Here is a 62,029-nt window from a genome sequence, read left to right on the forward strand (position 1 = left end):
TCACTAGGCCACGCCTCCACCGATGTACAAGCATAATTTTTAGGAACGCCCCCCAATCTGTCCCCTTCGCAACTGGCGCATACGTCTTATAGAATCATGCTTTCCGAGTTGTGCACCTGACTTTTAATTAGTCTAAATTAGCGTCAATTATGAGGTGTTTATTGCCAATGAAATAATGAAACGCGTCGGTGGGGATTGAGCCAGACCCAGTTGCTATGTAATACATAAAAAAGATAAGTAATTGCTACTTTTGCTACTATTGCAATTATATCATGAAAAACTAAGTACAAGCACTTTATAAGTTGTTTATTTATATACAAAAAAAAGAAAAAAAAAAAAAAAAAAAAAAAAATTACACGTTAATCGGTTCCTATGAGGACAGCTACCATACGTCAAAAACTGTGTGGCAAACTGAGGAACTTGAGTGTAGTTTTCTCAACACTTTCTATTTAAATGTATTATTTGGTGGCTAGTTTAAGTCTTATACTTTTATAAATTAAGTTTCAGTGCACTATTTTGTCATTGAGTATTGCCAATTCTCAGCATGGATTAGGCCAATCAATCAATTAAGTTATAGATGTACGTTGATGACATACTGATGCACGTGCACATCTTTAGACACCATATACAGAATTTGGGGATAGTGTATACCAATCTTCAGCAAGGTCAGTTATTTAGGGCCACATACAGGCCAGGTTTGCAGGATATCGATAATGAATATGCATGAGGCAGATTTGCATGACTTCTGCCTCCCTTCTATGCAAATCTCTTTCATGCATACTCATTAAGGATATCCTGAAAACTGTTAAAGAATCTAGGGGATAACTCTTGGCCCCGTTTCCCAGAATGCCTCCTGGCCTTGTCCTTAAAAAAAATATAGTCTTGGCTGCACCTCGAGATGCATGGTCAAAAATGATGTCTTGAGCAACCCTGAATTTTGAAAATTAAAAAGGATTAATGTGTTCATCAGCTCCGAGTTTAAACGCATAAATCTTTTTGAATAATCAACCTCAATGCTGCTATGATCAACACTATATCGGGGCGTGAATCCTTGAAACATTTCACATTCTATACAGCTAAAGATTTATCTCGCTTCCACTGAGTTATAATGCCAACACTACATCTTAATTACAGATTATGACATCCCCCAGTTTAAAAAAAAAAAAAAATGAGGGAATTGATTTTGGTCTTTAATAATTATATGTAAATTGCCCAGTTTCTCTGTAAATCTTGAAAGCTTTGTTAGCTTATTGCCTGATTGATACTAGATGTCAGATAGTCAAGTTATTTGGCCCAAGTTTCCATTTCATTGTAATGAAAAATGTCAAGAGGTTAATAAAATCTCTGTACAAGTAAAAATGAAAAGAATATACAACTTAGCCTACAGGATACTAAAGTTCGTTCGACGTCTTATTTCAAGAATATGCAACCTACAACCATATTGCCCAGACATGTCATGTCGCTTTGTAATTCAATGTTAGCCAATTGTTGCAAGTAATTTGGCTAATTCACTTGCCCATAGTGGTCCAAATGCATCGTGTCCACAGATCTTAGAATGAAAATAGTACTATTAATGTCAACTATTTTCTGCATGACTTTTCAACATAATTTATAGTATGATTCAATAGAAGAGCAGAGGCATATTACACGTTTGCTTGCAGAGTGCACAAAATGAACTGCATAGGAAATAAGTGGATTCACAGCAGCATAAGGGAGATACCATTTACATTTTAGCAGAGGTGGACCATTCAGTCAGATGTATAACCGTTCTGATACGACATAAATTACCCAGTAATTCACTGAAGGTACTGAAGGGGATAGACTTAGTAGATAAGGACAGGTTGTTCACCCTCTCCAAGGTAGGGAGAACGAGAGGGCACTCTCTAAAGTTGAAAGGGGATAGATTCCGTACAAATGTAAGGAAGTTCTTCTTCACCCAGAGAGTGGTAGAAAGCTGGAACACTGTTATTATTATTATTATCTTCTTGTATACCGCCATACCCAAGGAGTTCTAGGCGGTTCACATCAATTAATTAAGATCCGATCTGAACACGGATTTACAACATTTTGTCGGAGTTACAAGCAACGAGGAAGGATAAGTTGGAACATTTTATCAGAATTTTATCAGAGTTACAAGCAACGACGAAGGTTGGATTGGAAGGTAAGAGGGAGAGAGAGAGAACCAAAGGAGGGGAGGGGAGGGGAAGAGTAGAAGGAGGGGGGGAGAGGGCGGGAGTTTAGTTTATTGCCGTTATAGGGGAAAACACCCTCCAAGGATTCAAGACAAAGTTAGACAAGTTTCTGCTGAACAAGATCGTGCGCTGGTAGGGTTAGTCTCAGTTAGGGTGCTGGTCTTAGACCAGAGGGCCGCCGCGTGAGCGGACTGCTGGGCATAATGGACCACTGGTCTGACTCAGCAGTGGCAATTCTTATGTTCTTATTGGGTAATTGAGCTAGTTTCTTTGATATCATAGCCCTCTTACACATTCCCCCATGAAGTCCTCTCCAGTTCCCTTTTGAACACAGACGGGTCATGTGAATCTTGTGGAATCTGCTGGAAATGCAGAAAGGAGTGACGGATGGATGTTCTTAATGTATATTATTGTTTTATTTATTTTGCTGTGTTTTATTCACACTATAGCTGTCCCCTGAGGAAGGCACTTTTGTTTGCCGAAACCTGGATCCTGGTTGGGACTTTCCTAAGATTCCACTATTTGGGATGTCAAATGGTCTTTTTAAAGACCTAAGACTTTTAGTTTATGTTGTCTTGCAATAAATGTAACGGTTGGTTTAAACATCTCTCTTGCCTCTTTTTTGTTCTTGTTTTATGATCGAGGCCAGCCGCCTTCTTTCTTCTCCTGTTCTATTGGATTTTGGATCAGGCTAGGTGGTTCATGGTGGGGTTGATGTGTATGAGAGAGAACAGATGGGGGGGGTTAAAAATATTGGGTTGAGGAGTGTTTGAGGAAAAGGTGGAGGTGAAGGAAGCAGGTGGAGGGTGGAGGGTGAAGCAGGTGGAGGGTGAAGGAAGTTGAAAGAGATAGGGGGTATTGAGAAGAGGGCTGGGTAGGCGGGGAGTCTCAAAAGTGTTATAGTTCCTTCCTATTTCTCCTACTGTAAACCGCGTCGAGCTCTACGAACATGGAGATGATGCGGTATACAAACCTAAGGATTAGATTAGATTAGATTAGATGAGAGTGACAGAAGAACAAGTGAGAGTTTGAGAGGCAGGAAAGATAGTAAAAGGATCAGGTGGGTGGAGACCTGCAAAGGGGGAGGGGGGGAGGGCTTGAGAGCGATGAGGGAGTTATAGAAGAACAGTGGGGGTTTGATGTCGAAAAAGGGGAGCGAGAAATGACAGAGGGGAAGATTCTCAAAGCTTTGCGGTAAAACCTGATGGGCCACTGTTGAAGCCGTTCTTGTAACGATTTAAAAAAGGCGAGTCATTCTCTAAAAACAGTGCGTGCAAATGAGGTATGTGGAGTGGAGCATAGGCTCGCTAAATTTGAGATGAGTTGCTGGTGGTAGCGATCAGGACATGCGCAGAATACACCCACATATTTATTTTTAAAAAAACAACAAACTCCAACCAAATCGAAGATCGGCAGGAGAGATGCCCACTTTCTCCCACCGCACTTGCCGAACCTCCACACATCGACCCCTGGCAGCGGGAGAGATGCACACTCTCTCCCACCACACTCACACAATCCCCCGACTCTACCACCCACCCCTCCACTGGGGGTGGGGGGTAGGTTGAGAGAAAGAGAGGATAGGTTCCAATGGAAGATCATGGAGGTTGTGGATGGAGAATGAATTAGGTGGATGGTGTTTGAAAACTGCAGAAAATACAGGGATCCTCTTTGCCCAAAATATTACTGTAAATAACCATGAATTTGGAGGAAACTTCATGTAACAAACATTCTTTTTTTTAATCAATAGTCAAATCCACAGACCATCTGGTTTATCAATGATAACGCTATAATGATCGAGCACAGGGGTATTCGTACAAGCAGAGGTCAGACACTTTCCATACTTTTTTCCTACTGCAATGAAAACCAGGCCTGTAGGTCTAACATTAATTAAATGCTAACAGTCATCACTGGGGAAGATGAAAACCTCCTGGTTGCTTTTTTTTATGGAAGCTAGACAAAATGAGAGCATCTAGTGTCCCCGAGGAAATGAACACAGTCTATTAGGCGCAATCAATAGTGTAGAAACACGAAGCACCTTTGTACATCTCACAGACTGAAAACAAGCACTTGGTAAATCAGTGTTGCCATTCTCTATTAAAGTGATCAGCACTATTGCCAAGGTGAGATGGGGGGTCACTAGGGTGTCAGGCCAAGGGGCTGTGATGCTACTAGTGCTGCTCGGACCATCACCAGTCATTTATTTATTCAGTTTTCCATACCGTTCTCCCAGAATGGTTTATATGAATTTATTCAGGACTTCAAGCATTTTTCCCTGTCTGTCCTGGCGGGTTCAATGGGGGGATTAAGTGACTTGCTCAGGGTCACATGAAGCAGTGTGGGTTTGAACCCAGAACCTCAGGGTGCCGAGGCAGTAGCTTTAACCACTGCACCACCCTAGAAATCAAAATGTAGCAAAAGTGAGCCAAGCCTAGGACAATCCAGCCATTGTGACATCACTGATGAGGTTGGCTCTTATTGGTGGAATGAGGCATTATGAGGTCACAATACCAGCTCTGGTTATCAGAGGCTGAAACTTTTCCCTGTCTGTCCCGGTGGGCTCACAATCTATCTAATGTACCTGGGGCAATGGGGGGATTAAGTGACTTGCCCAGGGTCACAAGGAGCAGCATGGGTTTGAACCCACAACCCCAAGGTGCTGAGGCTGTAGCTCTAACCACTGCACCATCCTCTCCCTGCCACGTGGAGCCCAGCTCTTTCATGGCAGCTTTGAAGTGGCACAAAGGGGTCACTAATGATCAGATCTATAGGCGTTTGCTCTCCAGCTGGGTCATTGGAAGGGAAGACCGTTCTATGGCCCTCAGCATTGCCCTGTTCTTTCCTTCATTGCCTAGGGAGCTGCAAACGCCTCCCCCTTCCCTCCCCCCATACCTATAGATGTTTACCACCTCGAGTAACAACTTCAACGTGTTCCTTGTGACCGCATCAGCTCTCCCGCCGTTGTCCCTTCCGGGTGCTATGCGCAGGAAATGACGTCGGAGGGAGAACCACTGGGCTGGCGAGGAGCGCGTTGACATTGTTACTCGAGGCGGTGAACAACTAGAGAGGTATGGGGGAAAGGAAGGGGGTGAATGAATCGCAAGGGGGAGGAGATGAGGGCAGGGGAGGAGCCTCTCACCCTTGCTACGCCACTGCACTGATGTGTAATCATGGTAGGATTTGCAAGATGGCTGTTTTCTCGGAAAGGAGCAGAATATATAACTGTCAAAAAAACAAAAAAAAACGAGAAGCTTGTTATCTGTGAAGAATATGGTGCACCAGATATCAAGACATGCTTATGAAATTGTGACAGCTTCCTCTACACTTGTTTTGTAATCGTAATATTCATTGTGCATTCATTAGCATTAAAAAGAAAGTTTGCATTTATAAGCAGTTGCCTGGAGCATATGGCCTGCAGTATTTTGGGCTGGAAAAGACTCTACACCGCCTACCTCGCTAGCCTTTCTGTCGATGTGTCATCGTTTTGGCCTACGTGGGTGATCGTTCCCACTCCGCAACACATGCTGCTGTTGTATATGACTTCTCTGAAGGTGGAACTTTTGAATTCCTCATATGAAATCAGTTCTCGCCAGCGTCTTTTGTTCTGAAGAGGAAAGGACTTTAGTGTGACCTTACTGAGCTCAAAGCTTTAGAAGACCCCTTACCTTTGTAAGATCATGAAGGGCATAGAAAGAGTAGACAGGGACAGATTTTTCAAATTACGGGGAAACACAAGTACAAGGGGGCACTCAGAGAAATTGAAAGGGGAAAGGTTTAGAACAAACGCCAGGAAGTTCTTTTTCACTCAGAGGGTGGTGGATACATGGAACGCGCTACCGGAGGATGTGATAAGCAGGAGCACGCGACAGGGCTTCAAAGAGGGTCTGGACAGGTACCTGGAGGACAAAGGGATTGAGGGGTACAGATAGGAGTAGAGGTAGGTAATAGGGATAGGATTAGAGGCAGTTACAAAATTAGTCAGGGACACTGTTCAGGCAAATAGGCCTGATGGGCCGCCGCGAGAGCAGACCGCTGGGCAGGATGGACCTCTGGTCTGACTCAGTGGAGGCAACTTCTTATGTTCCTGTCCCTTGGCAACTAACCACAGAGCTTGGTCATGTCATGATCTCCTCCCCCTACCTCCATGATAGGAAACGACACTCCCACCAGGTGGTGTGCTCTCTTCTCCGTAGAGGAAAGGGGTGAGAGGAGAGAAGAAAAGTGGCAGAGGGGGAGAAAATGCACCAGTGTAGGTGCTTATTTCTCTCTCGCCCTTGCTGTTTTAAAGGGTTACCAGATTTTGCATCTAGAAAAAAGATGCGTGGCCCCCCGCCCTGTTCAGCCCCTGGCCTGGTCCCGTTCCGCCCCCCTCTCTCAGATTTTACAACATACAACGCTGTTGAATAATGAAGAGGCAGTCGAGGAGGGAGCGTTTTTAAAAAAAAGTACAGTAAAACCTTGGTTTACGAGTACAATTCGTTCCGAAACCATGCTTGTAATCCAAAACATTAGTATATTAAAGCAAATTTCCCCATAAGAAATAATAGAAACTCAGATGATTCATTCCACAACCCCAAAACTTGAATACAAAATACTGTACATACTCATAATGCAAGACATCGCTCATTTAAAACAGTCACTAAACTCCCGCAGCATGAGAGAGAGAAGAACCATTGGCTCAGTTGTGATGATGTGACGCGTGTATACTGTATGTACTCATATTGCAAGACATTGCTTGTATATCAAGTTAAAATTTAATCAAATGTTTTGCTTATCTTGCAATATTAGTGGAGTATATCAAATGGAAAATGATACTAGGGGTTTACAGATGAATAAGGATGCAAGCATTTCTTGTTGAGATTGCAAAAGTGTTGGGACCTTGAGTTTTCAAATGAAAATTCATCTTAATACAGGATCTTAGAAGTTATTATTTTTATTTTTTTTTATAAATGTAGGCCTGACATTTGTTTGCTTACATTTATGAGCCTAGTATAGGCTTACCAGATTTTGCACCTGGGGGGGGAGGGGGGGATGTGTGGCCCCGCCCTCATACTACTGCAATTCCAATATATTCATCATTCTCTCAATCTATGCAGTTAATTTCCACCACAATCATGGATGACCAAATTTAAGTTAAACTCAATACAGAAAAAAAAAATACTTCTATGCTACTCCTTGCAAGAAGAACTAGAGACAAGTATAAATTTAAATGGAATTTTATACTAGATTAATCCTACTATAAGAATTCTAGGGGTTATTTTAGATCAAAATCTCTCTGTGAATTCAAAGGAAAGTTTCTATATGTTGTAGAAATAACAGACTATTAGATCATAGTTTGATGCGTCTTCTTTTAGACTGTTGGTACAGACATTAATTCTAAGTATTTTGGATTACTGTAATATAGTTTACTTAGCGGGTTATCAGAAAAATCTTCATAGACTTCGCATCGTACAAAGCGCAGCAGTCTGATTAATTTTCAATCTGAAAAAAAAAAAAATCAGATCACGTCACACCTTATTACCAAATTCATCGGTTACCAGTCGAGGCCAGAGTCGGATTTAAGTTTGCTGTATATGCTATAAAGTCTTACATGGTTTAGCGCCCGATTATCTTGCAGATCATTTGTTATTCATTAATTCGCAACGCCCAAGATGTAATTGTAATTTGTTTGCTTTTCCATCAGTAAAGAGTCGTTTATAGAAGAGGGTCCTTCTTAAAGGACCCTCCGCCACAAGAGGACACCTGCTGAAAATTAAGGGCGGGAAGTTTCATGGCGACACCAGGAAATACTTCTTCACCAAAAGAGTGGTTGACAGCTGGAATAAGCTCCCAGTGCAGGTGATCGAGGCCTGCAGCGTGCCGGATTTTAAGAACAGATGGGATGCTCATGTCGGATCTCTACGAGGGAAAGGTCATCAGAGAGCGATTAAATAGGGGGGTGGGTCAGTGGTGTGGGCAGACTCGATGGGCCTCGGCCTTTTTCTGCCTTCACTTTCTATGTTTCTATGAGCTACTTTCAACGACTCCTATCTTTTCAGGCAGCTTCTTGTGGGGCGTGGCTCTGAGCTCCCCTCGGAGAATGGTTTAGAAAATTGAATAAATAAATGTATAGAATTCCCTAGTTAGTCCGTATTTAGGTACGTTCCTCTACTTTTTTTTGTTTACTTTAAATATTTCTTATTTCTTGGTGGAGAGAGGACACTCCTCGGATTTGCTTTTTCTTTTTAAGGCTTGGAAATGAACCCTATGTGCCAATTACTAAAAAAGGAAAAAAACATTCTTTCAATATAGCTTCTGAATCCTGCAGGCCGCCCGATCCGCGTTGTGGCTGTTCTTCGTGGCTATTCTGGCACAGACGATGCCTGGCGTTTAAAAGAGGGTTAATTGTAAAACAAAACAAACCTTATAGGATTAACAACAAGCTCAGCTTAATCCTGATAAATCAAATCAGTTCTGAACTAAAACTATAAGTGCAGTTCCAGTTTGCGTGCAAAGATTTCCCAAGAGTGTCTGCCTCGCAGATCCAGAGAAGTGTTTTCTAAGCTCCTGCAGTACCGTGCGCAGGGTTGACTAAGATTTATTACAGCGAAGACGCATAGTTGCAGTATCTCTGCAAAGCACAGTAAACAAGCAGAAAAAAGCAGGAGAAAACTGTGCCTCGTCCTTCATTTGCCTCTTTTCAATAAAGACATCATATCAGCTTAGGCTGCATAACATTCTTTAACTTTATAGAATAGAAATGGCTATCTCATAATCAGATATACAGACTTCAAAAGGGAGTTGTTTCCAGGGAACTGGAGCTGTTTCATTTCAGGCCCTATGGGGAAAGGAAACATATACTGTATGTATGTTTCTGACTTTTTACCATACTTTTTTTCTGGAATTGATATGGAAGTAATTTAACCGGGCTAGACAGACTCCTGGCCAGTTATATTGTTTGCGAGAGACTAGGGTTACCAGACGGCTGGATTTGCTCGGACGTGTTCTCCTTTTTGAGGACGTGTCCGGGGGTCCAGATGACTTTTCAAAGCCCAGCACTTTGTCTGGCCTCTGAAAAGCCTCTAGCAACGAGCGATTGCTGGGATGGCCATCTGTGCATGCGTGGACGCGACACGGTGACGTTGACAGGCCTGCGTGCCATGTCATCACGTCACACCGGCGCACACGCAGATGCGTCCCGACGAGCAAACAGATTGAGGGGGTGGGGGCAAGACGGGGCGCGACTCGGGCAGAATGGGGCGGGCCTGGCGGAGGGGCCATGGGTCCAGATTTTCGTTTCTGAAAAAAAAAAAAAAAAGTCTCACATATAGCGGTTACCAGATTAAAACTGGGGTGCAGTCAGCACTTAGGGCCCCTTTTAGAAAGCTGCGGTAGTGATGCTACCTTGGTAAATATGCCAAAGCCCATTCAATTCCGGAAGGCTTCAATGCATTTACTGTGGCTTTGTAAAAGGCCCCTTTAATGCAGTTAAGTGCTGGTATTCGGCACTTAACCACCTAAAGTTAACTGGACAAATCGGACCACAGAAAACACTATCCTATCTTAATCTAGTTTTCCTTAGGTGGTCATTGCACTTAAGGGACAGCTGGCCACGCAAACCTGGATATTCAATGCCGGTGGTCGGACGCAGCCTGGCTTTGAATATTCAGAAAAATGCTGACCAGCTCTGGCTGCATATTTACCCCGTCTTTTTTAACATCTCCATCGCTTTTTCTAAGCAGTCGTGCTCAGGACTGTGTGTGACTGTTGACACACACAGGGGGGAGGAGTGTGGCACAGTGGTTAAAGCTACAGCCTCGGCACCCTGGTCAAGCCCCACAATTCCCGACAGATTCTTCACTGGCTCCCAGTGATTTCCAGAATCCATTTCATAAGAACATAAGAAGCGCCATCTCCGGAACAGACCCTAGGTCCGGCGATCCGCACACGCGGAGGCCCCGCCAGGTGTACCCTGGCATAGTTTTGGTCCCCATATCGCTCCAAGCTTCTCGTAAAGAGAAGTGCATCTAGCCTACCCCTACCCATGTCACTTCATGCCACTCATAAGGAGATGTACATCTAACTTACCCTTAAATCCTAGAATGGTGGATTCCGCAATTACCTCTTCTGGGAGAGCATTCCAGGTGTCCACCACTCGTTGTGTGAAGCAGAACTTCCTGATATTTGTCTTGAACTTGTCCCCCCTTAGCTTCAGCCCATGTCCTCTTGTCTGTGCCACATTGGACATTGTAAATAACGTTTTTTTCTGCTCTATCTTGTCGATTCCTTTCAGTATTTTGAATGTCTCGATCATATCCCCTCGTAGTCTCCTTTTCTCAAGGGAGAACAACCCCAGTCTCTTAAGTCTTTCCTCGTAATCCAGGTTCTCCATACCTTTCACCAGCTTTGTTGCTCGTCTCTGCACCCTCTCTAGCAGTATGATATCCTTCTTTAGGTATAGAGATCAATGCTGGACGCAGTATTCTAAGTGTGGTCTGACCATCGCTCTATAAAGCGGCATTATGACTTTCTCCGATCTACTCGTGATTCCCTTCTTTATCATGCCTAGCATTCTATTCGCGTTCTTCGCTGCCGCCGCACATTGCACCGACGGCTTCAGTGTCCTATCGATTAATACTCCCAGGTCCTTTTCCTGTTCAGATTTTCCCAGAGTTGCACCTGACATACTATACTTGTGTTCTTTATTTTTTCTGCCTAAGTGCATCACTTTGCATTTTTCTACATTAAACTTCATCTGCCATTTATCTGCCCAATTCTCCAATCGGCTCAAGTCACTCTGGAGTTCTTCACTGTCCTTCTGCGATTTGATGGCCCGGCATAGCTTTGTGTCATCTGCAAACTTGATGATCTCACTGGATGTTCCATCCTCTAGGTCATTGATGAAGATATTAAATAAGATGGGCCCAAGTACCGAGCCCTGGGGCACACCGCTAGTCACATTTTCCCAGTCCGAGAACTTCCCATTTATGCCCCATTTCAAATGCTCCTGCCTGGCTTTTAAGATCATTCACGGCATCCTTCCTCCCCTAATCCCACTATCCTTTAACTCCTCGAGTCCTGACTCCGCCAGACCCGCCCAAAGATATAAACTATCCTTCCCCTCTCTACGCGGTATTCTCTATGCAGGTAAACTGGGAAAATCTCTTCTCTTCAAAATCACAGGTCTCTGGAACGACCTTACTATCCCGCTGCGGAACCTGGGCTCTCTCCAACTATTCCGCAAGCAACTGAAAACTTGGCTCTTCTCTAACATGTAATTCTATTTTCCCCCTTCTAAATATAAGCTCATGTAAACCTTTTCCTTTCTCTTCTTATATTTAAGTTCTTGTAAACCGTGTCGAGCTCCACTTCCGTGGAGAAGATGCAGTATATAAACTTAAGGTTTAGTTTAGTTTAGATTAATTTGGTTTTTCACCTCAGAAACACGCGAGCAACACTCAGGCATTGTATGCCTTTCCGCCAGTTAATGGCTGTAAATATTTAAAAAAATTCACGAGAGACAACTCTTTTCAAGCTGCTATGCACGATAGTGATTTCCGGCATTTGTGCTCCTTGTCTCACCTTCAGTTTAGAAGGCATTAAAGACCCATCTCTCGAACAAATTCATAGGCAATTAGATCTCTTCATTCAGATTATTTCTGTATCTTTATTACTCTTTTGTGTACCGCATGGAACTATTTGGTTATGCGGTCTAGAAATTGATTTATTGTATTGTATTGTGGGTTCAAACCCACGCTGTTTCTTGTGACCCTGGGCAAGTCACCCCCATTGCCCCAGGTACATTAGATAGATTGTGAGCCCACCAGGACAGACAGGGATAAATGCTTGAGTAGCTGAATAAATTCATTGTAAACCATTCCAAGCTCTTCTGGGAGAACAATGTAGAAAACTGAATAAATAGTGCGACAAGTTTCAGCCTCCGATAACCAATGCCTCATTCCACCAATGCCTAAGAGCAGGGCAGGATTAATTCTTTGGCAGGCCCTAGGTAAACAAGTCCATTGGGCCCTTTAGCATAATCTGAATGCATTTCAAAAGTTTCAGAATGGGGTCCCCTTGGTCCTCGCTGCAGAGGAAAACCAGCAAAGGATGGCACAGCAGGGAAGAACTGCTGCTTGCCGAGTCCCTTCTGCCTGGAGAATGACGTCAGAGGATGGGAAGAGTACACACTGCTCTGGCCTCGCCCCAGCCAACCATGCTTTCTGCTTGCAACTTTCTTACCCAGGACCTTGGCAGAAATTGAGAGGGCCCCCTCCTAAACGTTTGGGCCCTAGGCAAATGCCTAGTTTGCCTATGCATTAATCCTGCCCTGGTTTTGGGAACTCTTTTTATGGAATGCCCAAAACTGTCATCGCAGTACCCTTGATGTCCTGAATGTCATCTAAATGTCTGCCTTTCAATAGTTCCTTTATCTTCAGGTAAAGAAAAAAATTAATTAGGCGCCAGATCAGGCGAGTAGGGAGGGTGTTCCAATACAGTTACACTTCTCCCTCATCATTCGCGGGGGATATGGGCAGAGCCAGACCGCGAATGCCGAAAAACCGCGATTATCCAGCTCTGACCCACCCCCCACCTCCCTGCCGCCTTCCCGGCCTTACCTGGTGGTCTAGAGGGTTTTCGGGGCAGGAGCGATCTTCCTATGCTCCTGCCCCGTGCAGATCGCCATCAGGAAATGGCTGTAGGGAGTTCCCGTTGTAGTCTCGAGAGACTACAGGAACTCCCAGCAGCCATTTCCTCATGACGATCTGCACGGGGCAGGAGCGTAGGAAGATCGCTCCTGCCCTGAAAACCCTCTAGACCACCAGGTAAGGCCAGGAAGGCGGCAGGGAGGAAAAAAGACTGTTTTTTAAATTTTCCCCCTCCCCAGAAAAAAAAAAAAATCGCAATTATATGAAACCGCGAGTGCAGGAACTGAGAATGGGGAGGGGGAAGTGTACTTGCTATCTGGCTAAAAACTCTCACAGACAGTGCCTTGTGACTGGTACATTGTGGTGATTGCACACACCTTTCTCACGCCAAGATTTTCCACTTAAGATTTTCCTAACCTGTTTCTCTATCGATGTTTACTTGGTCTGCTGTGCGTCTCACAGTTGGTCAACGATTTTGACGCACGAAGTTGACACATTTTTGCAATATTTTCATCAGTTCTGCTCGTTACTAGTGGCCCTGACCTCTCTTCATCAGCGACGCTTTCTCTTCCCTCAGAAAAAAAACCCCAAAACGTTTGATCCATTTGTACACTGGTATTATTCCCCAAAATTTTAACATGTGCCCGATTTTACTTCCTCTCTTGCCCAAGTTTAACAAGAAATTTAATGTTTGCTTGTTGCGAGAATGTCGGCGCTTGAACATGCGACAATAATGAACGCCACTCAGCAAGACACCACCACATGTCAACACGAACACAGCTGCGAGACACCGTTATACCGAGGTTATGAAGCGTTACCAAGCTGTTTGTACAAGTGCCACCAACGTAAGCGCACGGTGCCAAGTTCATGAACTTAATTGCCAGTCCTCGTACCTTCTGAAACGGAGAGGCTGTAGATTCAGGAGTAACGTAAAAGAAAGTTTCAAGTTTATTGACTTTTAATATACCGACCATCAACTAGTATCTGGCCGGTTTACAATAAAAATTTTAAAAGAGAGAAGATATATATATGTATTTAAAAAAATAATAAAAAGTGCACACCAAAGACATTAACTAGACAAACTTGAATGTGAGGGAGAGTAGGAAGGATGGGGGAAAGTTACATGTTGAAAGGAGAAAGAGGGAAGAGGGTAAAACAAATAGGATGGGATCGCTTTGAGAAAGCGGTTGGTTGAATATGAAAAGAAGAAAAAAGAAGAATGAAAGGAAGGGGAGAAAAGGAAGAAAGAAAAAAAAAATAAGAAAGAAAAGGAAGAAAAGAAAGAGAAAAAAAAAAAATATATATATATAAGAGGAAAAGTCTAAACACAGGAAAAAGCATCGCTAAATAAGAAAGTCTTCAGGCTTATCTTGAATTTATAAGTTGAAGTTCGGATCAGAGTGGCTGCGGCAGAGCATTCCACAAAGTTGGAGCTACTACTTCGAAGTTTATTTTCCTAGTGTAGAAGAAATTTTATAGAAGGAATTGACAAGAGTTTCTGATCGGCTGACCTCAGTAGACGTATTGAACGTTGAGGAATGAGGAGCTTGTCTAAATATGAAGGCAGGTGAGAAAGTCTGATTTTAAAAGTGAGCAGAATGGTTTTATAGGTGATACGGTGTGTAATGGGGAGCCAGTGTGCTTCCTTCAAAAGAGGGGTAACATGGTCAAATTTACCGGTTTTATAGATGAGTTTTATTGCTGTGTTTTGAATAGCTGCGGTAGAGGTAAAAGTGTATCGGAATTCAGAAAACAAGAGACAGTCACAGAGGGTCTTTAGTTTTGAGGTATGGAGGTGCAGCCAGCAATCAAATCAAGTGAGCGGACCACTGGTCTGACCCAGCAGCGGCAATTCTTATGTTCAAGTTTGGAGTATTACAGCAGGAAAGGGGAAATGAGCAGGGCAGATTTGCTTTGCAGTCTTTTGCCGATTTCATATTCTTTATCTGTACAGTAGATCTCTATGAATCTTCAGCTGTCCAACTGTAACCATCTCTGCCTTAAAAAGCAGCGATTGCATGAGAGCCAAGGACAATGAGCCAATATTAAAAAAGCCACTGCAGCACTCAGCAAATTAAAAGTCATATTTTACCGCAATATCATGAATTACTCTGTGCAAACTTGTTGAAAGGATAAGAAATTGCTCTTCAGATACAGATTACAGCGAGTGACATAATGGGAGTTAGCCTGGCGGCGCTCCAGGAAGAGACTAATTTAATTGACTTACGTGACCAAAGATGGAGCTGGTAGAGATGAAACAGAGATGTCCTCATTAAAAAGGCTTTTTAAATAACTTCTTTCCTAATAATTGAAGGCCTGCATGTGTTATGGAAATTTTACTCCCATAAAAGCACCTTTTTTTGCAGTACCGCAATCCTTTCACTATACATGCCATTACAAGATGGCGATTTAATGATCTAGACCAGTGTTCTTCAACCACCGGTCCATGGACCAGTGCCGGTCCACAGAAATTTACTGCCGGTCCATAGGTGCATCAGGCCCAAAACAGTGTTCTTCAACCCCCAGTTCGCGGTGCAATTGATGCAGCGTTATCTTCTGGCCGGCTCCCTCTTCCTCACTGACTCAGTGCACAAAGCCACGGGCGGCGGCTCCTACGCACATCCTGCGCCTGAACTGGAAGCCTTCTCTCTGATGTCGCAACATCAGAGGGAAGGCTTCCAGATGGCCCACGACTTAGTTCAGTGTCCTTCCACCGCCGGTCTGCAGACCGATGCCGGTCCACAAAATAATTCTTTTATTTCTGCCGGTCCATAGGTGTAAAAAGGTTGAAGAACACTGATCTAGACTATAGCTGCAGAAAGCTTCCATTCTATAAAAAATAAAAAGTCACATCCTACTGTATATATACATATATTCTGCGCACTCAGGGGCCTCGAAAAATGTGAATACACTCAAAATTACATTCATACAGAATCTTGTTTAACTGGAACACTTTTTCTTCCAGGTCATGACCTGGAATTGCTTTGAAACTTGCTTCTTTATTCTCATTGCAGCTGTACAGGTAAAACTTAACTTTTGGCTTTGAACTTTAATTATTTTTATTTTATTTATGTCCTGCAGAAAATTATCAGTGCCGTTAAAAATATATTTCAAGCAACAGGTGAAAATCTGGCTCTTCTCCCTAGTCTTTAAGACATGTGGCGATCATTCACTCACCCTCATATTAAATAAGCAGTTCAAACCAAAATAAAACTTGAAACTTCTGTATATGGTGGCTTAAGTTGTGCGTGCAAATTGGTACACCCAGGCGATTTGCATGTGCAACAATTAATTGGCTTAATTACTGATAATTGACAATTAACATCTCGTAATTGATGCCAATTCTCACTAATTAAGTTACACACACACACACACACAACTCGGAAAGTGTGATTCTATAGAAAGTATTCAACAGCTGCAGTGTGTGAATCTGAAAACGGGGGGGGGGATGGGCAGGGACAGATCGTGGCCATTCCTAAACGTTATGTGCATCGTTTCAGAATATGTCCGATCCGCACACAAGTTAGTCATAGACATTTAGGCCCAGTTTAACTGGCTTAACTTAGGCGACACAGACAAGGGGCCTGGAAGTGATACTGATGCAGGCGGCAAATTCGTAATGTTGCTCATGCAGGAAAAATTAAAGAGGTACGAGGGGAGGTGAAGGAAAGGGGTGCACACGCGTGAGACGGGGGTTGGTGGAGAGGACGACGGGTATCTACACCTTTTACAAAGATTGCACCTGGGGGCGGACCATTCCCCCCCCCCCCCCCCTCCTGTGCATATCTGTGTTATTTGAATGTTCTTCCATTCTATTAGGGTATCATTCATATTCTGCTGACATTTTATCATATTTCCGTTATATGATACTGTTAAAATGTTTATTTTTGATCCTGTAATAATTGCCATTTCCAAGTTTACTTCATCGCTAATACAGTATTTGTACATTTTGCTATTGTTATGCGATTAATAAGGTCGTCTTAAAGAGGCTGGCTTGGTTAATAACATAGTAAATGACAGCAGATAAAGACCCAAATGGTCCATCCAGCCTGCCCTATAGCTACATGCATGACAAATCCACGGTTCTGTTCATTGATATTTCTGGGTTACAGACCGCAGACGTTTGCCCAGTACTGTGCTTAGGTTCCAACTACTGGGTTGCCGCCGAAGCCCTCCCCAGCCCATCCTAAACCCAATAGCCATATACAAGACATAAGCCCTTCAAGTCTGCCAAGAACCAGCCTTAGTTCTTCCAATTATACCCTTCATTTTCCGATTAGAGATCCTCTGTGTTTGTCCCAAGCTTTTTTGAGTTCTGTCACTGTCTTCTTCTCCACCAGCTCCCTCGGGAGGGCATTCCTCTTCGTGGAAAAAGAATTTCCTAATATTCCTCCTAAGTCTACCTCCTCGCAATCTCAATTTATGTCTTCTAGTTTTGCCATTTCCCTCTCTCTGGAAAAGATTTGGTTCTATATTAATACCTTTTAAGTCTGCGTCATATCTCCCCTGTCCCTCCTGTCCTCTTCAGTACACATATTCCAGTCTCTCCTTGGACATCTTTTGGCTCAAACCTCCTACCATCTTCGTCACCTTTCACTGGACCACTTCCAAGTCTCCTTATATCCTTCACCAGATACAGTCTCCAAAACTGTAAGTTGTATCCGCTGGGCACTGCCTTTGATATATCTCTTCATAATAAGTGGTTAATAAATAAACTGCCACTCCTTCCCTCTTTTATTTCAGGGTTATAATTGCTGCTGCATGCAGGATCCTCCGTATGCCTTTTTTTAAAGGGTAAAGTCACTTAAGTTTGGCTTTGCATGTAAAAACTCTAGTACATTAAGAACATAAGAAGTTGCCTCCACTGGGTCAGACCAGAGGTCCATCGCGCCCAGCGGTCTGCTCCTGCGGCGGCCCATCAGGTCCATGACCCGTGAAAGTGCATCACAACCAGAACAAAGGAAGTCATCATGCCGCTGTATCGGGCAATGGTGCGACTGCACCTGGAGTACTGTGTCCAGTACTGGTCGCCGTACCTCAAGAAGGACATGGCGGTTCTTGAGGGGATCCAGAGGAGAGCGACTAAACTGATAAAAGGTATGGAAAACTTTTCATATGCTGACAGGTTGAAAATGCTGGGGCTGTTCTCCCTGGAGAAGAGGAGACTTAGAGGAGACATGATAGAAACCTTCAAAATCCTGAAGGGCATAGAGAAGGTAGACAGGGACAGATTCTTCAGACTGTGGGGAACCACAAAAACTAGGGGTCACTCGGCGAAATTGAAAGGGGACAGGTTTAGAACAAATGGTAGGAAGTTCTTTTTTACCCAGAGGGTGGTGGACACATGGAATGCGCTTCCGGAGGTTGTGATAAGCCAGAGAACATTGCAGGGGTTCAAGGAAGGTTTAGATAGATTCCTAAAAGATAAGGGGATTGAGGGGTACAGATAAAAGCAGAGGTAGGTTATAGAGATGGTAAAGAAGCCGCTTCAGAGGTCATAGACCTGATGGGCCGCCGCGAGAGCGGACTGCTGGGCGCGATGGACCTCTGGTCTGACCCAGCGGAGGCAACTTCTTATGTTCAAATCATACTTCGATGTCAGAATTATTATAGCAGGCGATTATCAACTGAAATACATCTTAGCATAAGGAGGCATTAGTTGTCAGCGGGGGGGGGGGGGGGGTGTAAAGCTTTGGAATGCCTTGCCAGCGGTTCTGCACTTATGCGCAGGTAGGTTGGGTTTCAAGAAAATGTTGAAAACGCAATTGTTTGTAAGTGCTTTCTTATGATGAGATATTGTGTACTGTAATTACCTGAAAATGCCTTTTTGTCAGCTATTCTGCATATTACAGCAATGCTGTTTATGTAGTGAGCATGTATGTACTGTCTATTTATGACTGTTATTATAATAATAATAATAATAATAACTTTATTTTTCTATACCGCCATAGTCAGGCGACTTCTAGGCGGTTTACATTATAAGAAGGCTGGACATTCAGCGAATAGCAAAAATCTTAATACAATACGATATCATAGATCCACATACAATACAATACAGTGAGTCTAAATACAGTAACATATAATACAGTCTAAATACAATAGTATTATGTAAACTGTATAAGAACATAAGAATTGTCGCTGCTGGGTCAGACCAGTGGTCCATCGTGCCCAGCAGTCTGCTCACGCGGCGGCCCTTAGGTCATAAGACCAGTGCCCTGAGCATAGGATTTGTACGGTATATAAATTTTTAAATAAAATACTTGTACCTAGTTTAGGCGCGGATGCCCCTTATTCTATGAATACATGTGTAAATTTGGAGAGGGGAACACCCCCAAGCCACCCATGATCCTCCCGTTTCTGCGCCCCTTTTTTGATTTCACACATAAATTTTAGGCCCAGATCCCATGCCTAAGTTTGTGATGTAATGTATAAAATTTTAAATTCAATTCAATAACAATTACTTGTTAAGAATCCAATTATCAGCGCTGACTTGTTATTCATTTAAGATGTACGCACAAATTAAGCGCGTGAGAAGCTCAATGTGGCATATATAGAAGGAAAAGTTAGAAAGAGCAGCGACTTTTATTAGACTCTGCCCTTGAATTTTTCAGATTGCCCGCTCTCACAGCTAGCAATTTCCATGTTACTGCCCTGAGAAAAATTTGCGCTTGCCGTGCATTTACAGCGCAACTCCAGATGTGGTCAATTTTTTTTCAGTTACTGCCTTCCCAAAGCAAATTTGTCTTCTGATTTTCTGTCTGTGTACTCTAGGCAGACCTCTTTAAGTGACTACTTATTAGTGACTTCATGATAAATCAGATTACGCTCTTATATTCGTTTGATTTCAGCCTCTGTCTGCTTTAGACTAGGTATACCGAAAGGATAGAGCGCCATCTACAGCATAAAGAAAGTCTTATCTACAGCTTTCTGGGTCATAGAAACATAGAAATAGATGGCAGATAAGGGCTACGGCCAATCTAGTCTGCCCACCCTAATGTCCCTCCCCTACCTTCGCCCTGTGAATAGATCCGATGTGACGATCCCATTTGCCCTTAAAATCAGACACGCTGCTGGCCTCGATCACATGCAATGGAAGACTATTCCAGCGATCAACCACCCTTTCTGTGAAAAAGAATTTCCTGGTGTCAGCTCGTAGTTTCCCTCCCCTAATTTTCCACGGGTGCCCTCTTGTTGTCGTGGGACCCTTGAAAAGGAAGATATCTTCCTCCGCCTCTATGCGGCCCGTGAGATACTTGAACGTCTCGATCATGTCCCCCCTCTCTCTGCGCTCCTCGAGTGAGTATAGCTGCAATTTGTCTAGCCGTTCCTCGTACGGGAGATCCTCGAGTCCCGAGACCATCCGGATGGCCATTCTCTGAACCGACTCCAGTCTCAGCACATCCTTGCGATAATGCGGCCTCCAGAATTGCACACAGTATTCCAGATGGGGCCTCACCATGGATCTATACAATGGCATAATGACTTCCGGCTGACGAAACCCCTGCGTATGCAACCTATGACTTGTCTTGCTTTGGATGAAGCTTGCTCCACTTGATTGGCAGCCTTCATGTCCTCGCTGACGATCACCCCTAAGTCGCATTCTGCTACCGTTCTTGTAAGGATCTCGCCATTAAGGGTATAAGTCTTGCATGGATTTTGGCTGCCCAGGTGCATAACTTTGCATTTACAGTGCTCCAGTAGGAGTAGGTCGTGCATCATGTTGTCGGGCATTGAAACATCATCTATTGTGCATTTTCCCACTACATTACTTAGTTTGGCGTCATCGGCGAATAATGTTATTTTACCCCGAAGCCCTTCTGCCAAGTCCCTTATAAAGATGTTGAATAGGATTGGGCCCAAGACCGAGCCCTGTGGCTCAATCTTCTATGAAGATTGAGCAAAACAGCATTTGTGCATAGAAAAAACTCACCTAAGTCCACTTTACACTCCTAACTTTAGCTGTGAGCACTTAAGCGAGCCAAATGTTTCCATAACATAAAAAATCCACTTGTATACGCTACACCGTCCAGTTCAAAGTGGCACCCATCTTCCGCCCCCCACTTCCGCATGTGCATGCCCCTCCCCCCCGTACCTCTTTAAAGTTCCTGGCGTGAACAGCAATCCCAAACCTGCTGCTCATTTTAGGATCGGCTCCTTCCTGGACCTGCTCCTAAGAAGTGACGTCAGTGGAAGAGCCGATGCTGGCGCGAGCGGCAGGTTGGGGTTGCTGCTCACGCCGGGAGTGTTAAAGAGGGACGGGGGAAGGGTAGGGGCAATCGAGTGCGGCAGGAGGAGCAGGGAAAGAGCAGATATGGGTGGGGGGGGGCACCACCGACCCGGGTACCTGCCACCCCCGCTATGCCACTGACCACAGAAAGGTGGTAATTATTATAATCATAATATTTTGCAGAGAATTTACTCTGTATTATTTGTGCAAGTGATTTAACTTGTAACAATTTGATTAAACTTATAAATAAAAGATAAATAAACGAAACAAGAAAGGTGGTATATCAAATCGTTCCTGAACTCAAGACCACAACTACGATACAAACTGAACTTTCCTCATCCTTCACATACACTTTGGAAAGAAACTGCACGAACCCAACTTTGCGGTCCAGAATATGGCACAATCTCCCACTTCACCTTTGACAACTGCGCACATGTTATATCTTCAGGAAGAGTTTAAAAAAACAAAAAAACAAACACACCTTTTCTCCTCAAACCAGAAACACGAACCCTTCTATTCTGTTTCATAGAAACATGATGGCAGTTAAAGGCCAAATGGCCCATCCAGTCTGCCCATGTGCAGTAACCATTATCTCTTTCTCTCCCTATTGGCTAAGGCTCTTAACATTTGCATCTCCTCTTCCTATAGGCTAAGGCTCTGTGCACATGCATTGTGAGGTCATAGAGCTGCCCATCCACAGTAACCATTATCTCTTTCTCTCTCCAAGAGATCCCACATGGCTATCCCAGGCCCTCTTGAATTCAGACACAGTCTCTGGCTCCACCACCTCTTCCGGGAGACTATTCCAAGCATCTACCACCCTTTCTGTAAAAAAGTATTTCCTTAGATTACTCCTGAGAACCATCATCTTTTAACTTCATCCTATGCCCTCTCATTCCAGAGCTTCCTTTCAAATGAAAAGAGATTTGACTCATGCGCAATTATGTCACGTAGGTATTTAAACGTCTATCATAGCTTTACATTACATTAGATTACTGATTTCTATTCCGCCTCAACCTTGCAGTTCTGGGCGGATTACAAAAGAGACAACTGGACATTTCCAGGATAATTACAGAGAGAATTCTGGTCATTTCCAGGAGAAGTTACAAGAATAATGGAGCTGTATATTTCAAGAGCTACAAGATGCTGTACAAATAGGAAATAGTGCAGATCCAGTATATATACCGTTAGGGAAGCAGTTGACATGCTTGAGACTAAAGAGAAGGGAACTGGTGAGGGGGGGAGGAGGGGAGAGTTGCATTGAGGGGGGTCCAGTTGGGGTTAAGCCATCTGTATAAATTTTTTGAATAGGTGGGTTTTGATTTCTTTGCGAAAATATTTGTAGTCGTTTGTTGTTATCAGAGGTTGGAGATAGTGTGGTCCAGTTTCGCTGCATATCTCCCCTCTCCCACCTTTTCTCCAAAGTATGCAGATTGAGATCTTTAAGTCTGTCCCCATATGCCTTATCACGAAGACCACGCACCATTTTAGCAGCCTTACTCTGGACCGACTCCATCCTTTTTAGATCTTTTCGAAGGTGCAGCCTCCAGAATTGTACACAATATTCTATATCAGTGGTTCCCAACCCTGTCCTGGAGGACCACCAGGCCAATCGGGTTTTCAGGCTAGCCCTAATGAATATGCATGAGAGAGATTTGCATATAATGAAAGTGACAGGCCTGCAAATCTGCTCCATGCATATTCATTAGGGCTAGCCTGAAAACCCGATTGGCCTGGTGGTCCTCCAGGACAGAGTTGGGAACCACTGTTCTAAATGACGTCTCAGAGTCTTATACAGGGGCTTTAATCATTGTACATGATCTCTAAAATCTTATTGTAAACCGCATTGAAGCCTACTTCAAACTTGCAGTATAGAAGAAAAGTATATGGTATGGTCTGAGCCTTTACCCAAGTCTTTCATATTTATTTACATAGTAACATAGTAGATGACGGCAGATAAAGACCCGAATTGTCCATCCAGTCTGCCCAACCTGATTCAATTAAAATTTTTTTTTTTTTTTTTTTTTTTAATTTTTTCTTCTTAGCTATTTCTGGGCAAGAATCCAAAGCTTTACCCGGTTTCACAGAAAGCATTTTTTTTAGGAGGGAAGGGTTGAAAATGATGGCACTTAGCCTCAAGCACCAAATGCCCCAATGTATAATGATCACAAAACAGGACACCATTTCATGGGTTCACGCCTTTAGGACAAGAAAAAAAAATTTATTTGTGCAATATGAGTGACTTATAATCAGAAAACGTCTTTTTTAAATTACTGCTTTTGGTAGATTTCTATTTTAGCATCTCATTGACATTCATTTAGCAGATGAATAACGCAGAAAGTGGGTTGCCTTCTAAAGTAAGGCTTCAAATGCAAATTCCGTATCGGAGAACATTTTTACAGTTCAGGTGTGCATCTGACATACGCCATCCAGCTCTGAACATAGCAATCAAGACTGACTCTAATTGTAATGCAGTGTGTCAGAGCAATAGAATAGGCATTTCCATTTGCAATGCATTTTCCAGTTCCTTCCACCCACAGGATCACAAAATTATTTGCAGTTTTAACCACTGAACACAACTAAAGCAGGGCTCTCAAAAGACATTCAGGTTTTCATAATATTCACAGTAAATATATATTAGATCAGTTTGCCTATACCGAGTCTCCCATGAATGCAAAATAATCTCATGTATATTCATTGTGGATATCCTGAAATTCTGACTAGTTCTGTGGCCCCAGGTCAGGTTTGGGAAGCCCTGAACTAAGGTTAGAATTATGGGGTAAATTCAAGAAATGGTACTGAAATTTAGAATAGGACTAGGGGCATACAATGAAGCTACTAAGGAGTAGATTTAAAACAAGCTAGAGAAAATATTTATTCGCACAACATGAAATTAAACTCTGGAATTTGTTGCCAGAGAATGTGACGAACCAGTTAGCTTAGCAGGGTTTAAAAATGTTTGGATAATTTCCTAAAACTAACATCCATAAGCCATTATTAATAAGAATGTGCGGAAATCCACTGCTTATTCCTAGGATAAGCAGCATAAAATCTGCTTTACTCCTTGTGATCTTGCAAGGTACTTGTGACCTTTGCCACTGTTAGAAACAGGAAACTGGGCCTGATGGATCTTCAGTCTGTCCCAATATGGCAACTTTTATGTTCTTATTGTAAAACCCCTTAATGGTGATGTGATTACATTACAATTTAATTATTACAATTAAATGTATGAGATGTTATAATCATGGTAAGATGTTTCAATAGTTCTCCCCTTACATTCACACCAACACAGTAACTAAAAAACCAATAACTGAGGATGAAAGAAGACTTAAGGGCTCCTTTTACGAAGCCGCGTTAGCGGTTTAACGCGTGTAACAGCGCGCGCTAATTTGCCAGCCATGCTAGCCGCTACCGCCTCCTCTTGAGCAGGCGGTAGTTTTTCGGCTAGCCCAGGGGTTAGCGCGCGCTAAAAAGGTACGTGCGATAAAGCCGCTAACGCGGTTTCGTAAAAAGGAGCCCTAAATAAATATGTCCCAACAATTGTTATCCACCCGTCCCCACCAAACGATTGCAGGAGGGATGCCTGATCCCTCCTGCCTCTCACCCCCACCCCCTAATGATCGCGGCAGGAGGCATGTCCAATCCCTCCGCCCGGCACCCCCGCCCCTAACAATCGTGGCAGGAGGGTTGCCCAATCCCTTCTGCTGGACTCCCCCACCCCCTGCCCAACTGTCCAGCCCCCCCCCCCTCATGTTTCTCTTTTTCTATAATCATAAAACTCTATGACATCACAATGCAGGTGTAAAGAGCCTTAGCCAATAGGGAGAGGAGGAGATAGTGGATGCTGCGGGTGGTCAGACTGGATGGGCCGTTTGGCCTTTATCTGCCATCATGTTTCTATGTTACTTTGTTCAGGAGCTAGAAATCTTGAGATACTGATTGTTGTCGCTGTCCAGGCATTTGAGTAAGTGGAACCAACATTTCAGCCCTTGGGCTCTGGCTATCTTCAAAGTGTCACAATATGCAGGGTTGCAGTATCCGAAATGCAGCAAACACACTGCAACGTGAGAACAATGTGGGCCCACGCTAACCATTAATGCAGCACAGATATCCACACACTGAAAATCCTAATAACTGTGAAACATGAGCTGTAAAGCTGTTTCAACAGCACCGAGGAAGAGCAGTATCTAGAAAGTTTCTTCTCCTGTATACTTCAAACTCGGTTGCTGACGCAGGATGATCTCGGGGCTCAAGGGTCTCTCGTACGAAGAGAGACTGAGCAAACTGCAGCTCTACACTCTCGAGGAACGTAGGGAGAGGGGAGACGTGATCGAAACATTTAAGTACCTCACGGGACGTGTCGAAGTGGAAGATGATATTTTCTTTCTCAAGGGACCCTCGGCCACAAGAGGGCACCCGCTCAAACTCAGGGGCGGAAAATTTCATGGCGACACCAGAAAGTATTTCTTCACAGAGAGAGTGGTTGATCATTGGAACAAGCTTCCAGTGCAGGTGATCGAGGCAGACAGCGTGCCAGACTTTAAGAATAAATGGGATACCCATGTGGGATCCCTACGAGGGTCAAGATAAGGAAATTGGGTCATTAGGGCATAGACAGGGGGTGGGTAAGCAGAGTGGGCAGACTTGATGGGCTGTAGCCCTTTTCTGCCGTCATCTTCTATGTTTCTATGTTTCTATGATGGGTCATTTGGCCTTTATCTGCCATCATGTTTCTGTTTCTATAATCAGAAAGTTCTATGACATCACAATGCAGGTGTAAAGAGCCTTAGCCTATAGGAAGAGGAGATGCAAATATTAAGAGCCTTAGCCAATAGGGAGAGAAGGAGAGAGTGGCTGCTGCAGACACCAGAAAGTATTTCTTCACAGAGAGAGTGGTTGATCATTGGAACAAGCTTCCAGTGCAGGTGATCGAGGCAGACAGCGTGCCAGACTTTAAGAATAAATGGGATACCCATGTGGGATCCCTACGAGGGTCAAGATAAGGAAATTGGTTTATTAGGGCATAGACAGGGGGTGGGTAAGCAGAGTGGGCAGACTTGATGGGCTGTAGCCCTTTTCTGCCGTCATCTTCTATGTTTCTATGAGACAGCATATAGGACACAGAGTTACATTTCTTTAAATTCTGTGATCAGTTGTGCTATTTTATCATTTAGTTGTATTTTAAATAGTTCATTAAATATTCATAATTCAACATTGATCTTCAAATGGAAAAGGTGGAGGAGGGGAGAACTGTATATACGGTTAATTCTGACAAAGGTTTTCAATTACAAACAAGAGGGTTTTTAGGCTTTACTGCAGAAGAAATGTGTTTTATCATCTATAAATATAACAGATGACATACTGTATGGTGCTGAGGAGACATTAAATGCATGTACAATTCATTTGGCTTTGACAACTGTGCATTGCATTCGTAAACTCTCCATAGATTTAGCCCAGCCAGGAATCGATAGCATTTGAGTTCTTTAGCCAGCTTCGCCCTTACATTTGACCACTTCAGATCACACTGTAATTCAAAGTAAAGGTTTTTTAACCCTCCCCGCACCGTATTTGGATTCCCTCCAGAGTTAAATCTAATGAAAAAAAAAAAAATCACATTAGTCAAATTGCTTTCACAAAATACCACCAGGCCGTAATTAACTTTGCAGAAAGAAGGAGTTTTTGTTCTGGGATACAGACCGCAGCCCCGTCCTCCCGTCAACTCGTTCAGAGATCTCGTTGCCCGTTTATTGTAAGACAACGAAGACGGGGCCGAACTAGTTGCACCGTGGTGGTGGTGGTGGGGGTGTCGGAGAAACACTATTTCTATTGTGCGAGGGGTAGATGAGAGCGAGAAAAGAGCTGCAGAGGAGAGACTTAGGAGGCAATGGAAGCTGAACTTTACCGCCCGCTGTGCTAAAAGAGTGGACAGAGTTCAGGCCGAGTTTCTTCTTGCCGCTTTCTGAGGTGTTACAACACAATGGGGCTCAGTTGTATCAAACTGTGGACAGCTGGCACACTTTCCAAGGAAGGTAAGAGAAACTGATTTGCCACATATGCCTCTTAATCATCATGAAAGCAAGGTTGTCCATGAGTCATGCATTCAGACAGGTGGACAAGTTAGTTCTTGAAGGGTTGTTTTGGGTTGGGGGGGGTTCTTTTTATTTTTGCTGTAGAAAAGGTACTTAAGTTCTTTGATTTTTTTTCCTAGTTATTTTGCTGTTCATTTATATAGCTTCTTTATTTTAAATAAAACTATTACAAACCATCCAAAATATTTCAGTACGATTTCACATCTGCAGGTTTTAATGACTGGCAAGAGGGTGGATTACTGGTTATAGGGGGAGAGTGACAAGGAGAATATTAAAAACACAGTCAATATTTGAACCTCGTGAGCATTTTTTTTTAAAATGCTGCCGTTGGCTTTAAAATCATTCGCACAATTACAGCTTTCAAATCCCACTGTGGTTTCTTGTAGTCCTGGGCAATTCAATTAACCCTTTATTGCCTCAGGTACGATTTGAGACCTTTTTTTTTTTTTTTTAATAAACCATGCTGAAATCTGGACTTTACAGACTTTAATGTGGGACTTCCCTTGTGCTAAAACCCAGATTTCTCGTAGCATGGGGGGGGGGAAGGGGTGTGTGGACTATTTTATTTGCAGGTCTTGCACTAATGTTCCCATAGGCTAGAGTTATCAGATTTTGCCTTGAAAAAAAAACCCCAAAAGAGGATGTGTGACCTGACCCCATTCCGCAGCCCGCCCTTTCCGCCCACAGCCCTGCCTATTTCTGCCCCCAAACCCCAGCCCCACACAAACCAGCATGCATGCGACTTCACCACATCACATCTACACATGCGCAGATGCTGTCCAGACGTGGCCCCAATCTCAGCGCTTTACAAATCCCGTACAAAGGGCTGGGTTTTGAAAAGTCGTCCGGATGCCTGGACAGTCCTCTAAAAATAGGACATGTCTGGGTACATCTGGATATCTGGTAACCCTACCATTAGCGTGTGGTGCCGGCCAAGAGTTAATGCAGGAGAAGAGAATGACATTGGGACAAAATTTTCCCTGTCCTCACGGTAACTCATTTTCCCGTCCCTGCCCCATTCCTGCAAGCTCCGTCCTCATCTGCACAAGCCTCAAACACTTGAAAATCATAAGTAGCAACATTCTAGAGCTCAGGCTGTGATGTCATAATGCCTCTTTCCACCAATGCCTAAGCTCCGTCCTCATCTGCAGAAGCCCCAAACACTTGAAAATCCTAAGTAGCAACATTCTAGAGCTCAGATTGTGATGTCATAAAGCCTCATTCCACCAATGCCTAAGCTCCGTCCTCATCTGCAGAAGCCCCAAACACTTGAAAATCCTAAGTAGCAACATTCTAGAGCTCAGATTGTGATGTCATCATGCCTCATTCCACCAATGCCTAAGCTCCGTCCTCATCAAACACTTTAAAGTCGTAAGTGTTCGAAGCTTGTGCGGTTAAGGCTGAGTTTACAGGAATGGGACAGGGACGACAAGAAAACTTGCGGGGACGAAATGGGGAAATTGAGTTCCTGCGAGGACATGGAAAAATTTGTCCCCATGTCATTCTCAATGCAGGAGCATTCGCCACCTCTTATTTAGTTAACTCTGCATTCACCAGTTAGCGTGCACTAAATCAAAAGCACATTAACTGGTTAACTCTTCCATACCCATTCTCCGCCCTCGACACACTCCTCCCAAAAATATTTTTAAAAAAATAAGTAATGTGTGAGTTAGTACATAGAAACATAGAAAGATGAGGGCAGAAAAGGGCTACAGCCCACCAAGTCTGCCCACTCTACTGACCCACCCCATTAAGTCTGAGTGCTAATGACCCAGCTCCTTAACTCGACCCTCGCAGGGATCCCACGTGGATGTCCCATTTATTCTTAAAGTCGAGCACGCTGGTGGCTCTGATCACCTGCTCCGGAAGTTTGTTCCACTGATCCACCACCCTTTCTGTGAAGAAATACTTCCTGGTGTCACCACCAAATTTCCCTCCTCTGAGTTTGAGCGGGTGCCCCCTTGTGACCGAGGGTCCCTTGGGAAAGAATATATCATTTTCCACCTCGACACGACCTGTGACGTACTTAAATGTCTCTATCATGTCACCCCTTTCCCTGCGCTCTTCTAGAGTATAGAGCTGCAATTTGCCCAGTCTTTCTTCGTATGAGAGACCCTTGAGTCCGGAGACCATCCTAGTGGCCATCCGCTGGACTGACTCAGCTCGAAGCACATCTTTACGGTAATGTGGCCTCCAGAATTGCACACAATATTCCAGATGAGGTCTCACCATGGTTCTGTAAAGTGGCATTATGACTTCAGGTTTGCGGCAAAATACCTTAGCCTGTTTGCCCACGTTAATGCCGCATTTAGGGCTATGTGTTTTAGAAGTACATAACCCGGTATTTAGACATGTATATTGCAGAGACATCTAGATCCAGATTTCACAATGCCAGAATATACATATGTCTGAATTTTATGGCAGAGAGGGAGCATGGTCTGGATGTGTTTGAGCAGGGCTAGAGGATCAACAAATTAAACATGCATTTTCATATGGGGTGTGCACATCTACATCCTAAAAGAAGATTAGTTCCCCAGACTATATGGGTTTCAGAAAAGTGCTTGTTTTGTGTAGCGTTCCACTGGTGGGATTAGGGGAGAAGGTGCCCTTAATTCCCCCGTGTTTCCTGTCCCTGTAAAAAACGATGCCAGCCAAGACAATGACACAGGGACAAATTTTCCCCCATCCCCGCGGGATCTCTCCCCCGTCCTGTCCCTGTAAGCTCTGTCCCTGCCCCATTCCTGCAAGCTCAGTCCTCATCTGCACAAGCCTTTGAACACTTCAAAATCCTAAGTGTTCGAGGCTTGGGCGGTTAAGACAGAGCTTGCAGGAATGGGACAGAACTCACGGGGACATTGAGATCGCATGGGGACAAATTTGTCGCTGTGTCATTCTCTATAGTGGGCTGTGTGACAGCCCTGGAAAACAGCTATGTATTTCTAATGTCCAACATGCATATGTCACGAATGAAAGATTAGAAGAGCCCTTTCATCATATGAGATAAATTTCTCGTCCGAATCACAATATTTCTTTGGCATCTGAAGTCAAATTATTCTTCTCTTGGGTTCCTTGAAAAAGACCTTCGAAATATGGTCCATGTCGGAACCTGTAAATACCTCTTTAAGCTAAGTGAAAATATTTTTTCCTTTGTTGCCATTGAAAAATATAATTATTAGTACACCACGAGCATTTTGCCTTACTTAGCATTTTTGCACCAAAGCCATACACTATGATGGGACAGTGTGGTTGGCTATAGGAGTCTCGGCTCTTGGTCGGTTCACACATTTTTGGAGTGTATGTGAAAATTGAATAGATGCATTTTATATATTTATACTCGCTATCCTATATATATTGCGAAGTCTTGCTTGCATTCTTAATAGTTTACAATTTTGACCTCTCTATCTTAAACTTTTTGGAAGCTCTCTCCTCTCCATTCAGCATTTGTCACTATGTTCCAGCACATACAATTGTATGCTGTTTTATTGTGCCCATTGATATTTCAAAACATTTATGCTTCTGAAATGGATCATCTTACCATCAAGTAACCAGAGCATAAATATTCTGACCGGGTGAGGCCAGACTGGATTGTGCCACAACCCTGGCCCAGGTTATACAAACCTCGGCTGAGCGGATGGCGAGGTAACCAGGGTGGCTGGGTGAGCAACAATAAAAAAAAGATTGCAAACAACAAACCGTCCAATTTGGCTTTTATTCTGCCTCTTGATATCTTAGTGCTCCCTTCCAAAAGGATAGGCTCAAATCAACACCATAGTCACAGGTAAGGCAAAAACCAAAATATCTCCTTAATTCAGCACAGTTCACAGCATTTGGCTTAAATATGGCTCAAAACAGCATTCTGCCTCTGCGGCAATTCTTTGGGGGTGAAACAACAATTTAAGCACCCCAAGGCGTGGGATCCATTTGTCAAAGAGGTAGATTTTGATTGATTTCCTGAAGGCTTGGTAGGAGGATGCGTTAGGAAAGAGGGTGGATAGACATTTGTTCCATTTGCCCGCTTGGAATGACAAGGCTCTAGGTGGTTTTAACCTGCTTTAAACCCGCGGGTTAAAACCACGGGCTCGCTGGTGGAAGGGCAGGAGAGCTTCGGGGAAGGGCAGGAGAATGGCGATGCGGCAGGGGAAGATCGAGGCAGAGCAGGGCGGCATGAGGGCGAGCAGCAGAGATAGGGCAGAGGAGGGCAGCATTCGGGGCGAGCAGGCAGGAGAGATTGCAGGGCTTCCAGTCGGAAAGACGTTTTCAACTGGTCCCCAGCAGTCGCTTCATCAGGTGATTGGCCAGCCCAGTCGGATCGGAAATTTGGTGCAGTGAATCGGGTCGCTGTCCAATTTGCATGCGTTTCACCTCCTTTGCACGCAAGGATTCCAAGCGGATCGCAGGAGAGGTAAGTGAATCGGGCCAGAGGGAAATTTGATAGTTAAGTGGTCGCAAACCAATCGGTTTGCTTAGTGAATATAGCCCTAACTCTGTAAAGTAACCAAAACAACAGGTAGGAGGATGTAGGATCCTTGCGTATTTAGCAAGCCAGCAGGGACTACACACTCTATTCATTTGTGTAAAGAAAACCAATAAAATCTTCCTTCTCTCTGCAATAAGGTCTAAAGCAGTTGCTGTAAATTAAATTAAGAGACACCAGTTGCAAACATTTATTTTAACAAGGATTCGGCTTTTTAGGAAACAAAGGGGCATAAATTACCGAGCGACCTATTGATTACATGTGCTAACACCGATTCATTTTATTGGTCTCTGGAGCCAGAACCTAAGGGCAGCCTGAGGCTGCAGGAAACGGGAACCCAGTAAACAGTTTTTATTGGTGTAATTATAGTTAGGAATGCATTTTAGAGGGAAGTCATAGAAACACTAGTCTAGGAAAGAATATTTATTTTCTTATCATTAGCTGCATTACTTTGTAGGTTTTATGTACTATCAGAACTTCCGGTATTTATTTCAGCAGTCACATATTTTAGGAGATAACTGCTATTGGACTAGTTTACATGCCATTTTTCTAAAGAGAATTAGAGTCTGGGTTTAGCATGTCACTGCAGGACTTACCCCCCACTTCTATGAAACTGCGCTTGCAGTTTTTAGCGCGGTGAGCCGCGCTGCTCCCGATGCTCATAGAGTTCCTATGAGCATCGGGAGCAGCACGGGCCATTCAGCGCGGCTGCCTGCGCTACAAACTGCTAGCGCAGTTTAATAGAAGAGGGGGTTAGGCCCCCCTTTTATCATGCCAAGTTAGGATTTTTATCACCAGCCACTGCTGAAAAAGCTCCGGCGCTCATGGAATTCCTATGGGCGTCAAGCTTATACCACAAAGGCTGGCGATAAAAAACCCTAATGCGGCTTGATAAAAAGGGGGCCTTAATGCAGCACAATTTCAGGCTTTTTTTTTTTTTTTTTTTTTTTCAGGTCATGGAACTAGTGTTCACGTTAGCACTCATCTAACAATTTAACATAGGAACCCTTGCCACCTTCTAACCCAGGGCCAGATTCTCAAAACTTACTGGTACAATCGGGTGAGTCGATGTAGTGACCGTAGTGGGAGCGATTTTTATTTTACGGGTGCCAGGTTTTGAAAAGCCGTCCGGATCCCCGGACATGCCCTCAAAAGGAGGACATGTTCAGGGAAACCCTACATCAGCATCTAGTAAAATCTGATAAGTCTCTAGTCTTTACAGCAGTAGTTTCCAACTGAGGTTTTGGGGCATACCCAGACAATTTGATTTATAGGATATTTATTATGAATATGCATGAAATAGATTCAGACACAGTGGAGGCCCTACATGCAAATTTATCTCATGCGTCTTCATGGCAAGAACCCTGAAAATCCCACTGACTGGGTCACCCCAAGCACTAGGTTGAGACACATTGCAGTGAACATAAAATCTCTGCTGTGGCACAGGATACACAATTTCTTGCACACTTATAAGCAGCTGGTATAACGAGGGAAATTCTGAACATGGCATCGAAAAAGTTAGGTGCTTATCTCTTGTCAATCACACTTAGGCACCTATTACAGAATCGTTTCTAACCTAATACGTAGGGGCCTGCAATGTAGGCCAAGGTTTTAAAGGCCTACCTTATAAGCGCCTAAGTCTTTCTGTGCCCTAAACACACCTACTTTGGAGTTAGGCATCACTAGGCGCCATACGATAGGTGCCTATATTTTGTAAACATGTCTGCAGTGACGTTGTAAGGGGAGACGGTCTGCCCTGGGCGCTATGTTAGTTGGGGCGCCAGCACCCTTCCTCCTCTCCACTTCTTCCCATTCCACGCCCTCCACGCATGTGCACTCCCCCCCTCTCCCTTCCATTCCCCCATACCTCTAGTTGAAGCTGCTCAAGGCGGTCAACAACGTGCTATATGCGACCCTGTCGGCTCTCCCGCTGACATCACTTCCAGGTGCCGCGCATAGGAGGTGACTTCAGAGGGAGAGACGATGGGGTCGCAAGGAGCACGTTGTTGACCGCCGTGAACAACAGCTTCAACCAGAGGTACAAGGGAAGGGGGGGGAGCACGCATGGCAGGCGGGATCGGGGAAAGAGCAGGGGGGCAGAGATGAGGGCGGGGGAGGGGTGCCACTGCCCCAGGCGCCTCTCACCCTTGCTCCACCACTGGGCACCTGTCACCCAAATAATTTTTGTTTCAATTATTAGCTTCTTAAATCTCCTAATTGAAGCCAATTTGCTAATTAAATTAGGCGCCTCTTATAGAATTTCCCCAATGTGCATATCTCGTATATAAAAGAAAACATCAACTCAAAAACCAATTACATCCTCAATTCAAATATTTCATCATTTATTATAATATTCATTAAATTATTTCATTAAATATTAATTTATATAAATTACATCAACTACACATAAATATCACAAATACAGAGCCTTCCCAATTCATCCACCCAATAAAATGTTTGGTTAAAAATTTCATGAAATGTTCACCCATACAATCGGGTGTAGCAGCAACCAACAATAAATGTATTTGAAATTTTAGTTCTTTGTCGTATATACTCAAAATTCACTTCATTTTCATGTATCCAGTTGATATCATAAGAATATAGCTTTATTTATATCCCATCATACCTTTTTAAGACAGTATACAACAAGAGATGCTGTAAGGACAGCAAGATTACACCAGAACAGAAAGAATTGGGAAAGAGTGGGAGACAGTTGAGTGTCCAGGGTGGTAGGGTGGGAACAGGGGGGCGAGAAGAAGAGAGGTAAGAGGTGTCTAATTCGTTCAATAAATCAAGCTCGACGCAATTCTGTGTTTCGCCACTAGGTGTAAGGCACCTTTCTTCAAGGTTACATTGCAATGAAAAACGTTTGAAGTAAATGCGTGTTTTCTAAATAAGTATACAAAGAGAAGTTTGCAAAAAAAATAATAAAAAAAATTGTAAAGCTAATATTACAGAATCACGCATCCTTATATAAATCTTATGTTTATTTCATTTTATGTTTTTTAATATAATAATGTTGAGAAGTTCAGCCAAAAAACTACTATACTCATCTCATTTCTCATGAACTTGACTAGAAATCAATGACAACCTGTTTTAGCAAAATTAAACTGATGAAGGGAAACGAAGTCTTCTTGTATGCATGATCCAATAAGCTCATTACTGCTAATGAATGCTTTTCTACTCCTGATTCTGCAAGTTCAGCATTTTAAATTACAAATCTCTACAGTGATGAATTTGTTGGGCTTGGAAAGGTACAGCCCATAAATAAGTATCAGTTAAAGAATAATCGAAACATAGAAACATGATGGCAGATAAAGGCCAAATGGCCCATCCACAGCATCCACTGTCTTCTCCCCTCCCTATTGGCTAAGGCTCTTTACAGCTGCATTGTGATGTCATAGAACTTTATAACATTGTAACATGATGGCAGATAAAGGCCAAATGGCCCATCCACAGCATCCACTGTCTTCTCCCCTCCCTATTGGCTAAGGCTCTTTACAGCTGCATTGTGATGTCATAGAACTTTATAACATTGTAACATGATGGCAGATAAAGGCCAAATGGCCCATCTGCAGCATCCACTATCTCCTCCTCTTCCTATTGGCTAAGTCTCTTTACACCTACATTGTGAGGTCATAAAGCTTTATGGTTATAAGGAGGGGCATTTTCAAAACATACGTCTACGTCCGATTTGGACGTATAGCGCTAAACATCCAAAGTTGGCAGTAAGAAAATGCTTTTATTCAAAAGGCAAAACACCATACGTCTAGAAATTATTTGTTTATTTTTATTTTAAATCCTCTATCTGGACGTCCAGGCCTTTGAGACAACCAGATCATTAGGATGTCTATCTTTATACCACATTTTCAACCAAAATTTCATCCCAGGTCCCAAGCGCCCAGAACAAGACCATTTGGATGTGGAGGGAGCCAGTCCTTTAGTGGACTGGCCACCCAGACAGGGCAACAGAGTAGTGTGGCACCAGAGGACACTGCTGTGAACTTCACATAAAGGGTGCCAGATAAACATCTCACCAGAACTCCCTTATAGGTTATGGGGAGCCCCCCAAAACCCACTATGCCAACATGTCTACAACCCCAATAGCCCTTATAGCTGCAGGTGTAGGGTTTTGGTGGGCTCACATTTTCCACTATAAATGTAGTGGTTAGAGTGGTTTATGGGACCTGCTACTCCTCTCTATGGCTCACTAGCCCACCCCTCCAGGCTACTAAGACATCTGCTAGGCTTTCCTATAACCAGGTGCTGATGTTTTAGAGACAGGTATGTACATTTGCATTCTGATCTTTCTGGGTGTGAGGGGGGTCTGTGAGCACTGGTGGTGGTGGTGGGGGGGGTGTCTTACCTTGAAGCATGCATGGTTATTTCATGAGATAATCAAAATTCCAAATTTCCCTGTTTCTCAGACCTAAATACTACAGGATAATGTGCAAAAAATAATTCATGATTTAATTTTTCATGTATTGAATTTTTCATTGTTTTGGGGACTTTCTAAGAATTTGATAGATAGGATCTGATTGCCACAAAGACAGCAGCCAAGACTCTTTTACAAAACTGTGGCTGGCGCGCTGAATGTTCTGCGCTGCTCCCGACGCTCATAGGAACTCTATGAGTGTCGGGAGCAGTGCAGAGCATTCAGTGTGCCAGCCTGTGCTAAAAACAGCCATCGCAGTTTTGTAAAAGGGAGGGGGGGGGGATAATGCAGAATCAGATATTTATATACCTTAATCATTTGTATCCCTCAAGGTGTCCCGCAAGAAGATGTGCGTCCAATTTTACCTAAAATGGTGGTTTCCGCCACCGCATCCTCTGGAACGCTCTCCCAGAGGATGTGGTGGAGGAAACCACCATTTTAGGATTTAAGATAAAATTGGACGCACATCTTCTTGCGGGACACATTGAGGGATACAAATGATTAAGGTATTCGCCCAGGTATGCCTGGCTGAGCCTCCGCGTGTGCGGACCACCGGACTGGATGGACCCCAGGTCTGATCCGGTGCAGGCATTTATGATGTTCTTATGAGTTTTTGCAAAAGAAAAAAAGGCAAGCTGTCACAGCATAGTTTTCACAAATAATTTGCAGCTTTCCCACTTTTCAATTCTGACGTGTAAATTTTCATTACCTGTTTAAGAAGCCGGGGAATAGAGGCCTGAGCTGGTGCATTTTGAATGTCAACGCCCTTATAAGCCATCAAATTACCAAATTCAAATACATTCCTTAAGGCTTAAGTACTACTAAAGCTGTGGTCTCAAACTCACGGCCCAGGGGCCACATGGTACTATTTTGAGGCCCTCGATATGTTGATCATAATCAAAACAGTAAAATAAAACACTTTCTTGATCATATGTCTCTTTAGCTATAAATGGCAATATTATTATTATTAAGACTTACCTCATGCAAAATTGTCATTTCTTTAATAAGACATTAACTATTTTTTTCCTGAGGCCCTCCAAGTACCTACAAATCCAAAATGTGGCCCTGCAAAGGGTTTAAGTTTGAGACCACTTCACTAAAGGTATTAAAATGTAAAATTGCTTTATGTCCTGCAGGTGGCGATGGTACACAGCTCTCACTGAGTCATGAAGCGTACCTTTACACAGCAGGCAGGTGTGATGAAGTAGAGAAATGGATGAAAACCTTTGGGCGAGTGATATGGGTACCATTTACAGGTGACAAGCAAACAAAGATTATATATTGTATGTGTCAATGTTATCCTGAGCCTCATTATCATACACCAAGGGGGTTCATTTAGAAGCCCTATTTGCAATGTCCTTTTGTAAGCGCCAGTAATTACATATGTATATCATGTACTCATGTAAAAGCCAATTTCAGAAAGCAGGTATGTGGAAATTCACCCTATATAAAGATTTTAAGGAAGTGTGGTTTGGGCGGGGCTTGCGTAAAACCCGGATGTCTCAATCCATCCTCCCCTTTCTAGAGCCATATGGTAACCCAACTAAAGAGTGGCAAGATTTAATGCTACCAATCCCAGGGCAAGTAGTGGCTTTCCTCATGTCTATCTCACTAACAGACTATGGACTTTGCCTCTTGGAATGTGTCCAAATGGTTTTTTTTTAAACCCAGCTACACTAACCACTGTTACCGCATCCTCTGGCAATGAATTCCACAAGTTAACTATTCTTTGAGTGAAAAACTACTTCAGAATAATTTCATTGAGTGTCCCCTGGTCTCTGTACTTTTTGTAAGGGTAAAATTTAATTCACTTTTACCCGTTCTACATTATTCAGAATTTTGTAGACCTTAATCATATGCCCCCTTGGTCTTTTCCAAGCTGAAGAGCCCTAACCTCTGTAGTTTTTCCTCATACGAGAGAAGTTTCATCCCCTTTATCATTTTGGTCACTCTTCTTTGAACCTATTCTAATTCCTCTGTATCTTTTTTTGAGATAAGGTAAACAGAACTGATCTCAATACTCAAGGTGAAGTTGCACCATGGAGCAATAGAGGCATTATAATATTCTTGGTCTTATTTACCATTCCTTTCCTAATAATTCCTAGCATTCTGTTTGCTTTTTTGGCTGCCATCACACACTGGGCAGAAGATTTCAGTGTAGTGTCTACAAAAAGACACCCAGATCTTTCTTGGGTGCTGACTCCTAAAGTGGACCCTAGCATCAGGTAACTATGATTTGGGTTATTCTTCTCAATGTGCATCACATTGCATTTGTCTACGCTAAATTTCAACTGCCATTTGGAATCCCAGTCTTCCAATTTCGTAAGGTCTTCCCGCATGCATTTAAGAGGTTTTGGTAATTTACCAGTTTGTATGCATACTTTAGTTAGGTTATTCTTATATATCTTTGGTTTTAGGGGTCTTTGGACAAACACTGGAGAGTACATTGCAATTTGAAAGGCGCTATGGTGAAAGATCGACTCCCATGATAGTGGAACAGTGTGTGAATTACATTCGAAACCAAGGCCTACAAGAAGTGGGACTCTTCACACTTCCTGGTCAGGTCAGAATGGTCAAAGATCTACAGGAAGCTTTTGATGCTGGTGAAAAGCCTTCATTTGACAGGTAAAGTAATGTCTTTTTCTTGTTTGTACATCAGATAAATAATACTTGACTTCATCTGTTGGCAGATAAAATCTTTACCTAAAATTAGCTGAGAGTTTACATTGATTAAATTAGCAGAGCTATAATAATGGTTTAGAGTTCATTTGAAAGTACTGTATATGCAAAATTGATTTGACCTTCATTATATCAGGGCATATGTGTGCTTCACATTGTTTTTCAAATGACTTTCAGATGGTAATGGAATCTAGGTACTACCCAACTGTGCCAAATTTGAACCAGCAGCCCAGACAGGGAAGGTTCTGTATTTTTATTATTATTATTTAATTCACTTACAGAAAAAACACAGAGAGAGAAAGTTCTACCCAATATGAAAAATCAAAATAAATTTTTAAAAAAGAATAAGTATTTTGAAGATCTCTACTTCCTCAAAAGGACACCATATAGAGAGAAAGGAGGACTCTAGAAAACAAGGGAAATCAACTGAAAAAAAAAAACTCTCAAAAATAAGAAAGGCTTAGTTGGACTTTAAGTCTCAGTGAAATAAATCTTCATGCTAGTCCTTAGCTATACTTCCACTGGTTAGCTTCTTGAGGTCCAAAAAAGCTCTCAAATGCTCAGGTTGAAAGAAAGCATACTATATCTCAATCCCAAATATTTAATCACACCACTTGAAAAGGTACGCCAACATAAATGTAGCATCCAACTTCTTATTTCTTCTCTCATATGAGGTCTATTCAAAAGGCTTCAGGACAGTTTGAATTATGAATTAACGGAAAGTTATTTAGAGACATGCTAGGCAGCACTGAGTAACTTGAAACCTCACGAGTAACCTCCTTTTTTTCTGTTTGTTGAAATCTGGTTTCATCTCTGAGCTACAGCAGTTTTTGTGAAAGTGTGTTTCGTGATCAGCTATTTTTCATCATGAGTGGCCTCAATGAGCAGCGCTACAGTGTGAAGTTCAGTTTTAAATTGGGTATGACCACTTATGAAATGTTGAAAGTGGCTTATGGGGAACATGTCATGAGTTGTGGAAGGTATTTTGAATGGTATTCATACTTCAAAAGTGGTCGGGAATCAATCGAAGATGATTCACAAAATGGAAGACCATCAACGTCAGTCAACTGATGATGATCATGTTATCAAGTGAGGGTTCTTGTGCATGCTATTCAGTGATTAACTATTAGGGAATTGGAAGAGGAATGCGACATCTCCATAGAAGCTCGTGTTGTGGCAAAATTTGTTCCACAGTTGATGACCAACGACCAGTAGAACAACTGCAAAAAACACGATGACAGTTCTTCCCTCAGCCACTTACTCTCCTGACTTGGCCCCTGCTGACTTTTTCTCGTTTTTTAAACTTAAATCCTTGCTGAAAGCAAAGTGATTCGACACTATTAAAGACATAAAGCAAAATTCGATGCAGCAACTTTTGGGCGATTCCTGAAGATATGTTTAAGGACTGTTTCCAGAAGTGGAAACGATATTGGAGAAACATGTACACGTAAGGAAAGGGAGTATTTTAAAGGGGATCCAATGGAATAAGTTGTAAGATGGTTTAATAAATTTCTATAAAATCGGTCCTGAAACTTTTTGAACAGACCTTGTAGCTAGAAAATCTTTTCTTCTTTCCTGAGATTTTGTCACATCTGGAAACAACCAAATTCACTGCCTTCCAAAAAGAGAACCAATGTTCTTAAAATATAATCTCATAATAGCATTTAAGTCCTGTTCAAATACGAAGTTAACAATCAAGGTTGCATGATTGGATACTTCAGAGAAAGATCTCTCCAATAAAGCTGAGATGTCATTTAGAGTAGACCATTGTCTTGTGATTGTAATTGATCTCGAGGCCCTGGTTGATTTACTTGTTCTGAGGGTCAATTCCCTCTCTGGTTGATTTACTTGTTCTGAGGGTCAATCTTATTTTTATTACTAATAGGTAAATAAGCTGCTTTATTCATTGGAGGAATAGCTTCAGGGGGAAATTTCAAATTTTCTAGAAGAAATTTAAAAAAAAAAAAAAAAAGATCCACAGGAGATAAACCAAACATTTTAGGATAATTCAGGACTCTCAAGTTTAAACATCTATTATAATTTTCCAGTTGTTCAATCTTTCTAGTGAGAAACTTGTGATTTTTAATAACTGTTGTAACTCTCTAAGATTATTAATTTCAGTCTGAACCTGGACAATATCTTGATGAACTACATTCATATCCTGTGATATTTTATTCACTTTACTCATGAGAACTTCCATACCTTGAGGTGTTTTCCCAGCTACAACATTGAGCTTCCTTATGGCCTCAAGAAGTGTTCTCAGGGTCACCGCTGAGTTGGAAGTCGCATCACTAGCTTCGGGAATGTTAACACTCGTTCCCAAGGGAAGAAGCATCACCATCAAGTCCTCATAAAACCACGTCAGCTCCCACAGGACTTGTTGCTAAATCCCTCACTTATGCTGGGCACGGTGGCGGTATAGCCGTCAGGGGGGGAAAGAGAGACACCATGCCCCAACGAAGCAGATGCTCCTTCGTTCACCACCCTGCTGAGACTTTGCTGCATAACTTTCAAAAGCTTGAGATATAGTCATGATCGGAGGCAGAATGACTTTGATCGTCCCTTTCTGTTTCTAACCAGGAGGAACTACAAGGCTCCTGATCGCAGTCGGCATCCAACCCCCATTTTGACACCTCCCTAAATAGCAGCTTGGAAGGTTTATTCCTATTCTACCTCTGCACGAAAGCTCTACACATCTCTAGAATAAATATATTTTTTCCGAAAGTCTATCATAGAGCACTGCTTTGTGATCTATAAGAAGTAAACAATTGATGTTTTCAAAATGACTTAGAAAAGTCATCACCCAAATTATTATGTTTCTCTTTATTTTTCTTTTTTTTTTAAATCTTTATTGATTTTCAAACTTTGACAGTGCAATACAATTAATTAAACATAAAATGCACTATTAACTACACAAGTAATACATAAAACAATCTCTTTATTTTTCTTGATTCAGTACTACAGATGTGCATACAGTCGCTTCTCTTCTGAAACTCTACTTATGGAAACTTCCAGAACCTGTTGTGCCTTTCTCTAAGTATTCAGAGTTCCTGCTATGTGCTAAAATGCTGACTGAAGATAAAGAAAAGGTATATTTAATAACCTTATATGAGATGTAGTATCAGGTTCATAGACAACGGCGCGAAAGACAAAGGCGCGCCCGGACAATTGAGCGCAGCGTGGAGGTGCGCGCCGCTCAAAATTACTGTTTTTAGGGGCTCCGACGGGGAGTTTTGTTGGGGAACCCCCCACTTTACTTAATAGACATTGCGCCGGTGTTATGGGGGGTTTGGGGGGTTGTAACCCTCCACATTTTACTGTAAACTTAACTTTTTCCCTAAAAACAGGGAAAAAGTGAAGTTTTCAGTAAAATGTGGGGGGTTACAACCCCCCACACCCCCACAACGCCCCCACAACGCGTTGCGATGTCTATTAAGAAAAGTGGGGGGGTTCCCCCACACACACCCCCGTAGGAGCCCTAAAAACAGTAATTTTGAGCGGCGCGTGCCTCTGTGCTGCGCTCAATTGTCTGGGCGCGCCTTTGTCCCGGCACGCTTTTGACCTGACACCGTAGTATCATATGGGTTAATGTTTCTATTTGGTTTTTTTCAAGCACCTAAATTCTCTTCTAAATAGGGCTTGACGCTGGGAGAAAATCTCATGCTTGGTCTAATATAATTACTTCAGGAAAATGTCAGAAACCATAGTCCCAGAACAAGGTGGCTAACAGTGGATTAAAAGTTTTCAGTGACAACTTTATAGTAGATTCTAGACAGTCCAGTTTGTATTTAATTGATTACATTACAGTAGTGATTTCTATTCTGCCATTACCTTGTCATGATATTACAAAATATATAAGGCGGATTACATAAGGATTGTCATTAAATTAGGTAATACATAATGGGTAATTTGAACATTTTAGATTTGATAAGGAGTAGATAGTATAGTAGGTGAAGCTTGGGACGGATCTGGTTGTGTTAAATAGGTTTATTGTATTTTTTTGAAGAGTAGGGTTTTTTTATGCAGGAAAATGTGAAAATCTTCCCAATATATAAAAAGCACTTAAGCGTGTTGTGGCATTCAGGAGAAGGGGAGAGACTCAAACTTTTCTGTACAAGTGGATACTTGATAATATTTATATGAAAATCTGATATATAAAAATAGGTTATCTACATAAAAGACTTAAAGGACCTAGTCCACTAGGGATACAGGACCCAACACGGTCTGTGTTTCGACAAAAAGTCTTCTTCAGGGGTCCTATAAAGGTGAATACATGGGAAACAATTGTATGGTGAGCCGGAAGTGAGACACAAAGGTATGGGGGAAAGGGAAGGGGGCACGCACGCGGTTGGGGAGGGATGTCACCGCCCCTGGCATCACTCACCCTTCCTACGCCACTGCAAACAACATGAGGAAGACTCTATTGCACTTAAAGAATGCTGCAGAACTTGGCAGCTTTAGATGTTAAGTTTGTGTTCTGCTCAAATCATACGATAACATAATATAAGATGGCCGATAAAGACTGCAGAGTCCATTCCGCTTAACGGTTTTTCTGTGGGTTATTTAACAGGGTTTGCACGAGCTAAAGAAGCAACTTTCAGAGCTTCCTTCAGCAAACATCAATCTGCTGCAGTACATGTGCAGGTAAGGTTTCAAGCAAAGCATGGTTCAAATAAAGTACAGTTTAACATCACATTATGCGTAAAAGGCATTTTTAGAGGGGAAGGGAGAATGGAATAATAATAATTTATTTGTATGCCGCCATACCGGGGAGGTTCTTAGCAGCTCACAACACAGGAAACAATACATACAATTCCATCAAAATATCCTGGTGAAATACAAGGAGCTACATAAAAACATAAGAGTTGCCTCCGCTGGGTCAGATCAGAGGTCCATCGCGCCCAGCAGTCCGCACCGGCGGCAGCCCATCAGGTCCATGACCTGTTAAGTGGTCCCTGCCTTTTCCTATAACCTATCTCTAAATCTATCTGTACCCTCTAATTCTATCTGTACCCCTCAATACATTTCAATAATCCATCAGAATAAAAAGCATGCCATATAGATAGAAATGCAAGTGATAAAAAGATATAAAGTGATAAAAACATAATGAAGTTAAGAGAAAAATGTTAAGATATCAACTTATTAAATAAATAATTCTTTAACAATTTCTTAAAATCTAAATAAGAAGCTTCTAACATCATTTTACCGAGCCTCGATGGCTGCTAACGGTCAGGTTTGTAGGATATCTCTGTTTCTACTGTATGCAAATCTCTCTCATGCATATTCATTAGGGTATCCTGATAACCGGCCCTTTGGTAGTCCTCGAGGACGGAGAATGAAGCCAACTGTTTTAATGGATCAGGTCTTGGAAACCCCCTTCTTGCTGTTTTGTACTGCCTTCTCGTCTGGCTTTATTTCTGAATCTCTTTTCTTTCTTAGCTGCCAATTATTTTATTTCCACAACCTTTACAAAATAATTTGGATTAACAAGTTGACACACTTGAATGTTTACTGAAAAATGGAAACCCTTAACAAGGTCAACACGCACGGTAGTAATATACATGTTAGTGCATGGTAATGTGCATGTTAGCGAGTGTTTCTGGGAGAAGGTGCGGCAGGGCAGAGCAGGGGCATGGAAATATTATCCAGCTAGCATGTTCTAAGTAACTCGCACTAACTTGATAATGGTAAGTTAAGACATGATCATTTAGCGTCTCTGAATTAGAGAATGTTATCTTTATTTTATTTTCACAGGCCAATATTATTTTCTCTTTACTTCTCAACTCATTCAATGATATATATATATATATATTTACTACTGTTGATTCTAAGTAGGGTTATCAGACGTCCAGATTTCCCCGGACATGTCAAGAGGTCCAGATGGCTTTTCAAAACCCGGTACTTTGTCCAGGTTTTGAAAAGAAATCACGTCAGGAGGGGGCATCCGTGCACCTACGGATGTAACATGGTGATGTCATCGCGTCGCATACACGGATGCCTTCCTGCCTGATGAACAGGCAGCAAGGGGGAGGGGGGCTGGGGCATAATGGGGCGGGGATGGGTGGAACTGTGTGGACCTGAGGGCAGGTCTAGGGGGATCCAGATGGTAACTATAATTATCAGTTTTGTTTATATAACTGTGCATGATGACCAAGCAGGATATTAAAATACCAGATTGTAGGTATATTGATATAACCTCAGGGCTGGCATAAGGTGATACCCAGGGCAATGGCCCGGGGCCTCCCTGCAGGGGATCCTAAGCCTGCTTCAGATTGAAGCAGGAATAACTTGAAGGTAGGCTTTGGGGCCTCCTCTCCATTTTTACCCTGGACCCCTGCATGGTCAACACCAGTTCCGTATGACATAGGCATTGATAAGGATGGAGTATAATAAAATATAGTGGTATTCTAAAGCTGAAAAAGTGAATATTTTAGTTTCAGTATAATATTGCTTTCATTTACAGACCTTTGTAACCCTTTGAAATATTATTTGTCCCTTTAGCTTTCTAGATGAAGTTCAGTACTATTCAAATTGGAATAAAATGGGCGTGCAGAACTTAGCAACAGTTTTTGGACCAAACCTATTACGTCCCAAAGTGGAAGACCACGATAAAAGCACCGAAGGTGAGGAGAAAAACCTCTACATTTAAAAGAAAAAGTACGAGGTGATTGACAGCAAACGTGATAAAAAATCTAGGTGTCTCCTAGGACTTCCGCTACTGATATAAAGGATCCTGTAACATTTATTTTGACTTTCTGTAGGGACAGCTAGGAAATAAAATGGATACTTACTGTAGGATCAGTGTGTTTAAAAAATTATTCCTAAATGTGGAGTAGTTCCACCGAAAAAGCATGAATATTTAGCAGAACATGTGTCAAAAGAAGCCCATTTTACACAAGAATGAGTTCAAATATGAAGTATATAATCTACAGCAGATAACTTGGCTTTTCGCTAAAATTACTCCCTCCCTCTCCATTATACTAATTCCCCTCTTTCTTTCTTTTTACTAAGCCCTTCTCCTTTCCATTGGAGTTCCTTTCTATATTAATTCCTGTAAACCGTGTCGAGCTCCACTTTTGTGGAGATGATGCGGTATATAAACTTAAGGTTTAGTTTAGTTTAGTTTAGTAATAATCCAAATAGAAACAAACTTAACACACCACTTTAGCCAGAAAAGTGCATCTCACTACACAGGCCTCAGAACTGGAGCCTAGGCACAATAGTTTTAACACAAACTCGAGTGATCAGCGTAGTAGCTTTGCTCCTTGCTCCAATCATCGGCCAAGAGGAACTAATACTAAAATTCATATAACTTTAATAACTTAATTATTTAGTATTATTTTTAGAATTTTTTTTTTTATATATATATATATATTTTTTTTTTTTCTAACTTTCAACGTTTTAAAATACACGTCAATATCTTTGCAATTTCATTCACATTATTTTTGTTTCGCACATGTCGGGTCTGACTCCCAGGTTTGGCTGAGATAAGTACTATTTATGTTCTCATGCATTTAAGATATTTAATAACAATTTTTGATTGAAGAAACACTTGAATATTTTGAAACATTCCATAAACTATAACAAAATGGGCAGCCAATGATGAGGCACCAAATAATCCTTCCCGCGGTAGCAAATTATTATAGCGGTGGAGTGGTGGGGCTGAGGCGTCCTTTAAGATAATGGATATTTAGTGAAGAACAATACCCAATCCAGACCTTATGTAGCAGGAGAAGTATCGAATTTACGGCTGGATATAAATATTAAATGATTAATTTTGCCAGTTTTGTTAGGTGACAACTAAGGCAGGCAGCCGAGGCTCGAAACCCTGAGAGATAAGCTCTCTTAGGCGAAATATACAATCTTAAGACCAACTTATAGTGTTGTTCCCAAAAAGTAGTATATTTACGAAAGACAAACAACTTTCTAATAGCTCGTATCACATCATCAGGCAATTACTGAGCCATGTTTTAAGTTAATTTGCACTCAGAAACAAGCACATCCATCACATTGATTAGCAATTATATTCTATCTACTTTAGTTTCACTGTTGTTACAATCACCCACACATAGCTTAAAGAACTTTTTAAATAAATAATTCTCAAATTTAACTTTTTGTTGATTTTGCAATTTTATTATTTCAATTATAATGTGCCACAACAAACAGACTTCTATGGGCTGTACCCCATAATTGGCAGGAAGAGACAGAGATTAATTAAGAAGTAAATGAACCTGTGCAGAATGCGAGATTCAACTCTGACCAACTTGTTGGGTAGACTGGATGGACCATATAGGCCTTTATCTAAAACTAATTGTCTTCTATTCCCGTGCAAGGAAGGCATTCACTTATCCTCAGCTATTTATATCAATAACTGTCCAAATGATGAGGTTTGCTCTACTAAAATCCTGGGTGTAATCGTTGACAGTAAGTTAAATTACCATCAACAGATAGATACCATAGTCAAAAATTGTTTCCACATACTACGAATGATTAGATCGTTAGCCAACTTCTTAGATCTGCCTTCTCTCAATATCTTAATTCACTCTCTTGTAATTTCAAAACTTGACTACTGTAACTCCCTGTACAAAGGAATATTAAAAAAAAAAAATCAGACGACTTCAGCTTATCCAAAATACCGCTATCAAAATCATCACTTAACTCAAAGAAATACGAACATGTTTCCCCTTTACTTAAAAATGTCCATTGGCTCCCCATCCCTCATAGAATCACCTTTAAAATTGCACTACTTACGTTTAAAACGCTTAAATCTGGAGAACCTGCTTTCATTGACAAGCTACTCATTCCCCACACTCCAGTCAGAATTCTCAGATCATCTTCTCAAAACCTTCTTTTCGTGCCCACTCTTAAGACATTTGGCACTCATCGAATGACCTCCTTCGCTGTTTCTGCTCCCACCATCTAGAGCTCTTTACCCCCCTCTCCCCCCCGCACATTAGGGAGGAAGCAAGCTTAGATAAATTTAAAGGGGCACTAAAAAACCTTCTTTATAGAGATGCCTTTGAACACCGATGCCAGTGCCTTCATTCTCCGATTCCTCTTTTTTGATCTGATAAAAGCAGCCTGAATGAAACCCTTCCCCTCCTATTGTCCTATCCTTTTTCGGACTCTCATCTTTTTTATATTTCATTGTAGTTCACCCCCAGTCCTTTTGTACCATGTCAGTCTGTTTTGTCTTTGCCATCATGCAATTTTGTTGATATGTATCCCCTGATTTTATAATAGTTTGTATAATCACTTAGTATTACGACAGGTGATGTATCAAATCATCATTAAACTTGAAATATAATGTCACTATAACTGCTCACAGTCCTCAGGCTGAAATTTGAGGAACATAAAGAAGCAGGATAGAGAATATGGGCTAAAAAATTGAACAAAAAGAAAGAAAGAAAACCAAGATGATACTCTGGGGAACTAGTGAGGAAGTAGTAGTAGAGGTTAAAGCAACAGGCTGAGACTCAGGGAAACCAACATTCAAATCCACCTTCCACCACTGGCACTCTTTGGGAACGTGGACAGATTTCTCTGTAAAAAAGGGGTAGAGTAGCCACTTTTAGAGGTAATAAATAAAAATAAAACAGAGAAAATAAGATATCTTATTATTGGACTAACATAATACAGATTTCTGATCTGAAGGGTTATCTTCAAAAGCTCATCAAAAATGTATTAAGATAATCCAACCAAAAAGGTATCATCTTAATAAATAGAAACAAAATAAAAAAAAGAAAATATCTGTAAATATGCATAAATGAATGAAAATATATTTTCCTGTGGAAGTTGTTCCCAGCAGAGGGAGACATTGCTATAGTAATGGCCTGTTTGCTGCACCACAGTTGACAGCCTTTGAAGTTTCTATTTAGAGAATTGACACAGGGAAAAAAACTTTGTCCCCGTCTCCACCCCGTCCCGGCGAACTCAGTCCCCTTGAGCTCAATCCCAGTCCCCACCCCATCTCTACAAGCTCGGTCCCTGTCTCTGCCCCGTCCCCACGAGCTTGGTCCCCGCAACTATCTGATCTCGTCCACAAAAGCCTCAAATAGTTTTATACTGAACTTATTTTAATAAAGTATAAAAAGAAACAATATTATGTACAATTGTCATTTTGTAAATCAGAGTTCGGGCTGCTGAACTAGAGGAAGAGATCTTCAGCTGCTGGGCTTTGTTTATAAATATTTATCAACACAGCTACAATACTACTTTATCCTAAAGCAAAAAGAAAATAAATTTTTTCTACCTTTGTTGTCTAGTTCTGCTTTCATCTTCTCATCATTCTATTCCTTCCATCCACTGTCTGCCTTCTCTCTGCCTCTTCCATATGGCATCTGCTGTATTTCTATGCCTCTACCAGAAACTGCCTTTCCCTTCCATCTCCATCCCCCAATTGGTCTGGCACCCATCTTCTTCCATCCGCTCCCCCCATGGTCTGGCATCTGTCTTCTTCCCTTTCATCTCTCACTCCCTCCCCCCAGGTGGTTTTAGCATCTCTCTCCTTTCCTTCCTTTAGATCTGGTATCTGTCTCCTCCCCCTCTCCTAATGCTCTGGTATCTCTCTGTCCTCTTCCTTTCCCTTCCTTTTCTTTTCTGCTCTTCCTTCTCAATTTGTTTTCTACCTCTTGTCTACTTTCTTACTTTCCAGTCCTCAATTTCACTTTCATTGTTGTCTACCTACAGCTTGCTACTTCTTTCCCTCATCCATTCCAGTATCTCTCTAACTCTATCCTCTTCCTCCAACCCAGCATGTGCCCTTTTTTCTTTATCCCTTCCTTCCATCCAGTATGTGCTCCCCTCTCTCCTGCCCACTTCCCCCCACTCCCCTTCCGCATCTGTTCTCTCTCCACTTCCCTTCAGTGGGCATCATTCCTGCTGCTGGGGGGGGGGGGTGTTCAGGTCAGGGAGTTTAGTGCAGCAGGAAAGAGTGAACATCTCTCCTGCAGTGTGTGTGTGTGTGTGGGGGGGTGTGTGACCAGGATTTTATGGCAGCGGGAGAGTGTGGGCATCTCTCCCTCTGTTGTGTTTTTGGTGTTTTTTTTTCAGCGTTGACAGTGTTTTATCTGCGCATGTGCCCATCGCTATCACCAGAAATGGGTATATGCAAATTTAGCGAATCTTCGCTGCTGTCCACTGACTTCTTCTGCATGTGTGATTTTTAAAGAATGTCTCGGTTTCTTAGATTTGGTATCAAGAGACTGCATTAGCATACCGTCACTTTTTAATGCGGGTTTTTGAGAATCCTGGCCTTAGTGATTTACCCAGGGTCACAAGCAGCAGTGTGAGATTTGAACCCACAACCTCAGGGTGCTGAGGCTGTTGTTCTAACCACTGCACTACACACTCCATCTTTTAACCAGTTCTTTTTTCTTTTTTTTATAACTGTTTATTGGCAGTGGCGAAGAAAACACATACATTAAACCAATACAATGGAATAAAGCCACATCCATGATAGGACATTCCGCATCCAGTCAAATAAGATTTGGAATGGATCACAAGAAGACAAATCCAAAATTAAGGGGAATTACAAATTATTACAATCCTTTTTATTAAATCTAACTTATGTTGGTTTTACCAATAGATATAAAGTCAAAACAAGACCTGACTATGCTGAAAACTAGTACAGAGAGAGTGAAAATTACTTTATAAGGTATGCTCAGAGAAGTGAAACTCTGAAGAGGGGGTGAAAACCCTCTCTTAGGGTAAGAGTTTACCGTCCAGTCATTGCATAGATAGTTCAAAATCACTCTCTGAGAACTAGTAAAAATCATAAAAAATTTTTATCTTGATACTATATCAATATAGTGCAAATTCAAAAGTTCTAATATGTGATAAATCTCACTGGATCATTAGAGACCCCCAAAGAAACAAGTTTATTTCTATAAGACTAGTGCACTAACGATCCAGTGAGATTTATCACATATTAGAACTTTTGAATTTGCACTATATTGATATAGTATCAAGATAAAATTTTTTTATGATTTTTACTAGTTCTCAGAGAGTGATTTTGAACTATCTATGCAATGACTGGACGGTAAACTCTTACCCTAAGAGAGGGTTTTCACCCCCTCTTCAGAGTTTCACTTCTCTGAGCATACCTTATAAAGTAATTTTCACTCTCTCTGTACTAGTTTTCAGCATAGTCAGGTCTTGTTTTGACTTTATATATATATTTGGACTGACTTCTTGTTACAATACCTTCCCTGTGTAGAGTGAACGAGGTTTTACCAATAGAACATATGTTGAAATAAGTTTTTACAGTCTTACGAAAAAGTATATATGAATTGAGTTGTCTCAAATGAAGAAGATCATTCCTTACTTTAGCAGCCTGAGAAGGACATGTGTGCTCCAGATATTTTTTTCTTAATCACATTTTTAACAGTTGGAAATTTTAACTTATAGCTACGAGTACTTCTAAACATAACAAAATTTGCTTGGAATGCATAATGAATGCATTAAATTGTTCTGTAGAGTATCCAGAGGGTATCCATGTGTTTTTGACGTCTTAGCTTTCCACTAACCAAATAATTACAGAGAATGCTATCAGATCTCTCACTTGAATTGCTCTTTTCTGCTTTCTTCAGGGGGAGTCTGGGTGCAGCAGCTGATGTCAGTAATGATAAGTGAGCACAGCAAGCTGTTTCCTCTTCCAAGTGTTTCTCACACCAGCCTGGCTGGGCACAATGAATTTCAAACATGCTCCTTTCAGAATATGAGCAAAGAGGAACACAAAAAGCCTCAGCTCAGCCAAACACACATCAAGTCTCTCTCCCTGCCGCTGAGGGTCACAACCAACCCAGTACAGGCAGGCTCAGAAAAGAATGCAGCTCACAACTCCTGGTTGGATAAAAGGGTGTCATTTCAGAGCTGTGAATCAGAGTGCAATGAAAGGACTGAGGAGGAGGATGCCAGCAGAAAAGCTGTGCCCTGGGAGAATGCGAGGGAGAGTCGGTCTAACAACGATGGCAGTGAATTGGCATGCAAGCTTGAGGCGTCACCCCATTTCAATCTAGAAGAATCCAAGGCTGAAATAAGATCTACTCTTCGACAAAATGGACCCTTTCCAACTATTTCAAAAGCTTCAAGCAGCTGTGACGAGAAACAGAGGACCAGAAATTCAGGGGAAAATACAGTAGCGCCTACACGCCAGAGTATACTTTCCACATATGACAATGCTGAGATTAGCAGAGGATCCGTCTCGGAGGACATGAACAGTGTGGATGGTATCTCCTGGTCCAGCTACTCCTTTGAAGCCATGGTGGAAGAAAATCTAAGTTCTCGTCAGTCCTCCAGGGTCAGTGAGGATCTGGATAGTACTATGGCAGTCCCCAACAACTTGGGACACAGTGCTGCTCTTAAAAACAGCAACCGTGAAGGGTTCTCCTCCACCACAGACTTTTCTACCAGCCAAAGTTTGCCACAATGTCTGCTTGTTGATCTAAAACAGCAGATATCAAAGCAAAAGGCAGACTATGAGGCTAAAATCAGAAGGTAAAAATTATGTTGTTATCTTCAGCACTTTTTTTCATAAGAATAATGTTATATATACAGGGTGCCCTCAAAAACACGCCTTGATTTTAAATGGTTAAAAAACCCAAAATTATTGGAATATTCTTTAATCTTTGAGGCTACAATTTCATCAACTCATAAAGTTTCATATGGTATCTTATTATAAACCACAATGAATCCTTGTGGGGTATAAGAAGCTATATGGTATAGGTTGTAACAGTTGCAGCTTATAAGGGTGAAAGTGGAAGCGATTGTGTAAGTTTTTGTAACCGTGCTTTTTAGGTCTTGTATTTGCTGTCATCTTATTTATAAACATATTCCAATAAGTTTTGATTTTGCAACCATTTAAAATCAAGGAGTGTTTTTATGGTCCCCCGGTATGTGTGTGTGTATATATACTAGTCTTTAATCCCTGTCATTCGTTCTTTCTCTCTCTCTCCTTGGCCGCTTTCTTTCAGTCTGTCTTTCTTTCTTTCTGTCTCTCTTTCCTCAGCTGTCCACCACCACCCCTTGCCTGCTCCTCCTCTCCAGCAGTAGGCCTTCTCCTTTCCCTGCTCCCCCTATACAGCATCCCCCCCCCAAAGCAGCCCCCTTTCCCTCTCCCCCTCCACTTCTTACCAGCATGACACAAATCGCAGTGCAGTGGGACACCTCGCAGTCGTTGCCGACACCGCTGAATTCTAAGCCGCACGCGCCGCAAGCTGCCCCACGCGCCGCAAGCCCGCCTCCAATCGAATTCGGCATGGAGGCACACATCACGCTGTCAGGGAACACGACTTTGTAAGTGCGCATGCACGTTTAGGGGTTTTATTATAGAGGATATATACATACATACACATACACACGAATTATACAATGTATTTAACTATGTATGTATATTATTCACATGAAGTAATTAGAGGACAGGGCAGACCACCACAACTTGAGATTTATTTAGGGGAGATAATATGGATGCTGCACTTGTTCAATGATTAAAACAATACTGTGTGATCTATAAAGAAGGTAAAGGTAGGTGCACTATCAGTATAAAAGATCTATCAGAACGGGCATCTCAGACTAGTTCAATGAACATTACAGTACTCCCCCTGGGACGTTGAAAAACCACGAATATGGTTTTTAGCAGGGGAGACAGGAGAGGGCAGCTGGAGAGGCAGGAAGGGCAGCCGGAGCGCCGGCGAGTGAAGGAAATCACTCTCGGTTTGCTCCGACCGCCTCTTCCTGTACTAAAATCGGGCCTCACCAATCAGGAGCTGCTTTGACATGCAGCTCCTAATTGGTGAGGCTCTACTTTAGAACAGGAAGAAGCGGTCAGAGCTTACCGCGAGTGATTTCCTTCACTCGCCGGCGCTCCGGCTGCCCTCTCATGCTTGGTCATTCGCGGTCGGAAAATACTGCGAATGACCGAGACCGCGAATTGCGGACTGTGAATTTGCGGGGGAGCACTGTACATCAATAAGGGTTAGATGTTGTCTACACATTCCCCGGTTTTAAAGTTTTACTCTAATCTGAAGGCAACATCTCTTTGGAAAGCGCATCATAATTGATGTAAATTAACCTACTCTCAAAGTATTTACATTACATTACATTGGTGTCTTCTAGACCGCCAATACCTTTCAATTCTAGGCGGTTTACAACAAGAGTTGGCCTGGGCATTTCCAGGGAGAATACATGGTTAATAGATGAAGTATGCGTTGGGATCTGTGGAGGGTTGATTGGGTTTAGTTGGATCATTTGACAAATTTCTTGAATAGAAAAGTTTTTAAGTTCTTTCCTGAATGTTTTGTAATTGGGCGTCATAGGCAGCAGATTGGAGAGGTGGCGGTCTAGTTTCGCTTCTAATAGTCCATCGTATATTTTTTTGCTTTGTATATCTTTGATTGGGGGATGGGTAAAGTGTGCATGAGTTCTCCTACAAGAATTATATGTAGATCCTCACATAGAAACTAAATGGCATATAAAAGCCAGATGGCCCATCCAGTCTGCCCATTTGCAGCATTCATCATCTCCTCCTCTCCCTAAGAGATCCCGCATGCCTGTCCCATGCTCTCTTGAATTCAGACATGCTCTTTACTTTTGCATGTATGAGCACACATTTTGGAAAATCACCTGGCCTGGAAATCCATACCTGGCAGACATTCTAATTTTTTTTGTCTTGCTCATATTACTAAATGTCATTTACTAATTTCACAAGTCTCCCATTACTTTACATACCCACAGATTTTAATGTTAAAAATTTATTTCCCACCTAACACCTAAGTGGGTTACAGCTGAATTCTTCAGGACAGGAACTCATTATAAAACCCTTCCTCTCAATGTGTCATTTGTAGACAAAGACAAAATGGAACTATGGAGCCAGGTAAACAGGAGGACAGACAGACCAGGAGGAAGGTTCAGTGGCAGAGAGGTGAAAAGCTGTGGAATAATTGCATAGTGTTAGAGTAGGCATGGCAGATTTGCTGAGATTATGCTGAAAGAGGGCTTAGGTTTTGGGGAAACTGCCTGGAATGCAGTTCAGCTACTACTTTTTAGACTCCGGAGCACCAAGGACGTCCTGCCATGAAGCCTAGACCCTAGAACTGTTTCAGCATAATCTCAGCAAACCCACGCTGCTCATTGTCACCCTGGGCAAGTCACTTAATCCCCCCATTGCCCCAGGTACGTTAGATAGATTGTGAGCCCACCGGGACAGACGGGGAAAAATGAATGAGTATCTGAATAAACTCATGTAAACCATTCTGTGATCTTCTGGGAGAACAGTAGAGAAAATTGAATAAATAAATAGTGTGAAAAGTTTCAGCCTCTGATAACTAGAGCTGATACTGTGATGTCACATTCCACCAATAAGAGCCAACCTCATCAGTGATGTCACAATGGCTTGATTGTTCTTTACTTGGCTCACTTTTATTATATTTTGATTTCTAGAGTGGTGCAGTGGTTAAAGCTACAGCCTCAGCACCCTGAGGTTGTGGGTTTAAACCCACGCTGCTCCTTGTGACCCTGGGCAAGTCACTTAATCCCCCCATTGCCCCAGGTACATTAGATAGATTGTGAGCCCACCAGGACAGACAGGGAAAAATGCTTGAATACCTGAATAAATTCATGTAAACCATTCTGAGCTCCCCTGGGAGAATGGTATAGAAAATTGAATGAATAAATAAATAAAATTCCACAGCTTTTCACCTCTCTGCAACTTCCTCGTGTCTTGTTATTTGCAACCCCATTTTTGGTACCTTCTTGCTCAGCTGGAAATATAGATCTCTCAAAACATTCATTTCTTTCTATTTTGTTCCATCTGTAAATCTTTCCACAGTTTAGAGCAACAGAACGATAAGCTTGAATTGGAAATTCAAGACCTGCACTCCAATTTGGAGCAGCAAAAGAAGTGGTATGGCATTGTGGAGATTAAAATGAGGAATGCTGAAAGAGCAAAGGAGGATGCAGAGAGAAGAAATGAAATGCTTCAGCGAGAAATGGAAGAATTCTTTGATACTTTTAGAGATTTAACCAATGAGGGGAAGACGAGAGAGCAGAGCTTTTAATCTCAATGCTACTGAATCCCAATTATATATATTAAAAAAGTTAAAGATTTTGCCACGTGCACTTGGAACAAAGAAACCAATTATTTCCACTCCCCGCCCATTTTTATAAAAGCAATAGAAGCTTTTGGCGCAGGCCAGCACGCTGCATGCTCTGCGTTGCTCCCGACACTCAGAGTTCCTATGAGCATCAGAAGCAGTGCAGAGCATTCAGCACGCTGGCCTGCGCTAAAATTCACTATCACGGTTTTGTAAAAAAAAAAAAAAAGGGGGGGGGGGTTGATTGCATTGTGTTAATAGCAACAGTGCTCTCTTTTTACTTATACAGAGGGCAATATATCTCTAGTGCTTTACAACCAAAGGTTGACCCTATATTTAATGGCAAGATTCTTGTTTAGATTTACAGTGGTTCCCAATCCTGTCCTGGAGGACCACCAGCCAGTTGGGTTTTTGGGATAACCCTAATGAATATGCATGCAGATTTGCATGCGTCACCTCCATTATATGCAAATCTCTCTCATGCATATTCATTAGGGTTATCTCTAAAACCCAATTGGCTGGTGGTCCTCCAGGACAGGGTTAGGAAACACTGGTTTACAAGACTAAGGGGCCCTTTTACTAAGTTGCACTAAAGCAGCTAATGCAGAGAATATCATGAACTAGACAGTATTACTAAAGGGCATCAGCACCTTTTGGGGATTAGGTGCCAACCCAGACAGCAGCAATGGGGGAAGTGCTGCTGCAGATAAGTCCCAGAGGGCAACCAGGGGTAGGTTATTTTCAGGAATGGACAAAGACAGTGTCAAAGTGGCTGGATTATTCAGAGGAGGGATTTGATATGTTGCTCAGATATATGGTCTAAAATGGGGATCAGGTGCTATCAGAGGAAATGTGAAGGGGGAGCAAGGGGTGGCCATGCCAGATCTTTTTATATACATCTGGCACTGAATCCCATTACATACAAGAGTAGCACAGTTGCTCCCATGCTATCTGCAACTGCATGTAATGCAGTATGGTAGGCTCCTGGTTAGGCAGTAAATATAGGACAATTTCAGAATACAGCCCCTCTCCCCCCCATTGCCACATATTAAATCCTTATGCTAACTGTGCAGAACTACAAAACCTACTGCGCTTCAGTAAAAGGACACACAGCACCTCCCGTCAAAAGGAAACCACTTAACTATATTTTTACACGAACTGGTTGTTTAAAATCCATTCAGGTAAAGTTCAGTTTCTCAATCAAATACTTTAAAAAAGATTGGATTGGACTTTGTGACTAATGCGTTGTATTGCAATTCCTAAGGGTTTTTAATAAATGTCTTTCTAAATTTGTCATAATTGTAAAATACCCAAATTTTTAAAAAATATAATTTCCTTAGGGGTATAATGAGAAACAGCTGTAGCATTAATAAAAGCAAAAAGAAAATCTTACTGTTATCTTTTCACCATCTTGTTCAATCATAGAAACATGATGGCAGATAAAGGCCAAATGGCCCATCTAGTCTGCTCATCCGCAGTAACCATTATCTCTTTCTCTCTCCGAGAGATCCTATGTGCCTATCCCAGGCCCTCTTGAATTCAGACACGGACTCTGTCTCCACTACCTCTTCTGGGAGACTGTTCCATGCATCTACCACCCTTCTGTAAAAAAAATATTTCCTTAGATTACTCCAGCGCCTATCACCTCTTAACTTCATCCTATGCCCTCTCTTTGCAGTTTCCAAAGCATTCATTCCTTATTTCTAGTGTTCATTTCTTCTTCTCAAAATAGTACAATAACCTTTTAATTTGCAAGAAGGAAGACTGGGCATCCAAATGGCAGTTGAAATTTAATGTGGACAAATGGCAAGTGATGCACTCAACACATGCGAGTAGAGGCACCTGTAGCAACAGGCTTAAACATAGTGTTCTGCTCAAAAGTAACTAAACAGTACCATTAACCGCCAACACAGGCTTCAAAGGAACTCAGAAACTACTCCCCAAGGGCTGACATGCATCCAATTATTAGGCCTGGATTCTCTAACAGGTGCCAATTTTTTAGATACCCAAACTCAGCTAAACACACCGTTCAAACAACGGTTTTCAACTCAGTTTTAAGGCGCCTAAAAATTCGGTGGCAGAATTGTGCTTACGTAAGCACTTTAGGCCACCTAACGCCACTATGTTCATGGCTAATGCTGGAAGTGGTGATAGGCAGCCTAAAGTGCCTACGTAGGTGCGATTTACAGCAAAGATGTGTACCAAAAATGTAGGCCCAGAAAACCATGGCTTACATTTCCAGCGTCTATCTTTCAGAGAGGCACAATTCTCTATACGATGCCATCGCGTGATTGACATGCGATTGATGGCTGCTCTTTAGGTGGCTGCTGATATTAGCACCTTATAGAGAATCCGAGCGTTAGGGCAAAATTGTATAAGAGGTGCCTAACTTAATAGTAAATTGGCTTCAATTATGAGCTTTAACAAACTCATAATTGAAAAAAAAAAAAGTAACTGGGAGATAGGTACCTATGTTCTTAAGACACGATTCTACAAAAGATAGGCGCCTAACATCAAAGTAGACATGTTTAGGGGTCGAGAATGAATTATGTGCCGCTAGGTGCAATTTTCTAAAGGACTTAGATGCCAATAATATAGGCCTTTTACCCCCTGGTCTATATTACAGGCACCTACATCTACATTTTAAGTTAGACACAATTCTGTAATAGGTGCCTAAGTGTGACAGACATGCATATGGGGGATTCTATAAATGGCACCCTATTGGCGCCTGTTAATTGAGAAAAACCATTTAAAACAGCAAACAACTATAAAGCATCTACTGGGCCTAAATAAAAGGCACAAGAATCACGCCTATGTAGGCGCTTTAGACCACTGAACGCCAAAGTAGGCATGGCCAATGTCAGAAGTGGTGTTAGGCAGCCTAAAGCGTCTTTGTAGGTGCGATTCACACAAAGATAGGCACTGGAAATGTAGGCCTGGAAAATCCTGGCCTACATTTCCAGCATCTGTCTTTTGCACAGCTTGCTACTGTCTGATCACGGCAGAGGAATCCCCGATCAGCTGAGCCAGCAGGATTCCCCAAAACTGTGGCTTTGGGAAGTTCTGCCGGCTCAGCTGATTGGGGATTTTCCTGCGGTCAGCTGAACCAGCAAGGTGATCCTCGTTTCCTCTCTTCCATCCTCCGATCCACCTTCTACCATGCCCGACACCCCACACATATCCCACCACCCTCCCAACATCCCCAGACACCCCTCCACACCCCCCATATCTTTGTATAAAAACTCGGCAGGTGGGATGCCCATTCCCCTCTTGCCAATAGGGCCGCCTCTTCAAATTAGTGGCCCTTCCCCATCCCAGTGCATCTTGGGATGCACTGGGAGTGGTCTAAGGCCTTAAATCAATCAGTGCTCATAATTGCCAATTAAGCAAATATTGAAACTAATTAGAATTTATGCATACAACTTTAAGCGTATTCTATAAAGCAGTGTGTGTAAATTCTAGTGCATAAATCTCAAAAAGGGGAATGGCCAAGGGTAGAGCATGGGCAGGTCATGGGCATTCCTAAGCGTTATATGCACTGTTCTAGAATATGCCAATTCGTGCACAATTTAGGCCTGGTTGATGTGTGATTCTATAAACTGCACCTAACTCCAGAGGCAGGTTATAGAATAGCGCTAGGCACCAATTTTTTGGCAATATATATACCTCCATTTAATCCACTGCGCATTTTTCAGGTAGGTGTGCACATAGGCAGAGTCTGGGCAAGATTCAAACTTACATGCATAGTACTGTAACTTAGGCTTATATACTTACGTCAACTCTATGACTGACAAGTGCAAATACCTAACCTACAGGAGCAAATATTTTTTTTTTTGCATTATATAAAAGGAATGAAGGCACCTAAATTCCTTCACAGAAAAGGCTCCTACTTATAGAATTACTCCTTAGTGGTTAGAGAAGTGGGTTGTGAACACAGGAAACCAGGGCTTAAATCCTGCTTCTCCTTTCATTCATTCATTCAATTTTCTATACTGTTCTTCCAAGAGAGCTCAGAATGGTTCACATGAATTTATTCAGGGACTCAAGCATTTTTCCCTTTGGGACAATGGGGGGATTAGGTGACTTGTCCAGGGTCACAAGAAGTAGTGTGGGTTTGAACTCACAACCTCAGGGTGCCGAGGCTGTAACTTACTGCGCCAAAATCTAACAATTCTTTCAATCTTGGGCAACTCACTTCACCCTCCTTTGCATCACACTAAGGGCTCCTTTTACTAAGGTGTGCTAGCGGTTTTAGCGTGCGCTACAATACCGGACATGCTAAACGCTAACGCCTCCATAGAGCTTGTGTTAGTATTTTTCGTTTAGTGTGTGGTTAGCACGCGCTAATCTTTAGCGCACACTAAAAAACGCTAGCGTACCTTAGTAAAAGGAGCCCTAAAAGAAGTCAATTTAGACAGGGAAATAGCTTATGTACTTTTAAAGTGAGGAATAAATCTACAATCCTTAAAAAAAAACAAAACAGGTTCATTTTAACAAAAGGACACCCTGCTCTTTTTTTCCCCTAGATCTTTAAAGTCATCTTTTACATTTGAAAAAAGATGAAAAAGCTTAATGTATACCTTATGCTAGTGCTGATCAAAGACTCAGATTCCAAATGTCAAATTAGCCATTTTGTTACTGATCAGAATGACAGAAGAAAAAAATAGAAGATAACATGAAAAAATGATCACTCTAGAACAGTGTTTTTCAACCTTTTTACACCTATGGACCAGCAGAAATAAAAAATAATTATTCTGTGGATCGGCATCGGTCCGTGGACCGGCGGTTGAAGAACACTGGGCTAAGTCATGGGCCAAACCCCGCCCAGCTCTACCCAATCTCCACCCCAGACCCCGTCCCCATAATAGTACTAATTACACCTTGCACGTCCCTTGCCTCATCTGGAAGCCTTCCCTCTGACGTTGCAACATCAGAGAGAAGGCTTCCGGTTCAGGTGCAGGATGCCCTTAGGAGCCACTGCCCGTGGCTTTGTGCACTGAATCAGTTAGGAAGAGGGAGCTGGCTCGAAGATAACGCCGCATTGATCGCACTGTGGACCGGCGGTTGAAGAACACTGTTTTGGGCCTCATGCATGTGCTGACCCTGTGGACCGGCAGGAAATTCAGCATTTGATGACTACAGTAATGAGAGACAGAAAAATAGCTAGACTACTGGGGCTATGACCTGCTCAACAATTTACCCCACATAGCTTAAGAAACTAGGATGTTTGGGGTCAGGGATGGATTTTTCTTTGCTTCCCAACTTCTCTCCAACAAAACAGGTGTTTTGCTGCTTCTAAGTGATGAATATGCACAAGAGATAAACCTTTATAGTAACAGACTTATTCAGTAGTTTAGGTCCAAATATTTATTTCATTTTTTACAGTGATTTTGAAGCTCCAAGGCAAACATTTTTTTTCTTTTTAAAGTCTTTTAAATGATCTCATATTAGCTGGGATTATACCCAGGAGTTCAGCGCTAACTTTTGACAGCATTTTTTGTGAAAATCATAGCCTATTTGAAACCAATTCTAAGACATACAAAGGAAGCATGATGACTGTCAGTTTAAAAAATTGCTGTGTTCACTTTTTAAACATTAAAATCCAGCATAAAAGACAAAATGGGCATAACCATTACACAGAACATTCTCCTATTGCACAAGCATCAAAGATGAGAAATTGTAAGTGACAAATCCCAGTTTTAGCAGGCAGCAAAGGTCAGTAAAATGTACCTACACACTTACCAAAGATCATTTAAGCTGAAATTACATGTAGTGAGAAAAATAAAGGCCACATACTGTGCAAATTGAAATACCAGTACTTGTATTAGGGCTTGATACTGTTTTGTATGCTAAAAACCACAATTACTGAAAATATAGCTAAGATGGCAAAGAATACATTTTTATTTCTTTTACAAGAGGGCAAGAAAGGAAACAGTATTTCTAACCCATGTGACAATTCAATACTGCATGTGACAAGATGACAAACAAGGTCATTCTTTTAAAAAAATACTATTTAACAAGTATATTGTTGATGACATGGCAAACTAAAAACAATGGAAGACTAGAATATATTTTCAGTGAGAATTTAAAAAAAATTACACACTTCATTCTGTGCATTCCTGTATACACCAATAACAAGTAGGTAAAATAGTCATTTGTAAAGTGCAATGTAGAAACAGAATTGAAAATATGTACTTTTAGGTTTAATTGTAGAGAGA

The 62,029-nt window shown here is 42.1% G+C and overlaps 1 protein-coding gene across 1 annotated transcript; it reads left to right on the forward strand.

Annotated features, from left to right (window-relative positions):
* Positions 1-13,523: 13,523 nt before the first annotated feature.
* LOC117351827 (rho GTPase-activating protein 24-like) lies at positions 13,524-55,826 on the forward strand. Its single transcript, XM_033927672.1, has 8 exons — positions 13,524-13,662; positions 37,179-37,298; positions 38,460-38,667; positions 41,678-41,810; positions 43,292-43,365; positions 45,223-45,344; positions 51,312-52,218; positions 55,547-55,826. The coding sequence occupies exons 1-8, from the start codon at positions 13,524-13,526 to the stop codon at positions 55,773-55,775; spliced, it is 1,932 nt and encodes a 643-aa protein (XP_033783563.1). The 3' UTR covers positions 55,776-55,826.
* The last annotated feature ends 6,203 nt before the right edge of the window (positions 55,827-62,029 follow it).

Source organism: Geotrypetes seraphini, chromosome 18 (genome assembly GCF_902459505.1).
Source record: "Geotrypetes seraphini chromosome 18, aGeoSer1.1, whole genome shotgun sequence".
Taxonomy (NCBI): domain Eukaryota; kingdom Metazoa; phylum Chordata; class Amphibia; order Gymnophiona; family Dermophiidae; genus Geotrypetes; species Geotrypetes seraphini.

Coding starts and splice junctions, on each gene's coding strand:
- LOC117351827 (XM_033927672.1), top strand. CDS start 13,524: ATGTCGGCGCTTGAACATGCGACAATAATGAACGCCACTCAGCAAGAC. Junction 13,663..37,178: donor TTTGTACAAGTGCCACCAAC/GTAAGCGCACGG, acceptor TATGTCCTGCAG/GTGGCGATGGTACACAGCTC. Junction 45,345..51,311: donor CCACGATAAAAGCACCGAAG/GTGAGGAGAAAA, acceptor TGCTTTCTTCAG/GGGGAGTCTGGGTGCAGCAG.